Raw genomic sequence first — 72,089 nt, 5'->3', positions numbered from 1 at the left:
TTATTGATGTGTACCTTACTAATGCTCGCAGTAGCACCTGGGTATTTGATACTGGTTCTGTTGCTAATATTTGCAACTCGAAACAGGGACTACGGATTAAGCGAAGATTGGCTAAGGATGAGGTGACGATGCGCGTGGGAAACGGTTCCAAAGTCGATGTGATCGCAGTCGGCACGCTACCTCTACATATACCTTCGGGATTAATATTAGACCTAAATAATTGTTATTTGGTGCCAGCGTTAAGCATGAACATTATATCTGGATCTTGTTTGATGCGAGACGGTTATTCATTTAAATCAGAGAATAATGGTTGTTCTACTTATATGAGTAATATCTTTTATGGTCATGCACCCTTGAAGAGTGATCTATTCTTATTGAATCTCGATAGTAGTAACACACATATTCATAATGTTGAAGCCAAAAGATGCAGAGTTGATAATGATAGTGCAACTTATTTGTGGCACTGCCGTTTAGGTCATATCAGTGTAAAGCGCATGAAGAAACTCCATACTGATGGACTTTTGGAACCACTTGATTATGAATCAATTGGTACTTACAAACCGTGCCTCATGGGCAAGATGACTAAAGCGCCGTTCTCCGGTACTATGGAGAGAGCAACATATTTGTTGGAAATCATACATACAGATGTATGTGGTTCGATGAATATTGAGGCTCGTGGCGGATATCGTTATTTTCTCACCTTGACAGATGATTTAAGCAGATATGGGTATATCTACTTAATGAAACATAAGTCTGAAACATTTGAAAAGTTCAAAGAATTTCAGAGTGAAGTTGAAAATCATCGTAACAAGAAAATAAAGTTTGTACGATCTGATCGTGGAGGAGAATATTTGAGTTACGAGTTTGGTGTACATTTGAAACAATGCGGAATAATTTCGCAACTCACGCCACCCGGAACACCACAGCGTAATGGTGTGTCCGAACGTCGTAATCGTACTTTACTAGATATGGTGCGATCTATGATGTCTCTTACTGATTTACCGCTATCGTTTTGGGGTTATGCTTTGGAGACGGCCGCATTCACGTTAAATAGGGCACCATCAAAATCCGTTGAGACGACGCCTTATGAACTATGATTTGGCAAGAAACCAAAGTTGTCATTTCTGAAAGTTTGGGGCTGTGATGCTTATGTGAAAAATCTTCAACCTGATAAGCTCGAACCCAAATCGGAGAAATGTGTCTTCATAGGATATCCAAAGGAGACTATTGGATACACCTTCTATCACAGATCTGAAGGCAAGACTTTTGTTGCTAAGTTCGGAAACTTTCTAGAGAAGGAGTTTCTCTCAAAAGAACTAAGTGGGAGGAAAGTAGAACTTGACGAGGTAACTGTACATGCTCCCTTATTGGAAAGTAGTGCATCACAGAAAACTGTTTCTGTGACACCTACACCAATTAGTGAGGAAGCTAATGATAATGATCATGAAACTTCAGAACGAGATACTACTGAACCTCGTAGATCAACCAGAGTGAGATCCGCACCAGAGTGGTACGGTAATCCTGTTCTGGAAGTCATGCTACTAGATCATGATGAACCTACGAACTATGAAGAAGCGATGGTGAGCCCAGATTCCGCAAAATGGCTTGAAGCCATGAAATCTGAGATGGGATCCATGTATGAGAACAAAGTATGGACTTTGGTTGACTTGCCCAATTGATCGGCAAACAATTGAGAATAAATGGATCTTCAAGAAGAAGACTGACGCCGACGGTAATATAACTGTCTACAAAGCTCGACTTGTCGCAAAAGGGTTTCGGCAAGTTCAAGGGATTGACTACGATGAGACCTTCTCACCCGTAGCGATGCTTAAGTCTTTCCGAATCATGTTAGCAATTGCCGCATTTTATGATTATGAAATTTGGCAGATGGATGTCAAAACTGCATTCCTGAATGGATTTCTGGAAGAAGAGTTGTATATGATGCAACCGGAAGGTTTTATCGATCCAAAGGGAGCTAACAAAGTGTGCAAGCTCCAGCGATCCATTTATGGACTGGTGCAAGCCTCTCGGAGTTGGAATAAACGCTTTGGTAGTGTGATCAAAGCATTTGGTTTTATACAGACTTTTGGAGAAGCCTGTATTTATAAGAAAGTGAGTGGGAGCTCTGTAGCATTTCTGATATTATATGTGGATGACATATTACTGATTGGAAATGATATAGAATTTCTGGATAGCATAAAGGGATACTTGAATAAGAGTTTTTCAATGAAAGACCTCGGTGAAGCTGCTTACATATTAGGCATAAAGATCTATAGAGATAGATCGAGACGTTTAATTGGACTTTCACAAAGCACATACCTTGACAAGATTTTGAAGAAGTTCAAAATGGATCAAGCAAAGAAAGGGTTGTTGCCTGTGTTACAAGGTGCGAAGTTGAGTCGGACTCAATGCCCGACCACTGCAGAAGATAGAGAGAAGATGAAAGATGTTCCCTATGCTTCAGCCATAGGCTCTATCATGTATGCAATGCTGTGTACCAGACCTGATGTGTGCCTTGCTATAAGTCTAGCAGGGAGGTACCAAAGTAATCCAGGAGTGGATCACTGGACAGCGGTCAAGAACATCCTGAAGTACCTGAAAAGGACTAAGGATATGTTTCTCGTATATGGAGGTGACAAAGAGCTCATCGTAAACAGTTACGTTGATGCAAGCTTTGACACTGATCCGGACGATTCTAAATCACAAACCGGATACGTGTTTACATTAAACGGTGGAGCTGTCAATTGGTGCAGTTCTAAACAAAGCGTCGTGGCGGGATCTACGTGTGAAGCAGAATACATAGCTGCTTCGGAAGCAGCAAATGAAGGAGTCTGGATGAAGGATTTCATATCTGATCTAGGTGTCATACCTAGTGCATCGGGTCCAATGAAAATCTTTTGTGACAATACTGGTGCAATTGCCTTGGCGAAGGAATCCAGATTTCACAAGAGAACCAAGCACATCAAGAGACGCTTCAATTCCATCCGGGATCTAGTCCAGGTGGGAGACATAGAGATTTGCAAGATACATACGAATCTGAATGTTGCAGACCCGTTGACTAAGCCTCTTCCACGAGCAAAACATGATCAGCACCAAGGCTCCATGGGTGTTAGAATCATTACTGTGTAATCTAGATTATTGACTCTAGTGCAAGTGGGAGACTGAAGGAAATATGCCCTAGAGGCAATAATAAAGTTATTATTTATTTCCTTATATCATGATAAAAGTTTATTATTCATGCTAGAATTGTATTAACCGGAAACATAATACATGTGTGTATACATAGACAAACAGAGTGTCACTAGTATGCCTCTACTAGACTAGCTTGTTAATCAAAGATGGTTATGTTTCCTAACCATGGACAAAGAGTTGTCATTTGATTAACAGGATCACATCATTAGTTGAATGATCTGATTGACATGACCCATTCCATTAGCTTAGCATCTGATCGTTTAGTATGTTGCTATTGCTTTCTTCATGACTTATACATGTTCCTATGACTATGAGATTATGCAACTCCCGTTTGCCAGAGGAACACTTTGTGTGCTACCAAACGTCACAACGTAACTGGGTGATTATAAAAGAGCTCTACAGGTGTCTCCAAAGGTACATGTTGGGTTGGCATATTTTGAGATTAGGATTTGTCACTCCGATTGTCGGAGAGGTATCTCTGGGCCCTCTCGGTAATGCACATCACTTAAGCCTTGCAAGCATTGCAACTAATGAGTTAGTTGCGGGATGATGTATTACAGAACGAGTAAAGAGACTTGCCGGTAACAAGATTGAACTAGGTATAGGATACCGACGATTGAATCTCGGGCAAGTAACATATCGATGACAAAGGGAACAACGTATGTTGTTATGCGGTCTGACCGATAAAAGATCTTCGTAGAATATGTAGGAGCCAATATGAGCATCCAGGTTCCGCTATTGGTTATTGACTGGAGACGTGTCTCGGTCATGTCTACATTGTTCTCGAACCCGTAGGGTCCGCACGCTTAAGGTTACGATGATAGTTATATTATGAGTTTATGCATTTTGATGTACTGAAGGTTGTTCGGAGTCCCGGATGTGATCACGGACATGACGAGGAGTCTCGAAATGGTCGAGACATAAAGATTGATATATTGGAAGCCTATGTTTGGATATCGGAAGTGTTCCGGGTGAAATCGGGATTTTACCGGAGTACCGGGAGGTTACCGGAACCCCCCGGGAGGTATATGGGCCTTAGTGGGCCTTAGTGGAAGAAGAGAAGAGGCAGCCAGGGCTGGGCCGCGCGCCCCTCACCCCTAGTCCGAATAGGACAAGGAGAGAGGGGGCCGGCGCCCCCCTCCTTCTCTCTCTCTCTCTCTCTTTTCCCACCCCACGAATCCTATTCCAACTAGGAAAGGGGGGAGTCCTACTCCCAGAGGGAGTAGGACTCCTCCTGGCGCGCCACACCTTGGCCGGCCGGGCCCCCTCCCTTGAACCTTTATATATGGAGGCAGGGGCACCCCTAGAGACACAAGTTGATCCACATGATCATACTCTTAGCCGTGTGCGGTGCCCCCTTCCACCATAGTCCTCGATAATATTGTAGCGGTGCTTAGGCGAAGCCCTGCGACGGTAGTACATCAAGATCGTCACCATGCCGTTGTGCTGACGGAACTCTTCCCCGACACTTTGCTGGATCGGAGTCCGGGGATCGTCATCGAGCTGAACGTGTGCTAGAACTCGGAGGTGCCATAGTTTCGGTGCTTGATCGGTCGGGCCGTGGAGACGTACGACTACATCAATCAAACGCTTCCGTTGTAGATCTACAAGGGTACGTAGATCATACTCTCCCCTCTCGTTGCTATGCATCACCATGATCTTGCTTGAGCGCAGGAAATTTTTTGAAATTACTACGAAACCCAACATGAGATCGATGGCGGTTGAACCCGAGGGGTTGGGGGCAGGCCACTTAACCTATGACACAGCCCGCCTCAGGGCGTCGCTGTCGATGACCTCGATGTCGTAGCCAGCGGACGAGACATGCCCGCATACTCTAGCCCGCTGCTTGAGTGTCTGCTGCCAGTAATGGTCGTCAGCTTCCTCGGCAACGTCGGGTGAAGAGACCGCTATACACCTCTTTTGGGTCAGTCGCTCCTCGAGCTCCACGGGAAGCGTAGCCGGGCTTAGGCTGCAATGCTCTGGAGTGGGGGATGGGGATGGGGATCTATGGGAAAGGGGGCGTTTGGCAGGCGTCATCTAAGAAACTCAGGGCGGCCTGGGCATGGAGATCTGTGGGTAAGCTGCATGGGCAAACCGGCAGATGTTGACAATGGAGGCCTTGGGGCGGCAGCGGCGGCAGCGACAGCGGGGACTTTGCTAGGGTTTCGAGCAAGGGAGTGTGTGTGTGTGTGCACGCCCGAGGAGGTTTTGGTGTGTGTGTGTGTGGAGGGGGGCACGGGATGTTTGAGGAAATGACACGGGTACTGAAAATTTTACTACGCGGGAGTCAAACGCGGGAGTGAAATGACGGGCTATTGAAAATTTTGATGATAGTGCATCGCACACGGTCCGGAGATAACAACCGTGTGTTATGAAACAGAAAAACCATCGAGGCGGGAAGATATTTTCGATGCAGGCGGGATTGGGAACAAGAAACGTCACACACGGTCCAAAGATAATAACCGTGTGTTATGAAACAAAAAAACCCTCGAGGTGGGCAGATATTTTTGAGAGGGGGAGCCTCGTGGAGCCCAATGTACTGTGCGGATGTGTGCGTGACAGGTGCACCGGCGTGGCACACCGTTAGTTTCAGTGAACCATGTCTGTTGCGTCATCCGACTTGTCTAATGTTCATAAATTTGGCAAAAAATGACATGGGAGAGGGCCAGAACACGAACACACTTGCATGTGGACCAAATTTATGTATCAAAAGGGTGGTTTGATTTTCAAATACCAAATGCAACTTCGATGTGGCACCTCTCTCGTAAAGCGCACGGTATTGCTTGCCCCCACTCCCCTTGTGTCGGCGCGAAGGGAATCCTAAGCTATGAATGCATGCCCCTCCCCCTCAACCGAGGTTCACCTAGCAAAGTGCGAAATAGCTAGCAGCCCCCCTCCTCCATCGTGTCGGCGCGAAGGGAATCCTAAGCTATATATGAATGCATGCCCCCCAACCGAGGTTCACCATAGCAAAGTGCGAAGTAGCTAGCAGCCCCGCTCCCTTGTGTCGGCACAAAGGGAATCCTAAGCTATGAATGCATGCCCCCCAACCGAGGTTCACCTACCAAAGTGTGCAGTAGAGCTTGTAGCCCCCTTGCCTCGTGTCGGCATGAAGGGAATCGTCAGCTATGAATGCATGCCCCCCAACCGAGGTTCACCTAGCAAAGTGTGAAGTAGCTAGCAGCCCCCCTCCCTCGTGTCGGAACAAAGGGAATCCTAGCTAAGCTATGAATGCATGCCCTCCCCCCCCCAACCGAGGTTCACCCTAGCAAAGTGCGAAGTAGCTAGCAGCCACCCCTCCCTCGTGTCGGCACGAAGGGAATCGTAAGCTATGAATGCACATGCCCCCCCCAACCGAGGTTCACCTAGCAAAGTGTGAAGTTGCCAGCACACCCCCTCCCTCGTGTCGGCATGAAGGGAATCCTAAGCTATGAAGGCATGCCCTCCCCCCCAACCAAGGTTCATCCTAGCAAAGTGTGAAGTAGCTAGCAGCCACCCCTCCCTCGTGTCGGCACGAAGGGAATCCTAAGCTATGAATGCACATGCCCCCCCTAACCGAGGTTCACCTAGCAAAGTGCGAAGTAGCTAGCAGCCCCCCTCCCCTCGTGTCGGCACAAAGGGAATCCTAAGCTATGAGCATGCCCCCCTCACTACAAAAAAAGACATATCCATGACATTTTGGGTCGAACGAATTTTTTTTGTCATACTTATGACACTTCTATGACGATAATTGTGACAAAACCCAGTATCATCATAGATCTGGTGGGGTCCTACTTCTATGACAAAAAATCATGACAGAAAAAATGGGCTTTTCGTCTTGAGCGGGCCGGAGACGTAGCTGCATGACATTATTTGGGACGTCCATGACGGAAAAAACCGTGGTACAAGCGAGGGAGAGGAAAATATCGGGGTGTTCCCGGTTACGGTGGGTGGTCGGGGCCGAGCGATGCGCGTTTCTCTCGTACACGCATGCACGTGGGTGCGAGGCGTTGGGCTCTACCTGAACCCGAGCGATTGCACTGCAGGCTGCGCATTACTGAACCCGAGCGATCGATCGATGGCTATTAACTGAACCCGATCGAGCGATTCCTTCGCTACTGCTCCTAACTGAAGCCGATCGATGCTGCCTCTGGATGAATAGTGAGCGTTGCTGGGGGGGTTGGATGAACAGTTCCCGGTGGGGTGGATGAACAGGACCCCGTGGTGTTGCCTCTGGATGAACAATGAGCGTTGCTGGGGGGGTTGGATGAACAGTTCCGGGTGGGGGTGGATGAACAGGACCCTGTGGTGTTGCCTCTGGATGAACAGGACCCCGATCGATCGAGCCGGTTGGGGCTGGATGAACAGGACCCCGTGGAGGGCTGGATGAACAGGGCCACCCCGTGGAGGGTTGGATGAACAGTAGAAGGTGGAGGGCTGGATGAACAATAGCCCATGGAGGGGTGGTTGAACAAGAGCCCATGGAGACGGCTGGTTGAATAGTAGCCGATGGAGTAGCGCACGGTGGAGGCTGGATGAACAGGTACCCGTGGATGAACAGTCGCAGGTGGGGGCTGGACGAGGTTGACGGTGGATGAACAGTAGCCCGTGGAGGCTGGAGGGGGTCAACGGTGGAGATGAACAGTATCCTGTGGAGTCCCATTTTGCGGTACGCCACACCCCTCCCGATGAACAGGACCCCCGTTTTGACCGTAGCGCTCCAACACAAGTCCGTTTCCTCCGTTTTGCGGTACGCCACACCCCTCCCGATCAACAGGACCCCCGTTTCGACCGTAGGAGGTCCGTTTCCTCCGTTTTGCGATACGCCAGACCCCTCCCGATGAACAGGATCCCGTTTTGAACATGGTCGGTCGAACACAAGGCTGTTTCCTCCGTTCTGTGGTACGCCAGGCCTCGTTTCCATCTGTTGTTCCATCCAAGCCCTCCTGATGAACATGATGACGCATTCCATTCCGACCCAGCCGGTTGGCTCCCCATGAACACGACGACGATGTAGTTTCTCCGTTCCGACCCAGCCATGTACACGAGCCCTGGCTGTACGTATGCGCGAGTAGGCGTTCGAGACCCTACCCGTATGTACGTACATGGTCATATTTTCTTTCTTGTACACTGGCCGCTGTACATACATGTACATGCTATGTGCGCGCCTCTACTACGACACGTGCGCGCCTCTACATCGACGATTATGTATGTACACGTTCGCGACCAGAATGACAACGCTACGTACGTTTCGACCAGGTGGGTCCCGACTGTCAAGCACTTCCTTGCCTACGATGATGTAGCTGGTGGGTCCCAGCAGTCAGGGGGGCGAATCATTTTTTTTGCCCGGACGCACTTCCTTGCGTGCGAAGATGTAGCTGGTGGGTCCCAATAGTTAGGGGGAAACCTTTTTTTTTCACAAAATACGGTGGCCCATCCAGTGGGTCTCCGCTGTCAGGTGGAGGAATAATTATTTTGCGTGTAATAAGGAAGCACTTCCTTGCTGCGGCCATGGACCCAGCTGTCAGCCTCTCCACATACAGTCCACGTCCGATGGAAGCCGTTCCTTGACCACGTTGACCATGCCGTGCCGAGAGCACCTGGGCGGTGGACGACGGCGGGGCCTAGGAAGGGGACGACGCGGAGTCGGGGAAGACGCGGCAGTGGATGCCCATGCGTAGAGGAGTATGAGGGTTCACTGGTTCGCTGCGGTGTGAGGTTACCGTCGCCGCAGAATAACAGGGGGTGTGGGTGAGTAGAGGGATGGTCTGGCTAGCGGTGGGAGTGGTAGGGGCGGTGAGGCCTCCGCCCCATCGCAGACGACCATGGGAGGTAGGAGCACGAGGCACGACTGACGCTGGTTTGGGCGGCTGGTGCAAGAAGACCAGAGGTTGAAGAAGCACTACGGCCGTTGGATGGACATCATATGATCACTGGAGCTAGAATCGTGCATATTGACTAAGTTGACAAAGCCCTCCGTCCCCGTCAACTTAGTAGGCCCACAAGTCAGCCTGCCACTATACTGGGTCCCAGCTAGCAGGGGGGTATTCATTTTTTTGTGCATAATAAGGAGGCACTTCCTTGTGTGCGAAGATATAGCTGGTGGGTCCAAGCTGTCAGCGGAGGTAACATTTTTTTCGTGAAATATAGAGGCCCTTTCGGTGCGTCCCAGATGTCAGGTGGAGGAATCATTATTTTGCGCGTAATAAGGAGGCATTTCCTTGCATGCGGCCGTGGACCCAGCTGTCAACCTCTCCACATAAAGTCCACTTCAGATGCATGTTGGTCGTTGACCACGTTGACAAGGCCGCACCGAGAGCACCAGGGTGGTGGACGATGGCGAGGCGTATGAAGGGAATGACACAGAGGCAGGGAAGACTCGACAGTTGTTTCCCACGCTGAGGTGAGTACGACTGTACGAGGGTTTACTAGTTCGTCTGCCATCGCCGGAGAATAACAGCAGGTGTGGGTGAGTAGAGGGATGGCTAGGCCAGCGATGGGAGTACGGTGGGGCGGTGAGGCATGCGCGGCAGCACAGCCGGCCATGGGGAGGAGAGAGCAGGCAGTCCCGCCGGCGCTTGTTTGAGCGGCTGGAGTAGGAAGAGCAGAGATTGAAGAAGCACGACGGCCGTTGGATGGACATCCAATAGTCACTACTTGTGTGTCAGCCTTTTTTTAGGAAAGCCTCAAATTTGTGGAAAACATGTTACAGCCCATCTGCCATTATTTCTAATAACTTATAGCCCATTTGCTAATTCTTAAGGTTTTTTCTGGAGCCCATATTCTTTTTGTTAGTATTACAGCCCATATTGTGGCCACGGTTAAAAAATTATACAAAATTTTGCATATTTCGGTGCGGTCCGAATTGTTTTTAATCCCGAAATTTCGAGTCACATTCAAACTGATTTTAAAAATAAATGTATATCAATATAAAATCCAACAAATTGTCGATGCATAAAAATCAATGCAATTTAAAATCTCGAAATGAAAAAAAGAAATTTGAAACTAATTGTCGGTTTCATGTGTTTTAAAAATGTACGGCCCATTTCTCATTACTGATAGGCCATTTTCTCGGCCAGCCGAATGAAGCTCTCCTCGTCTTGAAAGATTTGCAGCCCAACAGGCCTGACAAAGCGACTTACTTGGCAAATCACAAAAAAACTAGGCTGTGGTCGTGGACCCAGCTGCGGCCGTGGACCCAGCTATCAGCCTCCCCATGTACAGTACTCTTTCGATGGAAGTCGGTCGTTGACCACATTGACCACGCTGCGCCGAGAGCACCAAGGCGGTGGAAGACGGTGAGGCTTAGGAAGGGGACGACACGGAACCGGGGAAGACGCGGCAGTGGATGCCCACGCGGAGAGGAATACGAGGGTTCACTGGTTCGGCTGCGGTGTGAGGTTGCCGTCGCCGCAGAATAACAGGGGGTGTGGGTGAGTGGAGGGATGGCCTGGCCAGCGGTGGGAGTAGTATGGGGGCGGTGAGGCCTCCGCAGCAGCATAGCCGGCCATGGGAGGCAGGAGCAGGCGGCACGACCGGCGCTGCTTTGGGAGGCTGGAGCAAGAAGACCAGAGGTTGAAGAAGCACTAAGGCCATTTGATGGACATCGTACGGTCACTGGAGCTAGAATCGTTCATATTGACTAAGTTGACAAAGCTCTCCACCCGTCAACTTAGTAGGCCCACAAGTCAGTCTCCCATTGTGGTGGGTCCCAGCTGGCAGGGGTATTCATTTTTTTGTGCGCAATAAGGAGGCACTTCCTTGCATGCGAAGATATAGTTGGTGGGTCCGACCAGTCGGCAGAGGGAACGTTTTTTCGCGAAATACAAAGGCCCTTCCGGCGGGTCCCAGATGTCAGGTGGAGGAGTCATTATTTTGGGCGTAATAAGGAGGCATTTCCTTGTGTGCGGCCATGGACCCAGCTGTCAGCCTCTCCACGTACAGTCCACTTCCGATGGATGTCGTTCGTTGACCACGTTGACCACGCCGCGTCGAGAGCACCAGGACGATGGACGACGGCGAGGCCTACGAAGGGAATGACACGGAGCCGGGGAAGACACGGCAGTGGCAGCCCACGCAGAGCAGAGTACGAGGGTTGACTGGTTCGACTGGCGTCGCCGGAAAATAACAGGAGGTGTGGGTGAGTAGAGGGATAGACAGGCCAGGGATGTGAGTATATGATGGGGCCGTGAGGCCTGCCCGGCAGCACAGCCGGCCACGGGAGGCGGGAGCAGGCGGTTCCGACGGCGCTGGTTTGGGCGGCTCGGGCAGGAAGATCAGAGACTGAAGAAGCACGATTGCCGTTAGATTGACATCTCATGGTCTGACGCTGGTAGAGTCGATTGTTGACTAACTTTCTTTTTTGATAAACCTTGTGTACGCATGAACTTAGTAGGCCCACAAGTCAGCCCTCAAATCTGTGGCAGACAACATAGAGCCCATTTGCTATTTTTTAATAATTTGCAGCCCATCTGCTAATTCTTAAGTAATTTATTACAGCCCATTTTCTGCCCAGGACCACGGTCAAAAAGTTCAACCTTATTTTGCATATTTCGGTGGAGTCCCAACTTTTGTAATCCCGAAATGATTAACATTTTTTTAAGAACTTATTGATTTGCCAAAAAAATGTTTTTTTGTAAGCAAATAAGACGTGGGACAATTGAGTTGGTTTAAGGGAAAACCAGTGGTAAAAAAATCAGCGCTGGGAGGGAAAACAACAACAAAAATAAGGATGCAAATATGAAAAGGGAATTTTATGTATTTTCAATATAATAATATGTGTATATGAACTAGTAAAACTATAGGTAGAGATTAGAAAACGGATGTAGGACATGCGTTTCAAGAGGAAAATTGAACTGGGCTCTGTGTTCGATTCAGTAAAGAAACTGCCTGTGGATGTTGTAAGACAAAATATAACTAACGCTGGCGGGCCAAAGGCCAGTAGATACCTGCTGGATCTTTGTTCCCCGTTGTCATAATGGGTTGGGCCTGTTAAAAACAAAACTAAGCCTGGGCAGTCTACAGCCCAGTTGAAACTTGCTCGACCTGAAAAAACAATAAACGAGAGAATTCTGCAAGTACAGACTGATAACTGGGATGCAGCAGGGATATTGTTTTTTCATCGTGATAATAAGAGCATGCACTTGTTTCGAAAAATTTGGAGAGCTGGGAATTCGGACGGCAGGTGCTTATGCTACCCATCAAATAAAAATCAGGTGCCTGAAAATTTGTTTCGAAACAAATGATTCAGCTTTATATCCACGTCGACCCTCGGCATGATGGTTGGAAGCAAATGCCAAGTTCATACCAAAAGATCGTTAACAACAATACCAACTTGCGGACGACAAGGTAGTACAAGTACCAATACCAAACTAACTTATAATCTTTTTACTCCTGGCCCTAGTGTTCGTCTGGTAGAAAATCTTGCAGAGGACCAGCTCCCGCTCCTTCTCTTGCTCCAGGTCCCCGTGGTGGTACTGGTGCATCACCCAGTTGGTCCTCTGCTGGTCGAAGTTCTTGTTGGTGTGCAGCACCAGAACCTTTTTGCTGCCCGTCTGCCGGCCGTTGACCATCACCGGCAAGGTATTGCCGGTGTTGTGCCACATCACGTGCATGCCGCAGTCCGAATATATCTTGCGACGCGTCCACGTGCCCCTTTTGAACACCCTGGAATTGCGCTGGAAGAAATGCTTGCTTAGGCCACTCAGTGTGATACCTGCAGTATTGTCGAATACAGGTTTTAGTGTACGTAGTTGGCATTTTCAAAACATCTTTGGCATGTTGCAGTCACTTGTTTCACTTTTTATTAACTGTCAAATTGTAATTGCTTCACCAGGTCTGCGTCTAAAAAGAAAAATAGAGCTATAAACAAAGGAATATGTTTGTGCAAGTAGACGGCCGATCGGTGTCTTACCTGGAAGTTTCTCAGGATGGGTGTAGCATATGTCGTGCTCGCTGTCGATGGTTGGTATGAACAAATCGATGAGGGTGAGATCTCGCGATGTCAGCACTCACTTTGGCCTCAAGGTGCTCGATCAGCTCCTGATCTGTGGGATCGAACTTGACGCCAGCGGCAGCACCGTCCAATCCTTCTTCGACTTGCATGGGTTAATTCCAGTTATATGGTACTCAATGTATGATCAATCGACTGTTTTAAGTGAATGATGAAAGATTTCGACAGATAAGTGGTACTCCAAATCTGAAGTCCAAAATACCCGAACACGCCGCCGGGATTCTTGTGTCACCTCACGCGCAGCGTGTTGTCACGTTAATCAATGTGTGGACATGATGAATAATTTGACCGACGTATACTAGTACTGCTACTGTACTACTTACTAGTCGTATTTAGTGTCACATTTTAACCATAAGTTTAACTAACAAGTATGCACTTGAAGCCTAAGTGTAGGATCTAGAAGTAGATGTGTCTAGAGGGGGGGTGATTAGACACTTAGTGCTAAAGTTGCAATTTTTAGGCCTCTTTGGTTTGAGTGGAGTTTTAGGCACAATTTCAACATACACAATATATATCAAGCAAGCATGCAAAGAGTATATGAGCAGCGGAATGTAAAGCATGCAACTTGCAAGAATGTAAGGGGAAGGGTTTGGAGAATTCAAACGCAATTGGAGACACGGATGTTTTTCCCGTGGTTCGGATAGGTGGTGCTATCCTACATCCACGTTGATGGAGACTTCAACCCACGAAGGGTAACGGTTGCGCGAGTCCACGGAGGGCTCCACCCACAAAGGGTAACGGTTGCGCGAGTCCACGGAGGGCTCCACCCACGAAGGGTCCACGAAGAAGCAACCACCCACAAAGGGTCCACGAAGTAGCAACCTTGTCTATCCCACCATGGCCATCGCCCACGAAGGACTTGCCTCACTAGCGGTAGATCTTCACGAAGTAGGCGATCTCCTTGCCCTTACAAACTCCTTGGTTCAACTCCACAATCTTGTCGGAGGCTCCCAAGTGACACCTAGCCAATCTAGGAGACACCACTCTCCAAGAAGTAACAAATGGTGTGTAGGTAATGAACTCCTTGCTCTTGTGCTTCAAATGATAGTCTCCCCAACACTCAACTCTCTCTCATAGGATTTGGATCTGGAGGAAAGAAGATTTGAGTGGAAAGCAACTTGGGAAGGCTAGAGATCAAGATTCATATGGTAGGAATGGAATATCTTGGTCTCAACACATGAGTAGGTGGTTCTCTCTCAGAACATATGAGTTGGAATTGTGTATGTGTTCTGATGGCTCTCTCCACGAATGAAGAGGAGGTGGAGGGGTATATATAGCCTCCACACAAAATCCAACCGTTACACATAGTTTTCCAATCTCGGTGGGACCGAATCAACAAACTCGGTCGGACCGAAAAGGTAAACCTAGTGACCGTTAGAGATTTTCGGTGGGACTGACATGCAACTCGGTAGCACCGATATGGTTAGGGTTTGGGCATAACGTAATCTCGGTGAGACCGATTACACAAACTCGGTGAGACCGATTTTGGTAATTAGCTAACCAGAGAGTTGGTCAGGCAAGCTCGGTGGGACCGATTTGCTCTTTCGGTGAGACCGAAAAGTTACAAAAAGGAAACACTGAATTTACATTGCAATCTCGGTGGGACCGATCCGCTCTTTCGGTGAGACTGAAAAGTTACGAAAGGGAAACAGAGAGTTTGCAATCCCATCTCGGTGAGACCGAGATCCCTATCGGTAGAACCGAATTGCTAGGGTTTGGCAGTGGCTTATGACAAGTAAAACTCGGTGGCGCCGGATAGAAAGAATCGGTAGGTCCGAGTTTGGCTTTGGATTTAGGTCATATGTGGAAGTGGGAAAGTAGCTGAGGATTTTGGAGCATATCATTAAGCACATGAAGCAAGAGGCTCATTAAGCAACACCTCATCCCTTCTTGATAGTATTGGCTTTTCCTATGGACTCAATGTGATCTTGGATCACTAAAATGTAAAATGAAGAGTCTTGAGCTTGAAGCTTTAGCCAATCCTTTGTCCTTAGCATCTTGAAGGAGTTTCCACAACCTTTAGTCCATGCCACTCCATTGTTGAACTTATCTGAAACATGCTAGATAGAAATGTTAGTCCAACAAGAGATATGTTGTCATCAATTATCAAAACCACCTAGGGAGCACTTGTGCTTTCAATCTCCCCCTTTTTGGTAATTGATGGCAACATACATCAAAGCTTTAGATAAAGATATAAAGAACAGCAAGTAAAGCTTTGGAAGGACATGTAACAAGCATAGGCTCCTCCTACATGTATGCACTCATGTAAATATGAAATATAGAGGCATGTGAGAGCATAACCATGACAGAGTAGGCAATGTGTTACATGTATCTTGGCCATATGCATCAGAGCAAAATATTATCAAGGAAAATACCTTCATGCTCATGAGTCCTTCTTGCAAACAGTATGTACATAAGCAAGAACTCCTCATACTCATGATTTTGATGCATATACTTACCTTGTGGTCTTGAGTTGGCTTAGGATGGAATGAACCTGCACAAACAAAGTTAGATAACACATGTACATCCACTAGCCAGAGCAAACAAAAGAAACCACAAGAATACCAAGACTGGGATGACATGTAGAGAGTGAGTACAAGGTACCACATTGGATTCAACATGTCCCCAAGAATAAAGATATGCAATGAATTTGACTGATTTCTTTCCCTTAGGTGTCTTGCTCCCCCTGAATCTTACATGGGATATTGGGAGAAGATAGAGAACAGAAAATCAGAGCTGAAAGATACAAATGAACATGTCTTTCCCCCTAAAAAGACATGTGACATCTCTCCTCTTGAACATCAAGCATCAAGCATCTGGGATCCTTGAGTATTCTCTCCCCCTGGAAGTCTCTCTCTCCCCCTTAATACTTTCTCTCTTGTAGGTTTGGTCCTTGAGACTTTTTCTCTCCCTTGATGTGATCTCTCTCTCCTACAAGCTTTGATGTGATCTCTCTCTCCCCCTTTGACATCAATTTCCAAGAAGGGCTTTTTGGAATCCGTCATATAGGTTTGGTCCTTGAGACTCAGCACAAAGCAATGGATAAAACTGTGATGCTTGTGGAGGACAAGATTCATTGAGTAGAGCTGGATCAGAAGAAATATAGAACAAGTGGCATACTGTTTTTCCTGTTGCGAAGTCGGTGGCACCGAGTGATATGTTTCGGTGGCACCGAAAAGATTCGGTTGGACCGAAAATTACAAGTCGGTGAAACTGAGTTCACACAGAAAAACACTTGTCACCTCAGCTCACTAGACATGTAGGATCTCACAAAGATTTGCAATGAATTACCTGAAGGATTTGCAAGGAATTAAATGCAGAAAATGCAGAACAAAAACAAAGAGAAGAGAAGAAACTGAAAGATCTAGATGAAGTTTTTTTTTGTTTTTTTTAAAGAAAGAAACTAAACATGCATGAGACAAATGCAATAACACATAAAAGAACACAAGAGAACTTCATCTAGAGTTGGGCGGTGACATAGTCACCTATGTTAGAGTATATTGACTTAGGAGTCAAGTGAGAACACTTGATCATAAGTCATACTCATCGTTTAAGCTCAAAATGGGGTTACCATTTTTCGTTTAAGCATCTTGATGTATTCACATCTTGTTGAGTTGCTTTGACTCATGTCTTGGAGTAAAGCTTCTTTAAGATGGAATAACATACCTTGGGTGGTGGTGTGGTTCTTGCTCATGTAGTTGAACTTGTGTGGGTGCTCAAGGTTGATGTAGCTCATCAAGAGTTGGGAGCACCACTTGGAGTTTGAGTTCATCTACCTACATGGGTTAGTTCTTGCAAGGAAGAGCACTTGTGTATCCAAAAATGACAATCATGAAGCTCAACATAGAATTTGTCAAAGGATATGTTTGAATGGTTTTGTGCTTCCTTGTCTTCAACCACCATTGTGTAGAGTCTTGGTGATGTAGAGATTGCTCAAGATGTGAGTGAGTCGCAATCTCATGGAATTAGATTCAACCAAGCACCTACATGGGTTAGACAACATGCAAGGTGCAAATATATCCAAGACATAAGATAGTTATCATAAGAGATATATCATGGATTAGTCATAAGCTCATGTCTTGCATGTATCCAATGGAGTTTCTACTCCAAGTTTGAAGCATCAATGATGTTCAATTCTCCTCTCAACCTGCAAAACACTTTCTCATCAAGTGGTTTAGTAAATATATCCGCTAATTGCTTATCGGTGCGAACGTGCTTAAGATTAATGTCACCCTTAGCAACATGATCTCGAATGAAATGATGACGAACTTCAATATGCTTAGTTCGAGAATGTTGTACAGGATTATGACCAATTTTGATAGCACTTTCATTGTCACAAAGTAGTGGAACATGTTTCACATAAATCCCATAATCTTTAAGAGTTTGGGTCATCCAAAGTAATTGAGCACAACATGAACCAGCGGAAATGTATTCCGCTTCGGTGGTGGATAAGGATACCGAGTTTTGTTTCTTGGAAGACCAAGACACAAGAGATCTACCAAGAAATTGACAAGTACCCGAAGTGGACTTTCTATCAACCTTGTCTCCGGCATAATCCGAGTCGGAATAGCCAACAAGATCAACAGAAGACCTCTTAGGATACCAAATGCCAAAATTTGGTGTATGGATTAAATATCTCACTATCCTTTTCACAGCCTTAAGATGACATTCTTTAGGAGCAGCTTGATATCGTGCACACATGCACACACTTAGCATAATATCGGGACGTGAAGCACATAGGTATAACAATGAACCAATCATAGAGCGATAAACCTTTTGATCAACTGGTTCACCATCTTTGGTCAAATCATTATGTCCGCTAGTAGGCATGGGTGTAGACATACCTTTGCATTCTTGCATATTGAACTTCTTGAATAAGTCCTTGGTGTACTTTGTTTGAGATACAAATGTACCTTCCTTAGTTTGCCTGATTTGCAAACCGAGAAAGAATTTGAGTTCACTCATCATAGACATCTCAAACTTCTCTGACATTAGCTTTCCAAACTTTTCACTAAAGAGAGGGTTAGTTGAACCAAATATGATATCATTAACATAAATTTGGCATACAAATAGTTCTCCATTAACCCTTTTAGTAAAAAGAGTAGAATCAATTTTACCAATTTCAAAACCACTTGTAGTAAGGAACTTGGTCAAGCATTTATACCATGCTCTAAGAGCTTGCTTAAGACCATAAAGAGCTTTGTGAAGTTTGTAAACATGATTTGGTTTCTTAGGATTGATAAAGCCTGGAGGTTGTTTGACATAAACTTCCTCCTCTATTTCACCATTTAGAAAAGCACTTTTAATGTCCATTTGGTACAAGGTGATATTATGGTGATTAGCATAGGCAAGTAAGATGCGAATGGACTCAATTCTAGCAACGGGAGCATATGTCTCACCATAGTCCATACCTTCGACTTGTGTGTATCCTTGGGCGACGAGACGTGCTTTGTTGCGAACCACTTGTCCATCTTCATCTTGCTTGTTGCGAAACACCCATTTGGTACCAATGATGTTGTGGTTGTTGTCGGGCTTCTCAACCAATGTCCAAACTTGGTTTCTCTCAAAATTGTGTAGCTCTTCATGCATAGCGTTTATCCAATCCGGATCTTCCAATGCTTCTTCAACCTTCATAGGTTCAATGCTAGAGATGAATGAATAGTTTTCACAAAAGTTAGCTAAACGAGTTTTTGAGCGAGTGATTCTCCCCGTTTGTATATCATTGAGGATTTGCTCGACGGGATGATCTTTGGCAATTCTTGCTCGAACTCGTGAGATCTTTTGCTTGGGTCTTCGTTGAACATCTTCTTCATCTTGTTCTTCTTCTTGGCCTTCTTCATTGTTGACGTCGTCGTTCTCTTGTCGTGGTGGAGAAAGAGGTTGTTGATGTTCGTCTTGATGCATTTCCTTGTCTTCTTCATCTTGGTGTGTCCCACTTGTGGATGCTTCCGTGTCGATTCTTGGTTCACCTTGTCGTGAAGTAGAAGCTTCCACTTGGACGGATGAAGTACTCTCCTTCACCTCCGTTGGACGAATTTTGCCAATGGACAAGTCTTGGATTGCTTCTGAAGGGTCTTTGTCTCCTACATCAATTGGCAATTGCTCTACTTGCGAGCCATTAGATTCATCAAACTTCACATCTACCGTCTCTTCAACCTTTCGGGTGAAATTGTTGTAGACACGGTAAGTGTGAGAGTTTGAGCCATAACCAAGTAGAAAACCTTCATGAGATTTAGGAGCAAACTTTGAACGACGATGCTTATCAAGAATGTAGCACTTTGAGCCGAATACTCGAAAGTATCCAACTTGGGGTTTGTTACCGGTGAGAAGCTCGTATGTCATCTTGCCGAGTAGCTTGTGAAGATGTAAGCGATTTGTTGCGTGACAAGCTGTCTCAACCGCTTCTGCCCAAAAGTGCTTCGGCGTCTTGTATTCATCAAGCATCGTTCTTGCCATTTCGATGAGCGTTCGGTTCTTCCTCTCAACAACTCCATTTTGTTGAGGTGTGTACGTAGCCGAGAACTCGTGTGAAATCCCTTCTTCGTCAAGAAAGGTGTCCACATTTGCGTTCTTGAACTCCGTTCCGTTGTCACTTCGAACCTTCTTGATCTTCACGTCAAACTGATTTTGGGCCTTCCTAGCGAAGTTTCTGAAGATCTTCTGGACCTGCGACGTGTCATTAAGAAAGAACACCCACGTAAATCTTGAAAAATCATCAACTATAACTAGACCAAAAGAATTTCCACCGAGACTCTTGTAGGCGTTGGGACCAAAAAGATCCATATGAAGTAGCTTGAGTGGCCTCCTTGTGGTCATGATGTTCTTCACGGGATGTCTTCCTCCAACCTATTTACCTGCTTGACAAACACTGCAAAGTCTATCCTTATCAAATATGACATTGTTAACTCCAAGGATATGATTTCCTTTAATAAGCTTGTCAAGGTTTCTCATGCCAACGTGACCTAGTCGTCTATGCCACAACCAACCTTTTGAGGATTTAGCAACAAAGCAAGTTTTAGGTTGTGCCTTTTTAGAGAAATCGACAATGTAAAGATCACCTCTACGCATACCGGTAAAGACCATTTTATGATTGTCTCGATGAAATACTTGGCAATCTACCTCAGTAAATAAGACATTCAAACCGAAATCAGCAAGTCTAGATACTGAAAGTAAGTTGTAGCCGAGAGATTCAACGAGCATGACATTTTGAATGGAACTATCATGTGAGATGGCCACCTTACCAAGGCCAACCACTTTACCCTTTGAATTATCACCAAAGATGACATATTTTCGAGGGCCGTCATTTTCAGCAAGCTCACGAAACATCTCTTCATCTCCGGTCATATGATCAGTACATCCACTATCAAGAACCCATTCCTTTCCTCCTGATTCATATCCCCGAAGATTTGCCATAAGACCAAAATGTCTCATTGCATCATCAAGATCGAAGTCACTAACATCATTGTTGAAGGAGTTCCCACAACCTTTAGTCCATGCCACTCCATTGTTGAACTTATCTGAAACATGCTAGATAGAAATGCTAGTCCAACAAGAGATATGTTGTCATCAATTATCAAAACCACCTAGGGAGCACTTGTGCTTTCACTAAGTGATATATATATATATATACATACATCTGGGATATTCTGTTACGCGTAACAGAATATTATTCTGTTACCCTACTTGAACTGATGAATTCAAGCGGTTGAACTGATGAAATTCGAGCGGTTGAACTGATGCTTTCTGTTGCTCTTAAAAATCGTCTTCTTTAGTTCAAAATATTTTGCAATTTATTTTTGTCAAAACGTGGCATGTAATATATCGTTGGAAAGCTCTTGACATCCACATTACAATCTTACATTTTGTTTTTGCAAAAAAAATTGTGATTTAAGAGCAATTTTGAAAAAACCGTTTTTTTCAAAACCAAAAACGTGAATCGTAGTTTGGACTTAATTTTCAAAGGTTTGTCGGAATTGAGCAAATGAGATGGCATTGGAAAGCTTGTGAAAATCTGCATCTTCTATATATCTACTTTTTTCCAAATTCTATATGATTTAAAAGTAATTTGAAAAATGGTGAAATTCTGGGCGAAATGTTTTTTCACTGTTTTTTGCAAACGGTTTATCGAATTGACGCAAATGATACAGCGTTGGAAAGCTATGGAAAATGTGCAACTTTTGCGTATATAAAGTTTTTTCTAATTCCTTACGGTTTAAATACGAATTCAAATATGGTTAAAATTGGTTTTGAACATGGTTTTTTTTAAGTTTGTCGAAATGGGGCAAATAATATATCGTTGGATAGCTATCGAAAAAGCGAAACTTAGTCATGTTGGACGTTTTCTTTACTTCACAACCGTTTAAGAGTAATCTTGAATACGGCATGACGGATCCTGCTGTTTTCTCGTCTGAAAAACAGAGTAGTCGTACTGATATATGTGTATGTTTGTACTGAGCTATTTTTTGTAGAGTAATTTTAAATGGTTCCAAAAAAATGTACTTATACTAATGCTTGCATGGGTTTGTACTAAGCGTGTTTTCACTAACTAGACTTTGCTCTGGTTTTGGGTAATATTTTTCTCGTAATTTTTCAACGGTTTACTGTATCCTAGCCCTGAACTTGCATGGTTTATATTCTTGAACTGAATGTTATTGCATCGTCGGCCCTGTACTTGCATGGTTTATATCATCGAACTGAACATTTTTTTATTCTTTTTTTTGAACTAAACATTTTTTTACAACGATGTTCTGGACTTCTCTTATTTTATGACTTGTACCTTTACCATTTGAATTGCATGGGGTTTCCTTTTGCTTGAACTTTTACAATTTGAATTTCTATCATTTCTTTTATTCTCAACGGACCACCATTTTTAACTTGTACTGATCAATATTTTTAATTAAACCAATTTTCCTTTGTAGAGCGGACCACCGTTTTTATTTGTACGGATCAGTTGTAGAACTTGGACGTCAATGTCACAAAATCAATTTATGAGATTCTCACATTTCTTTTTAAAGTTGTTTTTCCCTAGAACTTTATTGGCACCAAATTTTCTTTTCCGTGCCTCTCGAACTGATGCGATTTTTTTCGACGAGTACATACCAAATTTCTCTGTACAGTTATGTTTTTAACACACACACATATTGAATTATTCCCACATTTCATTACGAAATTATTATATATAAAAGTTGAACTATACGACACTTTTTAAATGAATCTAACAAGTATTTTCGCTTGCTAAACTTCCAAATGTTTTTCCATTGTAAACTCAAGTCTGAACAGTTGTAAATACTTCTAAATTGAACTGAAATAAAATATAGGAACACTCGAGTTTGAACAGTTGCAAATAGTTCTAAATTGAACTGAAATAAAATATAGGAACTGAACGGAGTGTATTTTAAGATTTCTTCTAGCATGCATCATGACATTTTAGATATGTTTTTACAATAGAACATATACTAATTTTTATGTCAAGTAAAACAACCTTTGTGCTGAGCCGGCGAAGGGCAACGCCGGAACTGACATGGGGCCGGGGCATGCCGCGTGTCGCCAGCGCGGGTGCTTCGACGGGAGGAGGCCATGGCACCTGTTTGTCAAGTGGTGAAGGTTAACTGGTGAAGGCAGGAGTATTTTGTTGTGATTGTAGCTAGCGAAAAAATAAGAATTGAATTGAAATGAAAAATAGAAATTTGAAATGAACTGAAACTAAAATAATAATTGAACAAAACTGAATGCTAAAAAGTATTTTTCCTAGGGAATGTGTGGGAAACATGCAACATACCAGAACTTGGTCTGGACTCGTAGTTGAACTTGTTACCCATCCACACTAGCACCAGAGCAGCACAAGTCGTGTTAGCAACCAGTGGGAGCCAGGCTAGATCCAGTCGGAGATGGCGGCGGCGAGCGCCTACATTTTAGCAATGACACTAAATTTACTTGTCCTTGACCCCCAAAATGAACTGAAAAGGATGCAATTTTTTCATTTTTGTCCTTAAGAGACATATCAACAAACTTAATAGCACACTCACGGCCCTATATAGGGATGTTACTAGTACTGTTTGGTTCTTAGAGACATATGCAAACACCTAGCAAGCACAAAGGTACTAATTTCCTGGCGTGTAGTTTAATATTTAGGCTGTAGAATGGTCTGATCCCTGTAATGTCTTTGTAAAGTGGCGTGATGCCTAGTATCAAGATAAGCCATGCATCAAACATAAAAATACTTTTGAGACGTCCACTATCATGTACTCCCTCTGTAAACTAATATAAGAGCGTTTAGATCACTACTTTAGTATTCTAAACACTCTTATATTAGTTTACGGAGGGAGTACTACCAAACTGGCTAAATCAACAACAGTGACTGATGGTACACCACACCTAATTCCATACCGAATGATAAATTCTAAAACAGCAGCATCTGCATTTCCAGCTACGTATAAGCATCACAAGAAGAAATTGGCACAAATATATTGAACTGAATTGAACTAAACCAAATTTAGAAACTTAACTGAAGGGATACGAATTTGAAACTAAACTAGAATAAGAAATTAAACTCAACTAAAATAACAAATAGTTGAACCTTTCTTTCAGTTCACATATTATCATGAAATAGTACCAGATTGTAAGGTTTAATACATGAAAGCAGAAATATATAAGCAGGCATCGTCGCTGGTAATACTTGGCGCACTAGAGAACCTGCACTGCTCGATTTGTTGAGAGAGGACTCAGGGCAGTACATCCCCGTGGCGGATAGGTAATTTCAAGTTCTATATGAACCATCACTGCTAGATTTGTCAATAAACTACAAAGGGCAACACATCGCCTCCAAAGCTTCTGGTTGCAGGACAAAACACGTCGTGTTTGGCCACCTGCGATGCATGCATCGATGCATCGTGTACTCATAAACTTGAGGAGGCGCTTCAGGACTGGCCAAACCTGCTTATTGGAGAAGCCAAGAGGCTTCATAGCCTCTAACACTTTCTAGTAGCATTAGCATTGTTGGAAACCATGGCATTCAATGAAATGGTTCAGGGATCACTCCCAGTCAGTCCCAGTGCTTCTTGTGTTCCAGAGAACATGAATATAAATCAGATGGTGACTCATCATTTTTTTCTTTATGATATATCTAAACCACAGAATTTTGAAACTTGCACTGATGATACTTTAGGTGATATATCTGAACTTTACAGAATTTTGAAGAAACTCGCTGCAAATCATTACTTATTTAGGTGATATATCTAAACTTACAGAATTTTAAAACTTGCACTGACGATATTTCTGCACACACACCAACTATTCTGTGATTTTTCATGGACTGATGATAGATTACACACCGTACTAATATTAAGTCTGGTACATAAATTCTCTATCACATAGTTGAACGGGCTCTCTTCGCAGTGGTGAACGGCCTGGGGTGGCAGAGGTGGACGGCCTGAGCTGAGGCGGCGGAGGGTGCCGCCGGAAAATTGTCCCGCGGCACAGTGCGTGTTGCCAGCGCGGGCGCTTCGCCGGGAGGATGCCACACACGGCGTGGTGAGTGCACGATGCGACGGTGTGAAAAGGAGGGGCCGTGGCGATGGTCAGGGTGCAGGCCATGGCGATGGGCAAACAACAAAGTATTTTGCAATTAACCAATATAATCCAATATCAACTGGTTGAACTATTATATTATTGTTTTTTCCATTACACACACACTGAACTTATCGAGAGAGTTATAAGTGAATTGAAGGGATTCGAATGCTACAGCGGATCTTGGCTTCAATAGATCATGACAATAAGTAGTATATTCCTCCGTCCAAATAAGTGAATTTTTTTGTGTTAAGCAGCAGGAGTAATTTACATTGGGTTTGGAACTTTGAATTACACACATCAGGTAGGAGGTGGCCATCTATCTATTTGAAGTGGCATTGGGTGTGTGTATTCCTGGATCAAAGACTCAATTGTTGTTGTGCATATCAAACGTTTTTTAAATGTTCCTCACAGCTAAATAGATAGAATGTGTATGTTTTGTTCAGTACACCATGTTTATGTTGATCAGTACACCATGTGATGCAATTACATAGTCTAGTTCTTTCTCAAACAAGCAATATTCACAAAGGACTTAATTTCAAGCATCAGAAGGTAATTGTCTTGAACTGACAGATTTACACAAGTAGACCAAATTCGAGAACTAGATTAGACGAAATTCTACACACACAAAAATGCACGGTGGGAACTTGTCGGACAGGAGTGGGCGAACTGCACGGTGTTGCTCCTGTTGAAGAGGAGAGTAGGGGAGGTGGAAGATGGGGGCTAACCTGCGGATCCCACCAGCGGCCGCTTGCTGGAGCACCTCACCGTCTCGGAAGGAGAAAGAAAGGAGAGCGTGCTCATGGCGACGTCGTCCTTGTCGTCATGGAGAAGTAGGACTGCTGGAGACATTAAAAAGCAGCACAACAAAACTACATGTTTTCTAAAGTCAAGTTAAACATGTTTGAGATTATCAGAAGTACATATATCGTATCTTTCAACAGATCAACTAGTATATCTAAATGTGGAAACATAGAACAACTGATTTGAATGGATCTCTATCATGGCTGGAGAAAAGGACTTGCAGTGGCTGATATCAATCGAGCAAAACAGAGAAAAAAACAGAGTGCTCAACTTAAACAGAGGTTGCCGCTGCTTTTGACCATGAATGCTTTCTGAAGAGACATCGGAATTGCTTCAAAACTGCATCATACTTTGTATTATCTCTGATCACAATGAGAAAAGTATTTAGAACTGAAGTATATATGAGACTAGAACAATACTAAAATGGACTACCATACAATTTAAAACTGATATTTTTTAACACACACACTGCACTGTTTCAGCTTTTCTTTATGAACTGATCATAAAATACATATTGGGTTGCTACACCAGTAGCAAATTCACGAACACATATAGTTTCTAGAGAGCAATCTAACAAGTGTTATAGAAAAGCAGGGAACAACTACACATTTTGAATTGCTCATGAATCTGCATCGGTAGAAAAGCAGAGAACTACCGAATGTAGATGGGGTGGGAGGGAGTGTACGGGGGTGGCAAAGGTGAACGGCTTGGGGTGGCATAGGTGGACGACCTGGGTGATGTGTTGTTGAACGGCCTCCGAACTGATACAAACTTCCACCACATACTTGTGTGATTTTATTTTCATACAACACAAGAGAAGAACTTTATTTACATCGTCAATACATGCCAACCATTTTATTTCTGGAAAGCACGCAAACATCTTGTCCTATTTATATAACCCAGCCTTTTTTTGTAGAAGTGAAACACATAATAGAGAAAAAAACTAGAAGCTGGATCATGAATAGTATTAGAAGTTTAGTGCACACATGAGAAGAAATAACAAATACGAGTATGGAGTAGCAGCAGTACGGATATGTAAAAGTTCTAGAATTTGATAAAAAAAACCAAGTAGCTTGATCTGGTTAGTACTACCGTAACTAGATACATGTAAAAGTTAAGTGACAACAAGTCCAAAAGAAATTCAGAAAATGAAACCGAACTGATGGGCTTACTTCATGCATTAAATTGTACATCATAGCATCTTGTCTGGATGTACACGACGGAGCCGGCGGGCTGCGCATCGAGCCACACTGTGCAGAGAAGTAGTGTCAAATGATCCAGTCTCGGTGGGCTGGGAGCATGCCATTGCTGCAATTAGAATTTTTCACCATTGATTTCTGAACAATAGGTACAAGAATCACCAAAAGTTTGACTGAAGCTCTAGGAATTTTAGCTCAAAGAACAAACGCGTTTAAGTTCAGAGATGAAACATAGTTGAACGTTATTTAGTGTCATCAGTTAGTACATGTGGAAGATCATTTCATTTGCTATCTCTCCCTCTCTATCTCACTCACATCACCCTGCACGCACAACCAGTAGCTAAGCAGTGCTTCAGGTTACAACAGTAGTGAAAAAATGTGCATCAGCCGTAGCTACCAACTATCGTCAGTGGCGTGCACCACCAACAGTAATCTGAACAAGGCACTAGTGATAATAATAAGGCAGTCAAGCATCTACTTTTGGCACACCCAATAATAGTTGAACCGAGATGGTCAACTAGTTGTACTGAGATAGTGAACTTATTTATTGCAAAAAGAAAGTCTAAATCATAGCTGAAATCTAGTCTAAATCATAAGGCTGATGTGAGGATAAGGTAACACAAATAGAACAGTAAGCTCAGAAAAAGGGTTCAGAACTAAAGTCCCTCGACACTGCATAGTAGGGAATGTAAGGAACATAAACTATGCGAGATCGATCAGAGAGGGAGAGTCAGTGAGGCATAAGACAGCAGGATCCAGGGTAGAGCACGGGGTGGCATGTACTTAGCTCCTTGAGCGACCGGCGGCGGAGCTAGCAGTTGGACTGCCGACAGGGAGGCTCTCGACCTCGCGGCTCCTCATGCAGGCTCCAGTGTTTGCACTGCAGCGCGGACCATGGCGCTGGAGTGGGGCGCGTCCATGGCGGCGGCATTGAACGGCCTGGGGTGGCGGTGATGAACTGCCTATACGCGGCGGCGTAGTCCCATCGGGAAGGAGGCAGAGTGGTGGCGGGTAAGCATCAATGGGTGCTGGAGGACTTAACCCGAGATCTACCAGCGAGATCAACAAGGAGTCGAAGGTGGCGTGGATACGCTGGTGCGGGGCCACGGTTGGTCACAAGGGTGGTGGGAAGCGTGTCCACGGCTGGTCGCCGGGGAGGTGGGGCGCAGGGCCATGGCTGGTTGCTCGGGAGGTGGGAGGCGGGGCCGTGGCTGGTCGCCGGGGAGGTGGGAGGCGGGGCCGCGGCTGGTCGCCGGGGAGGTGGCAGGCCGGGGCTGGTCACCGGGGAGGTGGGAGGCAGGGCCGCGGCGGGTCACCGGGGGGTGGGAGGCAGGGCCGCGGCGGGTCGCCAGGGAGGCGGGAGGCAGAGGCGCGGCTTGTCGCCGGGAGGTGGGAGATGGGTCGTGAGGAGGTGGGGTGGGCTTTTTTGTTTTTGTTTTGGGCCACATCGTACGAGTTCGGGTGTTCATCGCGCCCTTATAGTGCCGAGCGGTAACAGAATAATATTCTGTTACTAGTAACAGAATAGCCCTGTTCTATATATATATTCTGATCACGGGATCAGAATAATATTCTGATCACAACCTGAACTGCTTGAGTAACGCGCCTGAACTTTCCTCTTTATGAACCCGACCTCCGGGCTATCTTCGCAACCGTGTCTCCCCGCGCGATTTATTCTGGTTAGTTGTGTTCTATATGATGTTAGTGTAATCTAGAAACGTTTTTTAGGAACTAAATACCCATTTTAAATAGTAATCTCGCTCGTTGGCGGATTTTGCTCTCGGGCTATGATGAAATTGCGTTTTTTGCAATTTACTGCCTGAGTTGCTCGACCTGAACTTCTTGCAGTGCTAGGATGAACTTCCGCCAACATTGTCAAAACGAGCCTTGCGATATGCCGTTGGAAAGCTATGGACACCAGTATCTTGACCCAAGTTGAATTTTTGGCAAAATATAAGCGGTTTAAGAGCAGTTTTGAAAACCGTTTTTTGTTCACACAAAAAACGTGAATCGTATTTTCGATCGCATTTCTAAACTGTTTATCGAAATGAGGCAAATAATATGGCATTGGAAAGCTGCTCTAAATCTACTCCTTCGACGTTGAAAGTTTTCTCTAATTCCTTACGGTTAAAGAGTAATTTGGAAAATCGTAAAATTTCGCAAACCGAACAGCGGAGTTCGTATTTTCGATGTCACTTCTAAACGGCTAATCCAATTGAGGCAAATGATATGGCGTTGGAAATCTTATGAAAATGTACTACTTTCTCTTGTTGAAATTTTTTTCTAATTTTTAATGGTTTAAAAGTAATTTAGAAAACTGTAAAAGTTCCACCGAGTACGTATTTTCGAGCTAATTTTTTAACCTTACGTCCGAATGCAGCAAATGATATGGCGTTGGAAGGTTTGAGGAAATGCGAAACTTTTTATTATATATTATTTCTTCCAATTCATTACGGTTTTATGTCAATTTTGAAAATGGCTAAAAACGTATTTTTGCTGTAATTTTTACAACTTTTATCTAAATGGGGCAAATAATATACCGTTGAAAAGGTACGGAAAATGCGAAACTTTTTTATGTTGATAATTTTCTTTGATTCCTAGCCGTTTCAACTAATTTCAAAAACGGCAGGATCATTCGTTCTGCCTTTATTGCGAAACAGATTCTTCAAAAATGCACCGCGTGAAGAACTTAAACTTCTCAGCATGTTTATTTGAACTTCACTCTGTTTTTACGTACTTTTTTTGCTCGTAGCTCTCCATCCACTCACCGGAACACTCACCGGAATTGAGCAAGTGATATACCAGTGGAAAGCTGCTGTAAACACGCAACTTTCTCGTGTTGATTGTTTTTTCATACTAGCGATGATTTTAAAAGTTTTTTTTTCATACTAGCAATGATTTTAAAAGTTTTTCATCTAAAATTCATTTACTATAGTAGTTGAACTTCCTGTTGTTTTCACGTTGAACTTCTGTGAAGTTTTTTCATTTGCAATTTTCATCCATTCGTTAGTGTTACACAAATGATATTCCTTTTGTACAAACCACTCTCATAATAATTTTTCATCTTTCTTCGACGGAGGACTTGAACTTATAACAATAAAACTTTTAATCTTTACTTTTTTATTCCTTTTTAGTACAAAATGCAAACCGTGTAGTACGTGAACTTCTGGCAGTTATCAATCTGAACTTCTCTCGGTTACATGAAAATATCTGAGTTTTTATGAATATTAATCTAAATTTCTTAATCTTTTTTATGAAATGTTGAAGCACCCTATTATTAGAAATTGAACTTATTATTATTTAATTTTCGAACTTCTTTTTTCCATTCTTTAATAACGAGGAAAATCTGAGTTTTCTATAATCATTGAACTTCTCCATATTTTTAATATGGACTTCCTGGTTTTTTATTAATCTTTTTTATGAAATTTTGAAGCGCTCTATTTTTAAAAGTTGAACTTCTTGTTATTTAATTTTTGAACTTTGTATTTCCATTCTTTAATAATGAGGAAAATCTGCAAACAATGATACTGCGTTGTTATTTTAATTTGAACTTCTAGTTTTTCTACGGAAAATCAATTTTTATACAATCTTTTTGAATTTCTCCTCTTTTAAATTTAAACTTCTCTGTTTTTTTACAAACAGGGAAAATTCGTTATAAAGATTTTTGAACTACTTTTTTTACTTCTTGCTCAAATTTTTTGAACTTCCAAATTTGTCTTTTAGATATTAAAAACTTCATTTTTAAACGTTGACCTACTTTGGTTTTAAAATTTTAAATTCTTATAGAATTTTGTCGCGACATTTTATGCATTTTTGGCTTCTCAGTGAAATGGCCTAGGCGGTCCCTTTTCTCATTTGCTCATTTTCCTTCTGTACCTGGCACACGTGAACTTCAAAAAATTTGAAACATGAACTCCGCATGCTATTAATGTTTTTGCAAGAAACTCCATAGTTTTTATTTTTGAATCCCAAGATTTTTTTGTTTGCATTTTTTTGGTTTGAACTTCGATGACCGTTACACCTGAACTTTCAAAATCACACATTTTTATACACGTTTTTCCTTGAATAGTGGCAGAGCCGTGGGATGGGGCGGTGGTGGCGGTGCGATCCGAGGAGGGCGGCTGCAGTGGCGGCGTGATTTGGGAGGGGCGGAGGTGGCAGCTCGGTTCAGGAGGGCGGCCGGGGATCGAGGGGGAGGGGATCGTGGGCTCGGTTCCGGAGAGGCGGCCGGGGATTGAGGGAGAGGGGATCGTGGGCGCGGTTCAGGGAGTTCGGGAAGATCTGCTCTGGGCCTATAAAGGGCCCCTGTTTCTCGTATGGAACACACATCGTGCAGTACGTGAAATTCTGTCTGTTATCACTTCAACCTTCTCTCTGTTTCACTTTAGCAACGGAAAATATCTGAGTTTTTTATATACATTGAACCGCTCTAACTTTTTTTTGAACTTCTTTGTGTTTTTTTTAAAATCTAAAAATTTGAACTTCTTGATTTTGTTTCTTTTAGTACAAAGAAAATGTGAGTTTTTGTAAATAGAGAACTTCTCTATTTTTGAATTTTGGACTTCTTGGTTTATTTCTTTTAGTAACGAAAAAAACCCTAAATTTGTAATCAATATTGAGGCGGTTTGTTTGTTTAAATATTGAGGTTATTATGTTTGTCTTTCCCCCAAAAAGTATTTCATCAAGGAGATATAAGAGTAGGTTTCTTGTACATTTGATCGTTCTATGGAGAATGTACATTTGAACTTCCTGGTTTGTAATAAACGTCGAACTGCTCTGTTATTTAAATTCGAACCTCTATTTTTTTTGAACTTATTTGTGAATTTACTAAAAAAATTCTCGTACGTGAATTTCTTATTGACAAACTTTTTTTATTACATATTTTGAACTCTTACATTTCTTATTTTTGAACCTCTTTCTTTTTATACATAAAACATGAATTATTTTTAACCCGTTTCCACGAAGACACACACACACACACAACCATCGCATGCACGAGCGCCACCACAACATCTCCATTGTTCTTTTGATGCACGTCATTTATGTGAATCCCATACTATAGTTGTATTTGTTCATCCAGGAGATACAAGGAGCAAGGCAGGGAATGATTTAGTGGGAACCTAGGAGATGTCTACAACTACAGACCTTTTGGAACAATTTTTGTTGACCTTCAGGCATTTTTTTCATTCCAACAAGTGAGCAAACTGGACAACTATGTATAATTCTCCTTTTCTTAGAGCCGAACTGAAGGATCTGGCGAAGCCGGCCTGCAGCAATGGCCAATTTTTTCAGAGGATAAACGCAGACAAATGTGCATAAAACCGGAGCAATCCAATGTCAATATTTTTTTAGATGTCCAATAAAACCAAAGCAATCCAATGTCATAAACATCCATAGTCCAAAGAATAAAATGACCACATTATATATATACAAAGAAGTCTTTTTTTACCACACATGCACCTTTGTTCTCACACATCTCCCAAAAAAATCAGAGCTAGCACCATTGCAAGCTAGTCATGCAATAGGAAAAGGATGAGAACTTTTTGCCAAGGCGAATGACTAAAAATTTAAGTGAAGCGCTTGTGGTATTAACCTGTAGCTCCTTTTTTTGGGGGGGGGACCTGTAGCTCCTTCATGTTGACCAATTCCACCAGAACACGCCATGTATGGATTTGAACACTACAAACCACTATACTAATCCCTCGCGTTGGCTACAATTGACTCTGCTACCATCGGGGTGTTGTGCCAGTGTCGACAACTCACTGTCCTTGGCTCCTTGCCGTCGGGTGGTGGAGGTTGGCAGTCGCAGCCGTGGTGGCCGATGCAGCCAAACACCGCGGACCGTGCACGCGGAATTTTCTTGAACTAACAACACATAGCGACCTCAACTTCTGTTTGTTTGGATTTGGAAAATCGTTTTTCTGAAGAGAACGAGGTTTTGATGAAATAGCACATGAGTTCAGTTAGTTTTCTGAACTTTTCTAAAGAGAGCAAGCCAAGAACAGGCCATGGGACCTACGGCCGCTCGCTGTGACCTTCTGGAAGGTATCTAATCTCGTACTATAGTTTCAAGCATTTTGAACTCACAAGATGCCTACAATTCTCAGTTTGTGCCGAACCTAGGAGCCGAGGAGATCACCACACAGGACTAGATAGAGGAGTACAAGTGAAGCAACCTTTTTCTTCAGAAAATCAACAAACTGAACTTCAGAAAATAAACATAATGGACTTGACGATGGCGGGGCTCATCCATGACAACCACTGGGTGGAGTTGAACGGCCTGAGGTGGCATAGTTGAACGGCAAAGGCACTGCGACGCCGGCTGTAGGTGGTGGATCGTGGTGGCAGTAGGTTGCAGTGCCACGCGCAACAAGCTTTAGGTCAACAACTCGTCCAGCTGCAGGTCGATTCTCCTTCCAGCTGCAGGTCGGTGCCTCCTCTGGCTACAGATAGAGTCCAATCCTCATGGACGACACTGTTACCAGGCCCCCTGCGCAGACGTGGGTTGGTGGGGCCATCCATGGCGCATGCTGGTGGTGCAGGGCGCTTCGACGGGAGGAAGGCCACGGAGGCGTCCGACCCCAGATGACCGGCCGCGGCGGCGTCCAGCGCTGGTTGGATTTGGGTGCCGCCGCCGGCGAACGGGGCCGCGGCTAGTTGTTTGGGGTGGCGTGTGGTGGAAGTTGGGTTTGCGCGGTCGGTTAGGATGAGGGCGGCGACCTCTGTGGGGAAGGGGCGGCGGGCAGCGACGGCGTAGTGCCGGAGCTGTGGGCAGTGGGGCAGCGACGCCTGTAGGTGGTTACAGGGGATTGGGGCATCGCGTGCGGGAGGTTGGGGACAGATCGGGTCTGGTGAGTTTTTTTTAGCGTAAACGAATCGGGGTTCGAGAGTTCGGGAACACTTGTTCGGCCCCTATATACGGCGCGTCGTGATCCAAATTGTTATTCTAATCCTAGGATTAGAATAGTGCCACTCTCTCTCTCTCTATATATATATATCTATATATATATACTGCACAGCATCTCCATCATCATTATTAGTACATCCTGCGCAGGTGAGTTTAGGATGCACTTGATCCCAGAAGGGTATTGTAGCGACTCGACCTCAGACGGTCAAATCTCTGTGCTTAAGTGTCATTCCTGGATCGGTATGCTGACACGCACAGTACTATTACCTCAGTCCATAAAGCGGAAGTAACAACACGGTTATGGATTCCCATCAACACCAACGGCAAAGTTGAGTGGAGAAATCATAACCTTAATGTATCACTTACTCGTCGTAATAATCCTACAACATGAGACGTTGCAGCCACAAACGGTCAGTACATTGAATGTACTGGCAAATTCACACCATAGAGAAATGATGAATAATAACCATCACTACATGAATATATGGCTGGTGGAGGCTCTATGGGTATAATGTTTTTGCGAAAAGCCAATTTTTCCCTACTGCAAAGGAATATATTTTATTTATCTACAAAGTTGGTTGAAAAACATTGAGAAGGTTCCTCCAACTCAATCCCAAATTAATAATCATCATCCCAACAAATTAATTAAGTAATGTGATGAGATCAATATGATAATCCAAGAACCAGATACTCAAGATGTCCATAACCGGGGACACGGCTAGTCATGATTAGTTTGTACACTCTGCAGAGGTTTGTGCACTTTTCCCCACAAGACTCGATCTCCTCCGTTGTATTTCTTGCACTGCATGATGTTTGAGAAATGGATGATCGAGACACAATCTTTCAGAAGAATTTACTGTCAACTCCGGGCAGACTGGTACACCTACAATCCCCCTACATCTGCTAGTCCACTTCTTCAAGAGCTCACGCAACTTACTCAACTATGCCAGAGCCCATAATGGCTTGTGGCTGCACACGAAAGTTTCTAGCATGAATAATCTTACGATCCCTTTGAGCCTGGGTGGCATTCCATAGGGTGATCACACGGGTCCTCCAGGATCCCCTTGGGAAAGCACTGGGTTCTCTAGGTGCCCGCGCAAACCAGTGGGTGCTCCAGGGTGCCCCAACCATTCCACCCAGATGTGTATTAAAGTAGCCACCTTAAGTTAACCATTAAATAATAATCTCACATCTGTCATGGATACACTCAAACCCAATCCAGGTCTACGAGCATAGCATAGCAGTATAAGCATAACGTAGTAGTAACTCCCAAGGTTTGAATGCAGGGCAATAGGTTGCTACCTCATCAACTACTTCCCAATACCCACATGTTATCAATCCTACTCATGCAATATTTGAGGGTGAAACTAATGCATAAAAACTGGGTATGAAAGGGATATGATCAAAGTGTGAACTTGCATGTACTGTTGATGAAGATGATTCACACTCATAACTCCTGATAGTTCTACTCGTCACACTCCGGTCAATCTATCGTAAGCAAGCAATAGTAACCACACATAAGCAATCACTCAAAAGATCGGAAAGAACGCAGAAGACAATTCGGAAAACATCAAAGCCAAGCAAATAACTCTTGCAACATAAAACAATTTCTAACAGTACCAAAATTGTGTGAATTTGGCCTTATCAGAAAGTTTATGTCAAGAGCTTCAATTTGCCAAAAGAAACAACTAAATCGGAGTTATACAACTCAAGTTATGATCAAAAGAAATCTGAATACAAATCTATTTGGAAAACAAATTTTAAACTTTCAAAAACATGTTTAAGTTGATTAGCTGGATAGATGAGATCATAACAAAGAAGTGGGCGTTGGTTTCGTTGGATTTGTATAAACGAGTGAGAAGTAGTGATCGTTTGAAACAAAGGGACTAATCTGTAAGAAAGATATTCACAGATAGGTCCCTGGCCGAAAACTACAATAAAAAGAAAAATCCTATCGAACGAACGTTCGCTATAGAAGCATATGCGATGAAAACTGTTCATTACAAACCTAAACTAGTGAGTGTTTGCTATTTAACTAAACCTACTAAAAATGATCTAACGATAAAAACCAAAACGAATAAAAATAAACCGGGGTGAGTTCGCGGTTTATACCGGTTCACCAAAGAAAACCGGCGGCGGTTACTCCGGCGGCAGCGGCAGATCGGGCTCCGGCGACGTTTGGTCGTGGCGCGAGGCGGCGGGGGGGCTGTGCGGCGTGGCGCGGCGTAGGCGAGCGACAGCGGTGGCGCTCGGGCAAAGGGTGCGGCGGCGCGGGGCAGCGAGCATCGCGGGCGCGGTGTGCAGCTGTGACTGGCGGCGAAGTGCGGCGGCACGGCGAGATGCGGCAGCAGGCGCGGTGAGGTGCGGGCAGTGGCTGGTGGCGGGGACGAGAGGAGAACAGAGAGAGAGATCGGGGCCCGGGGCCCGGTATTTATAGGAGGAGGGGCAAGGCGGCGCGGAGGTGGCCGGGTCGGCCACGGCGGCGGCGGATCGCGTGCGCCGGCCGAACTCAGGAGGAGTCCCGGACAGGGACGACGGGCGAGGCGGCGCGGGCGCTGGGCTGGGTTGGCGGCCTGTTGGGTCGGCCAAGTTCGGTGGCGGAGGAACTTTGTTTTTTGTAAACACAGTCAAGAAAATAAAATAATAAAACAAAAGAACATAAAATATTATATAGGCATATAATATATCAAAATTTTCAGAAAAACATTTTCTACAACATGGACATTTTTCTAGCATTAAATAAAATCCACATAAATTCAAATAATTCAAATAGTGCTCCTGCTCTACTAAAATCCAATAGAAATCATTTTAAAAATACCAAAATGATTTAGAATTTATTTCTCTCCAATTTTCTATTGTAAGGAATCATGTTACCCTATTTTCCATATATTTTATTTTTCGAGAAAAATAATTTGAATAAAACCCAAATAACTCCAAATTGAAAATAATTTCAAAAGGACTTTAAATTTGATCCTTTTAAACTTCCAACTCCTATTTCATATGTTTTGAAGAAGTCATTTCATCCTCTCTCATGAAAATCATTGAGTTGCCTGAAGTTTATGAATTGGAAATATATCCGAATGAAATTCAAATTTTCAAAACCCTTTTCATTTAATTAAATGGAAGAAGTTGTGTCATCTTCTCTCTAGGGTTTTATGATGAAATGAATTTTAATTCACGGAGATTACAAATGCAAAATGAAAGTTTGGGAAAGTCCTTTCATTCCCTCTCATTTAAATTTCAAAAAATTTCAAATTTCACTCAAATTTCACTCAAGCAATCAAACAATCAATCAAATCTATTTATTTAATATAACATTCCAAAATTTAGAATTTTGGGAAGTTACAAACCTACCATCCTTAAAATGAATCTCGTCCTCGAGATTCGGAGAGGCTAGAAAGTAATAGGTTAGGTTTGGGGTCTTCTCAAAATCCATTGATCGTCTCCGGGGTCTCGGGTGCTACCACCCTTAGAAACATTGATACGGTTCCATCAAAACTCATATACTCCATCCTTATTTTTGACAGTGTCGGTCTTCTCAGATTCTCGGGAAGATTCCTTCTCTGGGCTCTTCTGGTAGTGGTAAGGTTATCCCGAGACTAGGTCTTCTTAGTTGATGGGTCTGGCACCAATACTAAACAACTATCGATATCTCATGGTGGTCAACCATTTATGGTTTCTCCTGTAGGAAATGGGTCTTGTTGATCCTCACCGTATAACCTACGGTTGGCAAAAGCTGCCTTGTACAAGGGAAAATTGCTATACTATTCTAAGGTCCAAACAAGGTTTAATACCGTCGTCTCTCTACTATAGGTAAGTCACTCAGATTTACCATCGCATATAGCAAGGCGAATAATAAGAGTAAGTCGGTATGGTGATCAATCCATCCCGCACCCAAATCATTACCTTGTATACGGTTTAGCGAATCTCGCATTCTAACACTCAGTCTTCCTCACAAGCACTGCAGATTTTCTCTTGTCAACGAACCAAGTTCGGATAAATCCATTGATTCTCCAAACATCTATCGTTCCTTCACAACTCTCAGGTTTTGCGTAACTCCTATAAGATCGTCTGTCGATAAAGTCATAACTTCTTCTAGGGTTTTTCCTTCAGCAAGAGTGTGCTTGCCTCTTGGCAGGTCCTGGGGCCTGTGGGTTATGGCCCATCTCATCACTTGTAGACCTTGAACTCATCATCGGGGCAGCTAGTCATTATTCCAATATCCAGCTTCCCAGCATTCTTAAATCCATCCGATTCTACTGTCTTTCTTCTTTCTATTGGTTCCAAAATAAGATGTGATTACTCAGACTCATCACGGGATTACTATTGCTCCATATTACCAACATTCAACCTCCTTTATATCCAATATTACTTCATCCCTTCATACTCTTGGGATACCCCATGTATCGAGATAAAACTCGTACTTATTTTGTCCAACGTCCACTCCGTGAAATATCATTAACTCTTCCAGGGGTCAAGGGTCCTCACAGTTACTACCACCCTTGAAATGAACAAACTCATCCATAGACCATATTTCTCATATCCTCTAAAATGGTCAAAAATCTTTCTTCATAGAGTCACTACTCATAAAATCCAAATCAGTACCAACGATGCTAACTTTATTGATTCTCACATTATTACAATCTCCTGCTGTCGGTGTCAAAACCGGCGGATCTCGGTTAGGGGGTCCCGATCTGTGCATCTAAGGCGGATGGTAACAGGAGGCAGGGGACATGATGTTTACCCAGGTTCGGGCCCTCTCGATGGAGGTAATACCCTACTTCCTGCTTGATTGATCTTGATGATATGAGTAGTACAAGAGTTGATCTACCACGAGATCGTAGAGGCTAAACCCTAGAAGCTACCCTATGGTATGATTGTTGTTGTCCTACGGACTAAACCCTCCGGTTTATATAGACACCAGAGGGGGCTAGGGTTACATAGAGTCGATTACAATGGGAGGAGATCTTTATATCCGTATCGCCAAGCTTGCCTTCCACGCCAAGGAGAGTTCCATCCAGACACGGGACGAAGTCTTCAATCTTGTATCTTCATAGTCCAACAGTCCGGCCAAAGGATATAGTCCCGCTGTCCAGATACCCCCTAATCCAGGACTCCCTCAGTAGCCCCCGAACGAAGCTTCAATGACGATGAGTCCGGCGCGCAGATTGTCTTCGGCATTACAAGGTGGGTTCTTCTCCAAATTCCAAATACCTGTTAAATAGTGTCCGACTCCTCATAAATGTTGCACTTCTTGGCTTCCACGTCCAATAATGTCCACCCTCCACGTGTCGAACGAATGCGAGAGGCCAGGTCATTTTTACATTTATCACCCCAGCTGTGTGAACAAACTGCTTATTTAAAGAGATGGGGATTCTCAGATCCAAATCACACCATCCTCCCTCAGTGAGCATCCATCGGAGCGCGCCCGAAACAATCCATTCCAACATGGCCGGCCAGTGCAGCTCCTCAGCTCCCCTCCGTAGCCCTAAGCCCGGAGATTGGAAGAAGTGTTCCATCCCGCACAGTCAATTAGCGGAGCTACAGACCCAGGGATTTCTCCCTCCAGCGTATATGGTCCCCGTTCGAGCCGGGTTCGCCCCCTACAATGGCGGGGAGCAAGCAGAGAGCTTTCCCAACCCCTCCAAGGGGGAGCGGGTATGCCTCGTTCCTTATTTATTAAGGGGACTCAGATTTCCAATCCATCCGTTCCTCCGAGGGCTCCTAGAGTTTTACGGCCTCCAGTTGCATAATCTCACCCCTCCCTCCATATTACACATCGCTGGTTATGTGGCGCTTTGCGAGCTGTTTCTGGGCTGCGAAGCTCACTTCGCGTTGTGGAGGAAGCTATTCTGCCTTGTGCCCCGTACTCAGAGGGGGTCAATATATCAAGTGGGCGGGGCCGAAATATGGCGCATCGTCGGGACTAGATACCTATCCGGTACCCTGGAGATGTCCGAAGACTGGCCTTCAGAGTGGTTTTATATGGAGGATGTCCCCCTTCCAGATCCTATTCGGATTGGCCTTCCTGAATTTGATAATGCCCCTTTGAGGAAGCGCCTAAGTTGGCGACCACAGAGCCCTTAGGAGGAAGATGATAGAGACGTCTCTTACCTAATGAGTCGGATAAAGGTGTTGGCTCAATCAGGACTGACCATAACCTAGGTTATGTCAATATGCATTATGCGGGGGGTGCAGCCACTTCAATATCAAGGCCACCCCATGTGGCACTTCAACGGGGAAGATGATTCCACCCACTGCGGTCGCAAGGGGCCGGACTCAGTTGCTACTCTAGCAAAAAAATTGTCCGGTTTGTACAAGGGAGAGGAAGAGGAGTTCCTCCGCATCAAGCCACGGGATGGATTCTCCATGTACAACCCTCCAAGATGGGTAAGCTGCCACTTTCTATACCCATCCTTTACGCATTTTTGCAATAAATATTTAGCCTACCAATTCATAGCAGGAGCTGTGTAAGGCTGTAAGGGAGATCAACATCCCACCTCCACAACCAGAGGATCCTGAACGGTTCCTCGACCCCAGCCTTAAAGAGGATCCGGACATATTTGTGGAGCTGATTGACAGGATATTATATCAATTAAGCTGCGATGAGGCCATGGTGGCTATTATAGCCGACTATCCTGGGCTACTCCCTGCCTCGCAGGTAAATGAGACCAGAGTCCCAAACTTTGAGAAGTATCCCTTTTTATACACTTCACCCACCGTATCTGTTCGGTGACTTACAGGGAAGGTCCTCGGGACACCATGCTGAGCCCTTGGCGAATCGCCAATGAGGGGCGCTGAAGCCGAGCAGGCTGAATAGGAAGGCGGTCTGGACGGAGACGCCGGCACAGAGGTATTATACAAAGCCTCACTCCGTGATCATCACATTTTAAAACGTAATAACACCCATGTTTCGATTGAAGAAAAATGCTCGCCGGACTATATCGGGAGAAGTCGCCGATCACGCCTCTACTAGCCGGGCTCCGAGGCCGGACACAGAGGTGGAAGCTAACACAGGGCACCCGCCAGGTGCTCCTCCGACAGAGGATGCGGATAAAATATCTGCTACACATTCCGAAGTGGAGAGCGCCATGAATCATAGGCGTCGTCGGGCCGTACTCCGTGACGCCTGTTTCTCCAAGGAGGCTTTTGATGCCTTCAACTCAGGTGACGCGTGCATCCGTGCTGCTCAATATGGTCTTGCCAGAGCCACGGACCAGTATGTGAAGGACATACGGGTAAGAAAGTTTTGATGATTATATATATCAGTAGCCCCTGAGACTTGAAACAGTTGGCACAACTGATTTAAGGATCATTATTTATGCAGGTTCTTTCAAAGAAGAATACCCAATTGTCTCAAGAGCTGGAAGAGTGCAAGGGCCAGCTACGGGCCGCAGTTGCCGCATTGAAGGAGTCCGAGAAGGCCCTCTCTGGTAATACTTGTTTCAAAGAATGATAGGTACCATATAGTATGCGACATACCTGCAAATCTAACAATAGATATTGTAGATGACGCCGGAGTGAATCTGGATGAGCAACATGCCATACGACAGCTAAAGGCTGGCGAGCGTGTGCTTACGAAAGTTAGGCAGGAGAAAAACGATCTCCAAGACGCCAATACCTAGCCGAGCGTGGAACTGAAAGATGTTCGGGCCCAGCTGATTGACTCCGTTAAGGAGAATAAGCGGCTTCGACGCAGCATTTTCAGTAAGTGCTTGAACGAACTTTTGAAATAGTTCAGCGAAGAAGCTGGCTAACAGAGTTATTTCTGCAGGTATGCTGACGGGTCGTCCCGTGGAGGAGATGCCCGGGTCTGTGGGTGATCTTCTACCAGAGCTCTCACAACTGCACGAGCAAGTTTGGCAGGTGATGCAAGGTATTTCCCAGGCCTTGTGGCCATCCGTCTCCCTACCAGAAGGCATTGGAGAGCTTGCAGAGAAGCTCAAGGGAGCGCGGCGGCGCTTCTGATTATGGAAGATATCGGCCTGCCGTCAAGGTGCCAGGGAAGCCTGGGCCATGGTGAAGACGCGGTATACCAAGGCTGACCCAAACCACATGGCCGAGGTCGGACCTGTGGGGCCCGATGGGAAAGAGATCCCTGTCAGTTTGGTGTATGACCAAGTAGAATTAGCTCCAAAGTATTCCCAACAGGATTGTAGGCTAGACAGCTTGTTGGATGGCATAGAAGAAGAATTTAATTGGTCTAAATGACCATGTAATTTAAATGACATGTAGAATGTATCTAGCCGGATTGTAAATCATTTGTCATGGCGGACCGTTTCACTTCGACCTCGGGACCCGATAGTCCGGAGTGTATCCGAATACCCGCTCAGTTATGTAAAAACCGGGGTACGCGTGGATACCAGGCGTAGGGGTCATGAGTGCTTGAACACACAAGTACCCAACTAGTTATGTTATATTACATGGATAGTAAGAAACATCTTCCAGGGAGAATAGTTCCGTTAAGGGTTCCTTTCCCTGGGTACGCATGCCCTAATGTGCATGTCCGAACTGCGAGAAGAGACGCAGGCAAAAAACATCTTGGGGCAAGTGGAAAAAATAGATAAAAGTCATCTTTTGTTCACCGACCGAATATTCCCTTAAGAACTCTAGCTTTCGGCTTCACCCAGTCTGAGGTACACATCCGGCTGACCCAGCAGTAACAATCGCAGAGGTGCTCCCCTTATGCCCTAGCCAAATTAACGGGAACGTAGGACACAAATACAAGAGCCAGGCAACACAGCTTGGCCAAAACTTAAGTCATATCGATGCATATAATGGCGAAAAAAGGTACATGCGGAAGAATAACACATGTGCGGGGCATGAAGCCCAGAAAAGTAATTAAGCTTCTATGTAAGAAGCACCCAGGTATAATGAGCGCAGTAGCACGTCAAGATTGTGTAGGTAAGACACAAATTAGCCTTTTAAGGCCGCGAGGAGAAAGAAGAAAAAAGAGAGGAGACAGATAACGGATAAGCAAAAAATGGACAGGGGTAAGGAGGCGAACATAGAGTCCGGCACTAGGAGTAGAATCTTCGGAGTCTGACAGCGTTCCATGGGTTTGGCTCAAGTCGATTGTCGGATGCATCCCGCAAACGGTATGCTCCACCGGTCAGAACTTGGTAGATAATGAACGGACCTTCCCGTTTGGGCTTGAGCTTGTTCTTTTTCTTCTCCGGCAGGCGTAGAACTAATTCGCCAACGTTATAAGCTTTGTCCCGTACTTCTCTGCTTTGGTATCTTCGAGCCTGTTGCTGATAGAATGCGGAACGGGCTTTTGCCACGTCACGCTCCTCCTCGAGGGTGTCCAAACTGTCCTGCCGATCGAGTTCGGCTTCTCTTTCTTCATACATGCGCACTCGAGGTGAGTCATGGATTATGTCGCAGGGCAGAACCGCCTCTGCACCGTACACCATAAAGAACGGTGTGTATCCGGTAGTGCGATTCGGCGTGGTCCGTAGCCCCCAGAGTACGGAGTCGAGCTCCTCTACCCAGTGCATGTTAGATTCCTTTAAGGACCGCACTAATCTGGGTTTGATGCCGCTCATGATAAGACCGTTTGCTCGCTCGACTTGACCGTTGGTTTGTGGGTGATAGACCGAAGCATAATCGAGCTTGATGCCCATGTTGCTGCACCATAGTTTTACCTCGTCGGCAGTGAAGTTTGTGCCGTTGTCAATGATGATGCTATGGGGGATGCCATAACGGTGTACAACCCCGGATATGAAGTCTATCACCGGTCCGGATTCGTCCATTTTAACAGGTTTGGCTTCTATCCATTTGGTGAATTTATCCACCATGACCAGTAAGTATTTTTTCTTATGGGTTCCCCCTTTAAGGGGTCCAACCATGTCAAGCCCCCAGACCGCAAAAGGCCAGGTAATAGGGATTGTTTATAGGGCGACGGGCGGCATATGGCTTTGGTTTTCAAAAAGCTGGCAACCGACGCAACGTTGGACCAAGTCCTGTGCATCCGCCCGGGCCGTCGGCCAATAGAATCATGTACGGAAGGCCTTACTTACGAGGGCCCGGGCTGCGGCGCGGTGGCCGCCGAGTCCGGCATGGATTTCTGCCAGAAGCTTCCGCCCTTCCTCTTCGGAGATGCACCTTTGAAGGACTCCGGTGGTGCTTTTCTTGTAAAGCTCTCCCTCGTGGACCTTGTAGGCTTTAGATCGCCGCACAATGCAGCGTGCCTCATTTTGGTCCTTGGGAAGTTCCTCTAGTTAGGTAGGCCAGGAATGGTTCGGTCCATGGGGCAATGACGGCTATTATTACGTGGGCTGAAGGTGTTATTTCGGTGGCGGAGCCTCCGATTAGGTCGGAGTGTCCGGTATCTGGCGCTGTAGCCGGGTCCGGACTATTGTTGCTGGTGTCCCCTTTCCATACCACGGATGGCTTAAACATTCTTTCCAAGAAGATGTTGGGTGGGACCATATTGCTCTTAGCACCAATACGGCCGAGGATATCCGCCGCCTGATTGTTTTCCCGAGCCACATGGTGGAATTTGAGCCCCTCAAACCGCGCTGACATCTTGAGGACGGAGTTGCGATAAGCTGCCATTTTCGGATCCTTGGTGTCGAAGTCTCCATTTATTTGGGATATTGCGAGGTTCGAGTCCCCACACACCTCCAGGCGTCGAATGCCCATGGAAACTGCCATCCGGAGACCATGTAGAAGGGCCTTGTATTCGGCTGCATTGTTGGAGTCTGTGTATAGTATTTGGAGTACATATTGAACTGTATCTCTGGTAGGGGACGTCAGGACGACGCTAGCCCCCCAGACCAGCTAGCATTTTAGAGTCGTTGAAGTGCATAATCCAATTGGAGTATGCGCCATACTCTTTAGGAGCTCGACCTATGTCCATTCGGTGACAAAATCGGCCAATACCTGTGACTTAATGGCTCGCCAAGGTTTATATGTTATGTCGAACGGGAGGAGCTCAATGGCCCATTTGGCAATCCGGCCCGTGGCGTCGCGGTTGTTTATTATATCATTCAGTGGCACTTCCGAGGCCACTGTAATTGAGCACTCTTGGAAGTAGTGTCGTAATTTCCGGGATGCCATGAATACCGCATATGCTATCTTTTGACAATGCGGGTATCGTGATTTGCATGGATTGAGGACAGTGGATACATAATATACTAGCTTTTGAAGGGGGAATTTGTGTCCCTCCGTTTCTCATTCGACGACGAGCACTGCGCTTACAACTTGATGAGTTGCCGCTATATATAGCAACATTGGTTCGCCGATACTTGGCGCGGCCAGGATTGGGTTGGTGGCCAGGATGGCTTTTATCTCTTCCAGTCCCGCCATGGACGCGTCCGTCCACTCAAAGTGTTCGGTGCGCCTAAGGAGGCGATACAGCGGTAATGCCTTTTCTCCTATGCGGGAGATAAAGCGGCTTAGGGCCACCACGCATCCAGTTAATTTCTGGATTTGCTTGAGGTCAGTTGGGATGGCCAACTGTGACAGGGCTCTGATTTTAGCCGGATTTTCTTCGATTCCTCTACTGGAGACGATGAAACCCAGGAGCTTTTCGGCGGGTATGCCGAAACTCATTTTTCCAGGTTGAGCTTGATGTCGTATGTTCGGAGATTGTCGAACGTGAGCCTCAAGTCATTTATTAAAGAGTCGACGTGTCTGGTTTTAACGACCACATCGTCTACATATGCCTCCACTGTTTTGCCGATCTGCTTTTCCAGACATGTCTAAATCATGCGTTGATACGTTGCACCAGCGTTTTTAAGCCCAAAAGGCATTGTGTTGAAATAGAAGGGGTCGTATGGCGTGATGAATGCCGTTGCGGCTTGGTTGGACTCTGCCATTTTAATTTGGTGGTAGCCGGAGTATGCATCGAGGAAGCACAACGAGTCGTGTCCTGCGGTAGCGTCGATAATTTGATCGATGTGTGGGAGGGGGAAGGGATCCTTTGGGCAAGCCTTGTTGAGGTCCTTGAAATCCACGCATAGGCGCCAGGATTTGTCCTTCTTTGGTACCATCACCAGGTTTGCTAGCCAGTCCGGGTGTTTTCTTTCTCTGATGAATCCGACCTCCAATAACTTGGCTAGTTCCTCTCCCATAGCTTGTCTCTTAGGTTCAGAGAAACGCCGGAGAGTCTGCTTGACCGGCTTGAATCCTTTTAGAATGTTAAGGCTATGCTCGGCCAGTTTGCGTGGGATTCCTGGCAATCTGAGGGATGCCAGGCAAATATGTCCCAATTCTCACGCAGGAACTCCCATAGTGCAGCGTCCACAACGGGGTTTAACTGTGCCCCGATGGAGGCTGTTTTTGTGGGGTCCGTTAGGTGGACCTGGAATTTGACTATCTCGTCCGCTGGTTTGAAAGAGGTGGACATGGATCTCTTGTCAAGTATCACGTCATCCCTGTCCATGGTGGAGTGTAGCGCAGTTAGCTCCTCTGCTGCGAGGGCTTCGGATAATGCCTCGAGGGCCAGTGCGTCTGTTTTGTTTTCGGCGCGGAGTGCTATGTCCGGATCACTAGCTAGAGTGATGATTCCCTTGGGCCCAGGCATTTTGAGCTGCATGTACCCGTAATGGGGTATGGCTTGGAAGATCGTGAATGCCTCCCGCCCTAAAAGGGCGTGGTATCCGCTACTGAACGGTGCCACTTGGAATGTGATTTCTTTGGATCTATAATTCTCCGGCGTGCCGAATACCACATCTAGTGTGATTTTCCCAGCGCAACGTGCTTCCTGACTAGGGATGATTCCTCTGAAGGTTGTGCTGCTTTGCTCAATGCAGCTCTTGTCTATTTCCATTTTTTGAAGAGTTTCCTCATAAATGAGGTTTAATCCACTGCCGTCGTCCATGAGCACTTTAGTGAGCCGAAAGTCGTCCACAATTGGACTAAGGACCAATGCGGCTGGTGCTCGAGTTGTTCGGAATTTAGGTTCGTCACTGGCATTGAAGGTGATAGCCGTGTCGCTCCATGGATTTATTGCTGCCACCTGGCAGATTTCGGCAAGGCTGCGGAGTGTTCGCTTGCGCCTATTATTTGAGGCGAATGTCTCGAAGACTGTAAATACTATATTGTGATCCACGGGATGGTACTCTGCGGTATTTTGGATGAGGAGATCCTCACCGCTCTTGGCCACCTGCCGGAGTACCCAACATGCTCTAAGGCTGTGTGTTGGTATGGCATCCGCTGTGCCGTGAATTTTGCAGGGTCCATTAAGCCATCCCTCCAATACGGTTCCACGCCCTGTAGTGGGCTTTTTCTTTTTGGTAATTGAATCAGGCGACTTACGAGGATGCACCCTTTTAATTCGGACTGGGTGTTTAGTCAGAGCCGGATTATCCCAAAATTTTGTTTCGGTTTTCCAGGCACTTTCCATCGCACAGTACTTCCGTACTATGGCCGCCAAGTCAGCGAAGTGTCTATGTCACGACGACTTATGGTGTTAAGGATTCCCTTGTCCGTGCAATTATTGCAGAAGAATGAGATTGCGTCTTCCTCGCGACAGTCCTTGACCTTGTTCATTACAAGGAGGAATCTGGCCCAGTAATGATGTACTGTTTCCTGGGGCTCTTGCCCAATGTGGGAAAGATCGCTTATATCTAGGTGGGTGGGTGGATTTGAGTCCGAACCCTGACCCGATCTAGGACCCAGGGGCAGGGGAGTTTCCGATCTTGGAAGTTCGGGCTCCGGGATGTCGCCCGATAGGTCTGGCCCACTCCTGATTCTAGGTTCGAGGCTTGGGCGATGTCCGGCTCGGAGAGCTCGGGAATCCGGACATAGTTTGTCCTCAAGATAGAGGAAGAATTGCTGCATTGCTCCTCCACCACCGCTATCTGATGGGTGACCGGTGGAGAGTTAATCTCCCTTTGGTCGGGTTTAAGCCCAATCCGATCATAGTCTGTAGCGACTCCCAAAGCGGCGATGCGATCCAAGAGCTTGTTTAGGTAAGATAGCTCCATTGGATCCATCTGCTCGGCAAGTTCCGAGCCGACGTGGAGGCTATTTTTGATGACCCGAGAAGTCATCGTCGGCGCGGTAGCCGAACGGGCAGTCTTGACGAAACCGCCTAGCCGGAGAGTTTGGCCGATAGCCAGGGCTCCCCCAGAGGTAACGTTTTCCTTGACAACGAGACGAGGCATCCTTCCTTACAACGACGGCACAGTGGAACTCTCAATGAAAGCACCAATGTCGGTGTCAAAACCGGCGGATCTCGGGTAGGGGGTCCCAAACTGTGTGTCTAAGGCGGATGATAATAGGAGGCAGGGGACACGATGTTTACCCAGGTTCGGGCCCTCTCGATGGAGGTAATACCCTACTTCCTGCTTGATTGATCTTGATGATATGAGTAGTACAAGAGTTGATCTACCACGAGATCGTAGAGGCTAAACCCTAGAAGCTAGCCTATGGTATGATTCTTGTTGTCCTACAGACTAAACCCTCCGGTTTATATAGACACCGGAGGGGGCTAGGGTTACACAGAGTCGGTTACAATGGGAGGAGATCTTTATATCCGTATCGCCAAGCTTGCCTTCCACGCCAAGGAGAGTTCTATCCGGACACTAGACGAAGTCTTCAATCTTGTATCTTCATAGTAAAATAGTCCGGACAAAGGATATAGTCCGGCTATCTGGATACCCCCTAATCCAGGACTCCCTCACCTGCATTTCCATTACTTGCCTCAGCTCAACACTTCAATATAAAAGAAATGTTTCCCACCACTACTACTATACTTCTTTTGTTGCAAACTCCACTACTTAGCTCAAGCCTTCTTCTCCTTGGGACAATCTCTAGCAAAGTGCCCTGCTTCATTACAGCAGAAAGATATTACTTCTGACAAGTCTCGTGGTTTCCTCGTGACTACATAGCCTCCTTGGGTCCTCGGCTTCCTTTTTCGGCAACTGCTGAAGTAGTGCCCTAACTCCTTGCACCTAAAACAGGTGATATGACTCAGGTCCTTCCTGGAATCCAATCTACTTCTCTTCCTGGACTTTCCCGTTCCAATCAGGGCTTCTATTTCCTGTGGTTCATACTCTACTTCCTTTGTCGGGAATTCTACTAGATCCCCATTCAGACAATTTTGGGAGATGTGTCCTTCTTCTCCACATGAATAGCATACCTTAGTGTATGGTTTAATTGTGTCTTCTTCGGGTGTGTCCTCCACCTCTTTCTTCATCATGGGTTCTTCTAAAATTTCCATAAGGGCTCCTTTCTTTACTTCTTTCTTCTGTTGTATGGTTCTTTGTACTATGGGGTAAATGTGACACTGAGCAGGGTAGTGGGTAGTCCCTTCACACAAGAAACAAGTGATCTGCCTAGTTGGGCATTCTTCAGCTAGGTGACTTCCTTCACAATTAGGGCATTCATCCTTGTGTTCTTTATGGTTGTGTCCTATTTCTCCACAAAGCTTGCATGCACAGGGTTTCTTCATATCCTTTCCAGAAGGCTTCAATTTCTGGGACACAAACCGAGACTTTAGCAAAGTCAACTTAAATTCTTTCCAAGTGGTTACTCCTTGCCATCAATTGATGGTTTCGTACATCCTCCACCAAGTAGCAGCACCTCTTTCAAAACACTAAAGAGCATGCTGGGTCATATCCTTTCCGGCTATAGCGTTATTCTCCATATGAACCTCCATGTTCTGAATCCATCAGTCTGTCTCCAATTGACTCATCGGTCTAGAAAATACAAGCTCATCTCCATTCATCCTCTATTAGGTCCATGGGTTTTGGGGTGAGATAAGAGAGATAGAGAGGGATGCACACAATACAAACCATAGTTTTGAAAAGACAGATTTTATTTGTGGTTGTCGGAAAAACATCAATCAAATGACAACTCACAATCGTCGCATCTAATGTAGGTATGTAACAGGGGTTTGGTCTTCTAAAGGTTAACGTCGCCAAACTCTTCAAGTCTTGTTCATGTCTCCGATGGCTTCTTCCGATCATGCTTGTCCTTCTGAAGTTCTTCTGCTAGGTCATTACTGTCGATGCGAAGTCTCTCGTGACGTCCTTTAATATTTTGGAGCTGTGTTCCAAACTTCTGGGTTTCAACACCCTTGGCATGAACCATGCCCTATTGTTCTTCAGTTCCTGACGAATCTTCGGTGTCTCGAGGTTTTGCTCCTCCAGCTAGGCTACTTTCAGCTTCTGGTCCTGAGTTCTTCACGAAATGTTTCCTTGTCAAATATAGCTTCCTGAAGGTCTATCTTAAACTTCCTGATGTAATATTCCAGATCCTGGTGATACACCAGCTAAAGTTAAAAGTGCATCCTTTGCTGATAGATGCTCCATCAGCCTTCTTCCATCCAATCCTTCCGAAGAAATGCATGCTTAACTCAGCACGGTGACAATAGCATAAGCGGGTGATAACATCATGGATAGCCGTGTTTCTGCTCTTGTCAATTCCATGAGCTATCATTCCATAGTTGATATCTCCTTCCTTAAGGTTTTCTTGACAAAATCTTTGAGTTATAACGCTCCATGTTCCGGTTTTTCTCCGATAAACCTTGATCTCGGGTATTGACAGCTTCAATAGTCTAATAATTCCATAAGGGTAGCTTTTCCTAGGTCATACCAATCCTGAAAATCTTCAGAGCCTTCAAATTCTCCTAGTCTTCAGAGTCTTCAACCATTGTAGGTTCCATTATTCTAATGCCCACTAAAATCCTCTTCATTCCAAAGTGGTCTTAGTTGTCTTGTACTTCTTGGAGTGGTCTCATCAGTCGAATCTTCGTGTGGTCAAATGGGGAAAGGGGTATAGTCTAACTAAAAGGGAAGTTTTGAATAAGCTCAGAAGAGAAGAGAGGTAAAAGATCCTTTTGAAAATGAACTTGCAGAAAAAAAATCTTTCCTATGGGCTTGCCAGTTTCTAGGGGTCACGTCCTACAGTCAACATGTGCTCTAATACCATGTTGTAGCGACCCGACCTCAGACGGTCAAATCTGTGTGCTTAAGTGTCATCCCTGGATTGGTATGCTGACACACACAGTACTCGAGGATTTATAACAGAGGTAAATCACATGTATAAAGTAACGAAAATACTATTACCTCAGTCCATAAAGCGGAAGTAACAACAAGGTTGTGTATTCCCATCAACACCAACGGCAAAGTTGAGTGTAGAAATCGTAACCCTAATGTATCACTTACTCATCGTAAGAATCCTGCAACATGAGACGTTGCAGCCACAAAGGGTCAGTACATTGAATGTACTAGCAAATTCACACCATAGAGCAATGATGAATAATAACTATCACTACATGCATATATGGCTGGTGGAGGCTCTATGGATATAATGTTTTTGCGAAAAGCCAATCTTTCCCTAATGCAAAGGAATATATTTTATTTATCTACAAAGTTGGTTGTAAAACATTGAGAAGGTTCCTCCAACTCAATCCCAAATTAATAATCATCATCCCAACAAATTAATTAAGTAATGTGATGAGATCATTATGATAATCCAAGAACCAGATACTCAAGATGTCCATAACCGGGTACACGGCTAAACATGATTAGTTTGTACACTCTGTAGAGGTTTGCGCACTTTTCCCCACAAGACTCGATCTCCTCTGCTGTATTTCTCGCACTGCATGATGTTTGAGAAACGGATGCTCGAGACACAATCTTTCAGAAGCATTTACTCTCTACTCCGGGTAGACCGGTACACCTACAATCCCCCTACATCTGCTAGTCCACCTCTTCAAGAGCTCACACAACTTACTCAACTATGCCAGAGCCCATAAAGGCTTGTGGCTGCACACGAAAGTTTCTAGCATGAATAATCTTATGATCCCTTTGAGCCTGGGCGGCATTCCATAGGGTGATCACACGGGTCCTCCGGGATCCCCTTGGGCAAGCACTAGGTTCTCCAGGTGCCCGGGAAAACCACTGGGTGCTCCAGGGTGCCCCAACCATTCCACCTAGATGTGTATTAAAGTAGCCACCTTAAGTTAACCATTAAATAATAATCTCACATCTGTCATCGATACACTCAAACCCAATCCACGTCCACGAGCATAGCAGTATAAGCATAACGTAGTAGTAGTAACTCCCAATGTTTGAATGCAGGGCAATAGGTTCCTACCTCATCAACTACTTCCCAATACCCACATGTTATCAATCCTACTCATGCAATGTTTGAGGGTGAAACTAATGCATAAAAACTGGGTATGAAGGGGATATGATCAAAGTGTGAACTTTCATGTACTATCGATGGAGATGATTCGCAATCATAACTCCTGATAGTTCTACTCGTCACACTCCGGTTAATCAATCGTAAGCAAGCAATAGTAACCACACATAAGCAATCACTCAAAAGATCGGAACGAACGCAGAAGACAATTCGGAAAACATCAAAACCAAGCAAATAACTCTTGCAACATAAAACAATTTCTAACAGTACCAAAATTGTGTGAATTTGGCCTTATCAGAAATTTTAGGTCAAGAGCTTGAATTTGCAAAAAGAAACAACTAAATCGGAGCTATACAACTCAAGTTATGATCAAATAAGAATATTGAATCAAATCTGTTTGGAAAAAAATTTAAACTTTCAAAAACATGTGAAGTTGCTTGTCGGATAGAGATATCATGAACAGTAAGAAGTGGATGTTGGTTCTTAGAATTGGGATAAATCGGGTGACAAGTAGTGATCGTTCCTTCAAACAGAGGGAGCTAATCTGTAAGAAAGCTATCAAAGAGAGGTCCTGGCCGAAAGCTAAAAGGTAAAAAGAAAGAACTCCTATCGATATCGAACGTCGGCTACCAGCACAAACGTGGGTACATGCGTGAGGAAACCGGTCTTACAAACCACTAGTGAGTGTTTGCTATTAACTAAACCTACTAAAAATATTCTAACGATAAAAACCAAAACGATAAAAATAAACGGGGGTCGCAGGTTTATACCGGTTCACTCAAAGAAAACCGGCGGTCGTTACTCGGCATGGCATGATCGCCGCTCCGGCACGTTTTGGCGTGCGCAGGCGGCCGACGTGAAGGGTGCGGCGGCGCGGGCGCTGGGTTCAGCGGCGGGAGAGGTGCGGCGGCCGCGAGATTGGCCGGCAGGCGCGGCGAGGTGCGGTGGCGCTGGCGGCGGGGGAGGAGAAAAAGAGGAGATCGGTTGCCCGGGGCCCGGTAATTATAGGAGGAGGGCAAGGCGCGGAGGTGCGGGTCGGCACGGAGCGCGGCGGATCGCGGCACCGGCCGATGTGGGAAAGAGTCCCGTGGGAACACGGCTGAGGTGCGCCTGGCGGTTGGCGGCAGCTTTTTGCGGCATGTGGCCGGAGATTTTTTTGACATAGTCAAGAAAATAAAATAATAAAACAAAAGAACATAAAATATTTTATAGGCATATAATATATCAAAATTTTCAGAAAAAGATTTTTTACAACATGGACATTTTTCTAGCATTAAATAAAATCCACAGAAATTCAAATAATTCAAACAGTGCTCCTGCTCTACTAAAATCCAATAAAAATCATTTTTTAAATACCAAAAATTATTTAGAATTTAATTCTCTCCAATTTTCTACTGTAGGGAATCATGTTACCCTATTTTCCATATATTTTATTTTTGGAGAAAAATAATTTGAATAAAACCCAAATAACTCCAAATTGAAAATAATTTCAAAAGGACTTTAAATTTGATCCTTTTAAACTTCCAACTCCTATTTCATATGTTTTGAAGAATTCATTTTATCTTCTCTCATGAAAATCATTAAGTTGCATGAAGTTCATGAATTGAAAATATTTCCAAATGAAATTCAAATCTTTTCAAAACTCTTTTCATTTAATTAAATGAAGAAGTCATGTCATCGTCTCTCTAGGGTTTTATGATGAAATGAATTTGAATTCACGGAGATTACAAATGCAAAATGAAAGTTTGGGAAAGTCCTTTTATTCCCTCTCATTTAACTTTCAAAAAGTTTCAAATTTCACTCAATTTTCACTCAAGCAATCAAACAATCAATCAAATCTATCTATTTAATATAACATTCCAAAATTTAGAATTTTTGGATGTTACAGGTATCTATCCTTCAAACCAGAGGAGTGCTTCAAACTAACAACAATACATAATATCCAACAAAAGAGGGTCATGCTACAGTAGCAGAATACATGGCTCAGTCTACATATCAGTACGAATCAAGTTGTGCATATTTGCTGTTGGCATGAACCACATCGCCGCATGTCGGGTTTGCAAAAGCCATCCATCGCATGGAAGCTTGATGCCTTTCACACACTGAAGATTATCTGGCAACAAGCTGTGTCCACGAATCTCTGGATATGGTGATTCATGAAACCCATGGTATGATGTGTAAACACAGTCCCCCTGACAAATGGAAGTTCCATAGCACGGTAATCATCGCCGGTGATATGATCGATGATTGGTTGGATGATCGGATAATTGAGCCCGAGGAACATGGAGTGGTTGCCGATGATGTAAACCCGCCTCCAGTTGAATACGCCTAGCCCAACGGAGCTGGGATCTTTATCGAACATGAAGCAGCCATAGCCATCAATGTCACGAACGCCCCAGGCATTGTACTGCAAGTGGTTTGATGAAATGGTTTGGTCAATTTGGTACGTGCAAATGAGCATCAAATGACCACCGTCAGCTGAACGAGCGATAAACCACCACCCATCGGCTGGTATGATTCCGGGTCCTGGAATCATGAAGGTCGGCGCATTTGCATCTGCTGCAACAATTCAAATTGGAGACCAAAAGGACAAAAATAAACAATCATGTTCAGAGTATGTGTGGAATTAAGATTATTATAACAGTGACACATATCATAGAAAGAGAATTGCAATGTCATGGTCATAATCATACCCCAAGTTAAAAAAAATAAGCTAATGGCTTTCATATTCTAGCAATATATCATGGTTAAACGAGGAAAATAGATATGACAGGGCCTACTCATATTCTACCATAGCACTTACTACAGTTATCATATCAACTCTAAGCAATAACATGCGTTGTTATAAAAATCCTGGAAATGAGAGTAACATATAGCAATCATGAGGTTATACTCATAATATCTATTCTAACAATCATTAGATACCAATTGTTCTCATATCAACTCTAACAATAACATGTGTGGTCATAAAAATCTAGGAAATGAGAGGAACATATAGCAATGATGTGGTTATAGACATACTATATATTCTAAATTTGTAACAATGAACAGGCAATTGCATTCTTAAGGTAAAGATGAGATGAGATAGAACAATTACACAACGATAGATTCCACCGGTATAGGCACCCAATCTATGCGTCGGCCGCACAAATGATGCCATCATGCACTATAGCATCAGATAGAAGTGTTGGGTAAAGAGGATCGACGATGAGCCATAACCATGTATGGCGATCGGATTCCAGATAGACTAATCCCATGTTGAACACGACAATGAGCTTGTAATCCATGTAGTCTTCTGATGGTGTGGGCACTTCGCAGATTAGAACCTTCAGCAAACAGAGGTCGAGCCAAAAGCTCGACGCTTCTCGTGCGTAGTAGGCAGGAGTGTCCTGTGGGCCACGAGGCTCGATGGCGGCGGTATCCAAAGATGGAAGGGTGATCTATCGCTGGGTGTAGATATCCACGAGACGCCACGAACTACCGGATTGGTGTATGAGGACGACCCAGTTGGCCTTCATGCCCGCCCAGTAGTGGCCGCGCATGAAGGACAGGTGGACGGGTAGTGGTAGAATGTCGAGGGGCACCACGGCAACCTCCGTAGGATCGTCAAGTCGGTGTCTGGGCCACCTGGGGGGATCGGCCATCAGCAAGGAGGGTGTCTTGAAAAGAGCCGGCCGGTTGCAGACGAGTAGACGGTACAAAGACACCGAGCACGTGCTACATCTTGAGCTTGCGTTGGTTTTCCCCGAAGAGGAGAGGATGATGCAGCAGAGTAGCGAAGTATTTCCCTCAGTTTTTGAGAACCAAGGTATCAATCCAGTAGGAGGCCACGCTCAAGTCCCTCGTACCTGCACAAAACGATAGCTACTCGCAACCAACGCGATTAGGGGTTGTCAATCCCTTCACGGTCACTTACGAGAGTGAGATCTGATAGATATATTTTTGGTATTTTTGGTATAGAGATGCAAAGTGAAAAGTAAAAGGCAAAGTAAAAAAGCAAAGCAAGATTAAAGTGATGGAGATTGATATGATGAGAATAGACCCGGGGGCCATAGGTTTCACTAGTGGCTTCTCTCAAGAGCATAAGTATTCTACGGTGGGTGAACAAATTACTGTTGAGCAATTGACAGAATTGAGCATATTTATGAGAATATCTAGGCATGATCATGTATATAGGCATCACGTCCGTGACAAGTAGACCGAAACGATTCTGCATCTACTACTATTACTCCACTCATCGACCGCTATCCAGCATGCATCTAGAGTATTAAGTTAAAAACAGAGTAACGCCTTAAGCAAGATGACATGATGTAGAGAGATAAATTCATGCAATATGAAACCCCATCTTGTTATCCTCGATGGCAAATACAATACGTGCCTTGCTGCCCCTTCTGTCACTGGGAAAGGACACCGCAAGATCGAACCCAAAGCTAAGCACTTCTCCCATGGCAAGAACAACCAATCTAGTAGGCCAAACCAAACTGATAATTCGAAGAGACTTGCAAAGATAACCAATCATACATAAAAGAATTCAGAGAAGATTCAAATATTATTCATAGATAGACTTGATCATAAACCCACAATTCATCGGTCTCAACAAACACACCGCAAAAAGAAGATTACATCGAATAGATCCCCACAAGAGAGGGGGAGAACATTGTATTGAGATCCAAAAAGAGAGAAGAAGCCATCTAGCTACTAACTATGGACCCGAAGGTCTGAGGTAAACTACTCACACTTCATCGGAGGGCTATGATGATGTAGAAGCCCTCCGTGATGACGGCCCTCTCCGGCGGAGCTCCGGAACAGGCCCCAAGATGGGATCTCGTGGATACAGAAAGTTGCGGCGGTGGAATTAGGTTTTTGGCTCCTGTTCTGATCGTTTGGGGGTATGTAGGTATATATAGGAGGAAGAAGTACGTCGGTGGAGCTTCGGTGGGCCCACGAGGGTGGGGGCGCGCCTGGGGGTGTAGGGCGCGCCCCCCTACCTCGTGCCCACCTCGAAGCTTCCTTGGCGTAGGGTCCAAGTCTCCTGGATCATTCGGTGAAGAAAATCACGTTCCCGAAGGTTTCATTCCGTTTGGACTCCGTTTGATATTCCGTTTCTTCGAAACACTGAAATAGGCAAAAACAGCAATTCTGGGCTGGGCCTCCGGTTAATAGGTTAGTCCCAAAAATAATATAAAAGTGGAAAATAAAGCCCAATATAGTCCAAAATAGTAGATAATATAGCATGGAGCAATCAAAAATTATAGATACGTTGGAGACGTATCAGCATCCCCAAGCTTAATTCCTGCTCGTCCTCGAGTAGGTAAATGATAAAAAGAGAATTTTTGATGCGGAGCTACTTGGCATAATTTCAATGATATCTTCTTAATTGTGGTATGAATATTCAGATTAGAAAGATTCAAGACAAAAATATATTGACATAAAAATAATAATACTTCAAGCATACTAACAAAGCAATTATGTCTTCTCAAAATAACATGGCCAAAGAAAGTTATCCCACAAAATCATATAGTCTGGCTATGCTCTATCTTCACCACACAAAGTATTTAAATCATGCACAACCCCGATGACAAGCCAAGCAATTGTTTCATACTCTAATTTTTCAAAACTTTTTCAATCTTCACGCAATACATGAGCGTGAGCCATGGACATAGCACTATAGGTGGAATAGAATGGTGGTTGTGGAGAAGACAAAAAAGGGGGAAGATAGTCTCACATCAACTAGGCGTATCAACGGGCTATGGAGATGCCCATCAATAGATATCAATGTGAGTGAGTAGGGATTGCCATGCAACGGATGCACTAGAGCTATAAGTATATGAAAGCTCAACAAAAGAAACTAAGTGGGTGTGCATCCAACTGCTTGCTCACGAAGACCTAGGGCATTTTGAGGAAGCCCATCATTGGAATATACAAGCCAAGTTCTATAATGAAAAATTCCCACTAGTATATGAAAGTGACAAAGAGACTCTCTATCATGAAGATCATGGTGCTACTTTGAAGCACAAGTGTGGTAAAAGGATAGTAACATTGTCCCTTCTCTCTTTTTCTCTCATTTTTTCTTTTTTTATTTGGGCCTTTTCTCTTTTTTTATGGCCTCTTTTCTTTTTTTTCGTCCGGAGTCTCATCCCGACTTGTGGGGGAATCATAGTCTCCATCATCTTTCCTCACTTGGGACAATGCTCTAAATGATGATCATCACACTTTTATTTTTCTTACAACTCAACAATTACAACTCGATACTTAGAACAAAATATGACTCTATATGAATGCCTCCGGCGGTGTACCGGGATATGCAATGAATCAAGTGACATGTATGAAAGAATTATGAATGGTGGCTTTGCCACAAATACGATGTCAACTACATGATCATGCTAGCAATATGACAATGGTGGAGCGTGTCATAATAAACGGAACGGTGGAAAGTTGCATGGCAATATATCTCGGAATGGCTATGGAAATGCCATGATAGGTAGGTATGGTGGCTGTTTTGAGGAAGGTATATGGTGGGTGTATGATACCGGCGAAAAGTGCACAGTATTAGAGAGGCTAGCAATGGTGGAGGATGAGAAAGTGCGTATAATCCATGGACTCAACATTAGTCATAAAGAACTCATATACTTATTGCAAAAATCTAGAAGTTATCAAAGCAAAGTATTACGCGCATGCTCCTAGGGGGATAGATTGGTAGGAAAAGACCATCGCTCGTCCCCGACCGCCACTCATAAGGAAGACAATCAATAAAAATAAATCATGCTCCGACTTCATCACATAACGGTTCACCATACGTGCATGCTACGGGAATCACAAACTTTAACACAAGTATTCTTTAAATTCACAACTACTCAACTAGCATGAACTCTAATATATCACTTCCATATCTCAAAACAATTATCAAGCATCCAACTTTTCTTAGTATTCAACGCACTCAAAAGAAAGTTTCACAAATCTTGAATACCAAGCATATTATTATTAAGAAAATTACCATGCTATTAAGATTCTCAAAATAATTTAAGTGAAGCATGAGAGATCAATAGTTTCTTTAAAACAAATCCACCACCGTGATCTAAAAGATCTAAGTGAAGCACATAGAGCAAAATTATAATGCTCAAAAGATATAAGTGAAGCACATAGAGCAAAACTACATAGCTCAAAAGATATAAGTGAAGCACATAGAGTATCTATAAAATTCTAATTCATGTATGCTCTCTCAAAAGTTGTGTACAGCAAGGATTATTGTGGCACACTAACAAACAAAGACAGAAATAATACAAGACGCTCCAAGCAAAACACATATCATGTTGGTGAATAAAAATATAGCTCCAAGTAAATTACCGATGGAAGTGGACGAAAGAGGGGATGCCTTCGGGCATCCCCAAGCTTTGACTTTTTGGTGTCCTTGGATTATCTTGGGGGTGCCATGGGCATCCCCAAGCTTAGGCTCTTGCCACTCCTTGTTCCATAATCCATCAAAAGAATTCACCCAAAACTTGAAAACTTCACAACACAAAACTCAATAGAAATCTCGTGAGCTCCGTTAGAGAAAGAAAACAAAAGACCACTTCAAGGTACTGTAATGAACTCATTCTTTATTTATATTGGTGTTAAACCTACTGTATTCCAACTTCTCTATGGATTATAAACTATTTTACTACCATAGATTCATCAAAATAAGCAAACAACACACGAAAAACAGAATCTGTCAAAACAGAACAGTCTGTAGTAATCTGTAACTAACGCAAACTTCTGGAACTCCAAAAAATCTACCAAAATTAGAAGACCTAGACAATTTGTTTATTGATCAGCAGCAATTGGAATCAGTATTTTATCACGTTCTGATGATTTTATAATTCGGGCACTGAACGCAAAGTTTCTGGAAATTACAGCAAGATCAAATAACTATCATCCAAGAAGATCCAATAGGTCTAACTTGGCACAAACACTAATTAAAACACAAAACCACATCCAAACAGAAGGTAGATGGGTTATTTATTCCCTAACAGAAGAAAACAATAAAAATAAAATTGGGTTGCCTCCCAACAAGCGCTATCGTTTAACGCCCCTAGCTAGGCATAAAAGCGAGGATAGATCTAGGTATTGCCATCTTTGGTAGGCAATCCATAAGTGGCTCTCATGATAGTTTCATATGGCAATTTTATTTTCTTTCTTGGAAAGTGTTCCATGCCTTTTTTTAATGGAAATTGAAATCTAATATTCCCTTCCTTCATATCAATAATCGCACCAACCGTTCTAGGAAAGGTCTACCAAGAATAATAGGGCAAGAAGGATTGCAATCTATATCAAGAACAATGAAATCTACGGGCACATAATTCCTATTTGCAACAATAAGAACATCATTAATCTTCCCATAGGTTTCTTAATAGTGGAATCCGCAAGATGCAAGTTTAGAGAAATCATCAAATCGGAAATCTAGCAAATCACACAAAGTTTGGGGATAGTGGAGACACTAGCACCCAAATCACACAAAGCATAAAACTCATGATCTTTAATTTTATTTAATAGTTGGTTCCCACTCATCATAGAGTTTTCTAGGGATAGAAACTTTCAACTCAAGTTTTTCTTCATAAGATTGCATCAAGGCATCAACAATATGTTCGGTAAAGGCTTTATTTTGACTATAAGCATGAGGAGAATTTAGCACGGATTGCAACAAGGAAATACAATCAATTAAAGAGCAACTTTCATAATTAAATTCCTTGAAATCCAATATAGTGGGTTTAGCAACATCTAGGGTTTTATTTCTTTCAATCCCACTTTATCAATTTCATCATCAAGATCTAAATACTCCGAATTTTTGGAACGCCTTCTAGGTAAAGGAAGATCATATTCAGTTTCATCAAGATTCATATTGCAAAACAAAGATTTAATAGGGGACACATCAATAACTTTTAGATCTTCATCTTGATTTTCATAGGAATTGGAAGAACACGCTTTAATAAAGGCATCTTTAGCACGCATCCTAGCGGTTCTTTCCTTGCACTCATCAATGGAAATTCTCATGGCTTTGAGAGACTCATTGATATCATGCTTAGGAGGAATAGATCTAAGTTAAAGAATCAACATCAAGAGAAATTCTATCAACGTTCCTAGCCAAATCATCAACTTAAGCAATTTCTCTTCAAGCAAAGCATTAAAATTCTTTTGTGAATTCATAAACTTTTAACACTATCTCAAATTCAGAGGGCATCTATTAAATTTCCATAAGAATTGTTGTAGGAATTACCATAATTATTAGAGGATTACTAGGATAAGGCCTAGGATTAAAATTCCTCTATACGTTGTTACCAAAATTATTCCTACCAACAAAATTCACATCCATAGATTCATTATTATTCTCAATCAAAGTAGACAAAGGCATATCATTAGGATCAGAAGAAACACTCTTAGTAGCAAATAATTTCATAAGTTCATCCATCTTTCCACTCAAAACATTAATTTCTTCTATCGCATGCACTTTTTTATTAGTCTTTCAGTATGCCATTGAGTAATAATTAACCATAATATTATCTAGGAGTTTAGTAGCATCTCCTAAAGTGATTTCCATAAAAGTGCCTCCCGCGGCCGAATCCTAAAAGATTTCTAGAAGCAAAATTCAATCCGGCATAAAAAATTTGTATAATCATCCACAAATTCAAACCATGAGTAGGGCAATTACGTATCATTAATTTCATTCTCTCCCAAGCTTGTGCAACATGTTCATGATCAAGTTGCTTAAAATTCATAATATCGTTTCTAAGAGAGATGATCTTAGCGGGAGGAAAATACTTAGAGATAAAAGCATCTTTGCACTTGTTCCAAGAATCAATACTATTTTAGGCAAAGACGAAAACCAAGCTTTAGCATGATCTCTAAGTGAAAAAGGAAATAGCTTCAATTTAACGACATCATTATCGACATCTTTTTTCTTTTGCATATCACATAAATCAACGAAGAGAGGCATCTTCACTAGGAAGGCCGGCGAATTGATCTTTCATAACAAGATTCAACAAAGCAGTATTGATTTCACAAGATTCAGTATTGGCAAGAGGAGCAAGAGGAGTGCTAAGGAAATCATTATTATTGGTATTGGTGAAGTCACACAATTTGGTAGTATCTTGAGCCATCGCGACAAACAAGCAATCCAACACACGAGCAAACAAAAGGCAAGTGAGAAAAAGGCAAACGGAAAAAGAGGAGGAGAAGGAGAAGGAGAGGGCGAATAAAATGGCAAGGGTGAAGTGGGGGAGAGGAAAACGAGAGGCAAATGGCAACTAATGTAATGCGAGAGATAGGGATTGTGATGGGTACTTGGTATGTTGACTTTTTGCGTAGACTCCCTGGCAACGGCGCCAGAAATTCTTCTTGCTACCTCTTGAGCTTGCGTTGGTTTTCCCCGAAGAGGAGAGGATGATGTAGAAGAGTAGCGTAAGTATTTCCCTCAGTTTTTGAGAACCAAGGTATCAATCCAGTAGGAGGCCACGCTCAAGTCCCTCGTACTTGCACAAAACGATAGCTACTCGCAACCAACGCGATTAGAGGTTGTCAATCCCTTCACGGTCACTTACGAGAGTGAGATTTGATAGATAGTATTTTTGGTATTTTTGGTATATAGATGCAAAGTGAAAAGTAAAAGGCAAAGTAAAAAGCAAAGCAAGATTAAAGTGATGGAGATTGATATGATGAGAATAGACCCGGGGGCCATAGGTTTCACTAGTGGCTTCTCTCAAGAGCATAAGTATTCTACGGTGGGTGAACAAATTACTGTTGAGCAATTGACAGAATTGAGCATAGTTATGAGAATATCTAGGCATGATCATGTGTATAGGCATCACGTCCATGACAAGTAGACCGAAATGATTTTGCATCTACTACTATTACTCCACTCATTGACTGCTATCCAGCATGCATCTAGAGTATTAAGTTAAAAACAGAGTAACGCCTTAAGCAAGATGACATGATGTAGAGAGATAAATTCATGCAATATGAAATAAACCACATCTTGTTATCCTCGATGGCAATGATACAATACGTGCCTTGCTGCCCCTTCTGTCACTGGGAAAGGACACCGCAAGATTGAACCCAAAGCTAAGCACTTCTCCCATGGCAAGAAAAACCAATCTAGTAGGCCAAACCAAACTGATAATTCGAAGAACTGATAATTCGAAGAGACTTGCAAAGATAACCAATCATACATAAAAGAATTAAGAGAAGATTCAAATATTATTCATAGATAGACTTGATCATAAACCCACAATTCATCGGTCTCAACAAACACACCGCAAAAAGAAGAAGATTACATCGAATAGATCTCCACAAGAGAGGGGGAGAACTTTGTATTGAGATCAAAAAAGAGAGAAGAAGCCATCTAGCTACTAACTATGGACCCGAAGGTCTGAGGTAAACTACTCACACTTCATCGGAGAGGCTATGATGATGTAGAAGCCCTCCGTGATGACGGCCCTCTCCGGTGGAGCTCCGGAACAGGCCCCAAGATGGGATCTCGTGGATACAGAAAGTTGTGGCAGTGGAATTAGGTTTTTGGCTCTGTATCTGTCCGTTTGGGGGTACGTAGGTATATATAGGAGGAAGAAGTACGTCGGTGGAGCTTCGGTGGGCCCATGAGGGTGGGGGCGCGCCTGGGGGTATAGGGCGTGCCCCCCTACCTCGTGCCCACCTCGAAGCTTCCTTGGCGTAGGGTCCAAGTCTCCTGGGTCATATTCTATGAGAAAATCACGTTCACGAAGGTTTCATTCCGTTTGGACTCCGTTTGATATTCCGTTTCTTCGAAACACTGAAATAGGCAAAAAACAGCAATTCTGGGCTGGGCCTCCGGTTAATAGGTTAGTCCCAAAAATAATATAAAAGTGGAAAATAAAGCCCAATATAGTCCAAAACAGTAGATAATATAGCATGGAGCAATCAAAAATTATAGATACGTTGGAGACGTATCAGCATGCGGCCAGACGGACGGTGCTGAGTAGGTCCATACGATTACAGATCTACTCCAAGAGAACATCAAGGAGGGAATTCCAATTGCGGCTCTGCGTGTTAGTCGGTTCTGCCATTGGGGTTTTCGGTGCCTGCGAGCCAACGGGGAAGTGGATTCGGGCGGGCGAGCGAAGAAGCTTCTCCTCGTGTGGCCGAGCAGTGAGCAGGGGATATGGTACGCGCGAGCTAGCAAGGAAGATAGCGCGGGCGGGCGAGCAGTGAGCGGGGGGAAATGATGTGCGGCCGACGATGGGGAAGAGAGGAGGAAGAAGAAGAGAGGAGGAAGAAGAGTGGAAGACGGGGAAGAAAGTGCATTAAATCTCAATTCTACTACTACTACCAGGATATACCGTCCTTCGGAGTGTAAATAGTTACACCGATGATATGTGGGTCTACCACAAGAGGGCCCATATGTCAGTTAATGGAGGACCGAAGTGTGGTCTACTGGCAAACATTATGGCAGTACTGGGTAAGGCTGATTTAGTAACACCAACACGCCGGTTCAGCTTATTAGTTAAGTGTCCCATCTGCTGCAGCATGTATTGTCACTTCACTGCGAAGACTAGTTGAATAGTTCTCTCTGACCGAGATGGGGAATAATGGACCGCGAAGACTTCCTTTCTACATTATCCCTATGCCTCTACGCTCACTTCACTCATTTTGCTCTGTACGTAGTCACTTGTCGAAATCTCTAGAAAGACAAATACTCCGTATTTGGGAATAGAGGGAGGATTGTACTCCGTATTTGGGAACAGAGGGAGGATTTTACTCTGTATTTGGGAACAGAGGGAGTATCACCATATGGAGGGAACAGAGGAAGCTTGAAATATGAACATGTCAATGGGACGGAGTAAGCCCCATGCATGCATGCAACATGCAACACTCACACGTACACATGGATGCATGCAACACTCACGCACCCATGCGGCACACAGCACACGACGCAACAGACACGCTCACGCTCAAGTGCTCAACCTACTCCCTACATCCATGAAAGACTGTACATTTAGAGATTTACACATTGACCAGGGCATAATTAACGCCCAAAAGTAGCAGACTTATGTGTGCATGCGACCATTGAGAGAAGAATATTAAATGAAGGTCGTTGCATGTTGTAATTAAGGATAGACATGTATCCTATACCTAGATCACAAGTTGGTGCATTAGTCAATCAATATCGATTTAGATTAAAGGCTAAATGCATTGGAAGTGTAGATGTACTACACTCTTTGTTTTTTAGCTTATTTCTTTGCTCTGCCAACTGACAGGTGGGACCCAGAAACCAGGTGACAATTTAACTAGTCAACAAAGTGCCACGTCGACTATGTGGCCGGTCAGTAGGGTGCAATACGGTGCTCTACGATGAGCTAGTGATCGTATAATCACCGCAAAACTATATATAGTGACTGTAAAGAGCGTATTGTTATATACATTGACTGCCAGTGTATTTTTCTCGTTTCAAATTAAGCCATATTAACTGGAAAGGACGCAGTATGGACTAGTACTGGTACTGCTTTGATGTGTCCCGTCAACTCGCCGAACGAGGAGAAGCATGCTTACTACGCCTCTCCCTCGCCCACGCGTGCGGTGGTTCGCAGGACGAGGATAGGGTTTTGACTATAGCACCCTCTCCCTCTCCCTCTCCCTCGCCCTCGCGGTGGACGTGTAGCAGTTCAATTGGTGTCAGATTGCCAGAAGCATAATGTGTACTGTAGTATCATCATTGTTGGACCTTTCGAAGAGGCGAAGATCCAAGTGCAAGGTTCACACGAGTACGAACTGTTGAACCTCCCTAAGAGGCAAAGAGCCAAGCGCAAGGTTTTATAGGAGTTGTCGTCCTAGTAGGAGCGTACTACAACTATAGCGAACGATGCTACTATATGATGCCGCCACATCACGTATATCCAAAGCAGTGCCACCTTTCTTTTCTCAAAGAGCGTGTTGGAGCCCGTGCAACAACCACACAAGTTGCACTACAAAAAAATACACTTCTGTGATGATACATGTTTGTCACAGTAGGTCACGTTTTCTGTCATGCATGTACATCCATGAAAAATTTATGACAGAATCAAGATATTCATACCTGTGTCGTCGTAGAAGTGTTCCATGACATTACCAAAATTATCATCACGGAAGTGTCCACTTCCATGACGATAAATCGCGCGTCAGAGAAGTTCTTTCGTCATGGGTGACCGACACGTGGCATCCACCGTAACGGAACGCTGTTAAGCTATCAGGTCCAGTTTTGGATCCGATAACCCGTTAACATCCCCGACCAATGGGGATTTTCCACGTGTAAAATCATCATTGTCTGGAGGAAACATGTGTCGGCTCACCGTTGGGACAGATGTCTGTTGGAAATATGCCCTAGAGGCAATAATAAAATGGTTATTATTATATTTCTTTGTTCATGATAATTGTCTATTATTCATGCTATAATTGTGTTATCCGGAAATCGTAATACATGTGTGAATACATAGACCACAACATTTCCCTAGTGAGCCTCTAGTTGACTAGCTCGTTGATCAACAGATAGTCATGGTTTCCTGACTATGGACATGGGATGTCATTGATAACGGGATCACATCATTAGGAGGATGATGTGATGGACAAGACCCAAACCTAAGCATAGCACAAAGATCGTGTAGTTCGTTTGCTAGAGCTTTCCCAATGTCAAGTATCATTTCCTTAGACCATGAGGTTGTGCAACTCCCGGATACCGTAGGAGTGCTTTGGGTGTACCAAACGTCACAATGTAAATGGGTGGCTATAAAGGTACACTACGTGTATCTCCGAAAGTGTCTGTTGGGTTGGCACGAATCGAGACTGGGATTTGTCACTCCGTATGACGGAGAGGTATCTCTGGGCCCACTCGGTAATGCAACATCATAATGAGCTCAATGTGACCAAGGGGTTGGCCACGGGATCATGCATTACGGTACGAGTAAATTGACTTGACGGTAACGAGATTGAACAAGGTATTGGGATACCGACGATCGAGTCTCGGGCAAGTAACGTACCGATTGACAAAGGGAATTGAATACGGGATTGATTGAGTCCTCGACATCGTGGTTCATCCGATGAGATCATTGAGGAGCATGTGGGAGCCAACATGGGTATCCAGATCCCGCTGTTGGTTATTGACCGGAGAGGCGTCTTGGTCATGTCTGCTTGTCTCCCGAACCCGTAGGGTCTACACACTTAAGGTTCGGTGACGCTAGGGTTGTAGAGATATTAGTATGCAGTAACCTGAAAGTTGTTCGGAGTCCCGGATGAGATCCCGGATGTCACGAGGAGTTCCGGAATGGTCCGGAGGTAAAGATATATATATATAGGAAGTCCAGTTTCGGCCATCGGGAAGGTTTCGGGGGTTATCGGTATTGTACCGGGACCACCGGAAGGGTCCCGGGGGTGGGGCCACCTATCCCGGAGGGCCCCATGGGCTGAGGTGGGAGGGGAAACAGCCCCTGGTGGGCTGGTGTGCCCCCCCTTGGGCCCCCCTGCGCCTAGGGTTGGGAAACCCTAGGGGTGGGGGTGCCCCCCACTTGGCTTGGGGGGGAAGCCACCCCTTGGCCGCCGCCCCCTTGGAGATTGCATCTCCTAGGGCCGGCACCCCCCAAGGCCCCTATATAAAGAGGGGGGAAGGAGGGCAGCCGCACCCTTGCTCTTGGCGCCTCCCTCTCCCTCCGTAACACCTCTCCTCCCCGCTTGCGCTTGGCGAAGCCCTGCCGGGATCCTGCTGCATCCACCACCACGCCGTCGTGCTGCTGGATCTTTGTCAACCTCTCCTTCCCCCTTACTGGATCAAGAAGGAGGATACATCTTCCCAACTGTACGTGTGTTGAACGCGGAGGTGCTGTCCGTTCGGCACTTGGTCATCGATGATTTGGATCACGGCGAGTACGACTCCATCATCCCCGTTCACTTGAACGCTTCCGCTCGCGATCTACAAGGCTATGTAGATGCACTCCTATTCCCCTCCTTGCTAGAATACTCCATAGATTGATCTTGGTGATGTGTAGGAAAAATTTAATTTCTGCTACGATCCCCAATAGTGGCATCATGAGCTAGATCTATGCGTAGTTTCTATGCACGAGTAGAACACAAAGTAGTTGTGGGCGTCGACATTGTCAATTATCTTGCCGTTACTAGTCTTATCTTGATTCGGCGGTATTGTGGGATGAAGCGGCCCGGACCAACCTTACACGTACGCTTACGTGAAACCAGTTCCACTGACTGACATGCACTAGTTGCATAAGGTGGCTAGCGGGTGTCTGTCTCTCCCACTTTAGTCGGATCGGATTCGATGAACAAGGTCCTTATGAAGGGTAAATAGAAATTGGCAATTCACGTTGTGGTTTTGGCGTAGGTAAGAAACGTTCTTGCTAGAAACCTATAGCAGCCATGTAAAAACTTGCAACAACAATTAGAGGACGTCTAACTTGTTTTTGCAGCAAGTGCTTTGTGATGTGACATGGCCAAAAGTTGTGATGAATGATATATGTGATGTATGAGATGATCATGTTCTTGTAATAGGAATCACGACTTGCATGTCGATGAGTATGACAACCGGCAGGAGCCATAGGAGTTTTCTTAATTTATTTATGACCTGCGTGTCGACGTAAACGTCATTTAATTACTTTACTTTATTGCTAAAGCATTAGCCATAGTAGTAGAAGTAATAGTGGACGTGACAACTTCATGAAGACACAATGATGGAGATCATGATGATGGAGATCATGGTGTCATGCCGGTGACGACGATGATCATGGCGCCCCGAAGATGAAGATCAAAAGGAGCGAAATGATATTGGCCATATCATGTCACTATTTGATTGCATGTGATGTTTATCATGTTTTACATCTTATTTGCTTAGAACGACGGTAGCTTAAATAAAATTATCCCTCGAATTAATTTCAAGAAAGTGTTCCCCCTAACTGTGCACCATTGCGAAGGTTCGTTGTTTCGAAGCACCACGTGATGATCGGGTGTGATAGATTCTAACGTTCGAATACAACGGGTGTAAGCCAAATTTACACACGCAATACACTTAGGTTGACTTGACGAGCCTAGCATGTACAGACATGGCCTCGGAACACGGAGGACCGAAAGGTCAAGCATGAGTCGTATAGAAGATACGATCAACATGGAGATGTTCACCGATGATGACTAGTCCGTCTCACGTGATGATCGGACACGGCCTAGTTGACTCGGATCATGTTTCACTTAGATGACTAGAGGGATGTTTGTCTGAGTGGGAGTTCATTGAATAATTTGATTAGATGAAATTAATTATCATGAACTTAGTCTAAAATCTTTACAATATGTCTTGTAGATCAAATGGCCCACGCTAATGTTGTCCTCAACTTCAACGCGTTCCTAGAGAAAACCAAGCTGAAAGATGATGGCAACAACTATACGGACTGGGTCCGGAACCTGAGGATCATCCTCATAGCTGCCAAGAAAGATTATGTCCTAGAAGCACCGCTAGGTGAAGCACCATTCCCAGCAAACCAAGACGTTATGAACGCCTATCAGTCACGTGCTGACGATTACTCCCTTGTTCAGTGCGGCATGCTTTACAGCTTAGAACCGGGGCTCCAAAAGCGTTTTGAGCAACACGGAAGATATGAGATGTTCGAGGAGCTGAAAATGGTTTTCCAAGCTCATGCCCGGGTCGAGAGATATGAAGTCTCCAACAAGTTATTTAGTTGTAAAATGGAGGAAAATAGCTCTGTCAGTGAACACATACTCAAGATGTCTGGGTTGCACAACCGCTTGACTCAGCTGGGAGTTAATCTCCCGGATGACGCGATCATTGACAGAATCCTTCAGTCGCTTCCACCAAGCTACAAGAGCTTTGTGACGAACTTCAATATGCAGGGGATGGAAAAGACCATTCCCGAGGTATATTCAATGCTGAAATCAGCGGAGGTGGAGATCAAAAAGGAACATCAAGTGTTGATGGTGAATAAAACCACTAAGTTCAAGAAAGGCAAGGGTAAGAAGAACTTCAAGAAGGACGGCAAGGAAGTTGCCGCGCCCGGTAAATCAGTTGCCAGGAAGAAGTCAAAGAATGGACCCAAGCCTGAGACTGAGTGCTTTTATTGCAAGGGAAGTGGTCACTGGAAGCGGAACTGCCCCAAATACTTAGCGGACAAGAAGGCCGGCAACACCAAAGGTATATGTGATATACATGTTATAGATGTGTACCTTACCAGCACTCGTAGTAGCTCCTGGGTATTTGATACTGGTGCGGTTGCTCATATTTGTAACTCAAAGCAGGAGCTGCGGAATAAGCGGAGACTGGCGAAGGACGAGGTGACGATGCGCATCGGGAATGGTTCCAAGGTCGATGTGATCGCCGTCGGCACGCTACCCTACATTTACCTACGGGATTAGTTTTAAACCTCAATAATTGTTATTTAGTTCCAGCTTTGAGCATGAACATTGTATCAGGATCTCGTTTAATTCGAGATGTCTACTCATTTAAATGCGAGAATAATGGTTGTTCTATTTATATGAGAGATATGTTTTATGGTCATGCCCCGCTGGTGAATGGTTTATTCTTAATGAATCTCGAGCGTAATGTTACACATGTTCATAGTGTGAATACCAAAAGATGTAAAGTTGATAATGATAGTCCCACATACTTGTGGCACTGCCGCCTTGGTCACATAGGTGTTAAACGCATGAAGAAGCTCCATGTAGATGGACTTTTAGAGTCTCTTGATTACGAATCATTTGACACGTGTGAACCATGCCTCATGGGTAAAATGACCAAGACTCCGTTCTCCGGAACAATGGAGCGAGCAACTAACTTATTGGAAATTATACATACTGATGTGTGTGGTCCAATGAGTGTTGAGGCTCGCAGTGGCTATCGTTATGTTCTCACTCTCACTGATGACTTGAGTAGATATGGGTATCTCTACTTAATGAAACACAAGTCTGAGACCTTTGAAAAGTTCAAGGAATTTCAGAGTGAGGTTGAGAATCAACGTGACAGAAAAATAAAGTTCTTACGATCAGATCGTGGGGGAGAATATTTAAGTCACGAATTTGGCACACACTTAAGGAAATGTGGAATCGTTTCACAACTCACGCCGCCTGGAACACCTCAGTGTAACGGTGTGTCCGAACGTCGTAATCGCACTCTATTGGATATGGTGCGATCTATGATGTCTCTTACCGATCTACCGCTCTCATTTTGGGGCTATGCTTTAGAGACTGCCGCATTCACTTTAAATAGGGCTCCGTCGAAATCCGTTGATACGACACCGTATGAATTATGGTTTGGGAAGAAACCTAAGCTGTCGTTTCTAAAAGTTTGGGGATGCGATGCTTATGTCAAGAAACTTCAACCTGAAAAGCTCGAACCCAAGTCGGAAAAATGCGCCTTCATAGGATACCCTAAGGAAACCATTGGGTATACCTTCTACCTCAGATCCGAAGGCAAGATCTTTGTTGCCAACAATGGATCCTTTCTAGAGAAAGAGTTTCTCTCGAAAGAAGTAAGCGGGCGGAAAGTAAATCTTGATGAAGTACTGCCTCTTGAAGCGGAGAGTAGCGCAGCTCAGGAAAATGTTCCTGTGGTGCCTGCACCGATTAGAGAGGAGGTTAATGATGATGATCAAGATACTTCAGATCAAGCTCCTACTGAACTTTGTAGGTCCACAAGGACACGTTCCGCACTAGAGTGGTACGGCAACCCTGTCCTGGAAATCATGTTGTTAGACAACGGTGAACCTTCAAACTATGAAGAAGCGATGGCGGGCCCAAATTCGGACAAATGGCTAGAAGCCATGAAATCCGAGATAGAATCCATGTATGAAAACGAAGTATGGAATTTGACTGAGTTGCCCGATGATCGGCGAGCCATAGAAAATAAATGGATCTTTAAGAAGAAGACAGACGCGGATGGTAATGTGACCATCTATAAGGCTCGACTTGTCGCTAAGGGTTATCAACAAGTTCAAGGGGTTGACTACAATGAGACTTTCTCACCCGTAGCGAAGCTGAAGTCCGTCCGAATCATGTTAGCAATTGCCGCATTCTATGATTATGAGATATGGAAAATGGACGTCAAAACGGCATTCCTTAATGGCTTTCTTAAGGAAGAATTGTATATGATGCAGCCGGAAGGTTTTGTCGATCCTAAGAATGCTAACAAGGTGTGCAAGCTCCAGCGCTCAATCTATGGGCTGGTGCAAGCATCTTGGAGTTGGAACATTCGCTTTGATGAGATGATCAAAGCGTTTGGGTTTATGCAGACTTATGGAGAAGCCTGCGTTTATAAGAAAGTGAGTGGGAGCTCTGTAGCATTTCT

The sequence above is a fragment of the Triticum urartu genome, chromosome 6, assembly GCF_003073215.2.
Source record: "Triticum urartu cultivar G1812 chromosome 6, Tu2.1, whole genome shotgun sequence".
Taxonomy (NCBI): domain Eukaryota; kingdom Viridiplantae; phylum Streptophyta; class Magnoliopsida; order Poales; family Poaceae; genus Triticum; species Triticum urartu.
This window is presented reverse-complemented; position numbering follows the sequence as displayed.